General features: G+C 42.9%; 4 protein-coding genes across 4 annotated transcripts; 1 reads left to right on the top strand and 3 right to left on the bottom strand.

Annotated features, from left to right (window-relative positions):
- Window positions 1–1,480: 1,480 nt before the first annotated feature.
- On the bottom strand, window positions 1,481–9,428 carry calhm3 (calcium homeostasis modulator 3; the record flags this gene model as incomplete). Its single annotated transcript, XM_083988302.1, has 4 exons — window positions 1,481–1,930; window positions 5,067–5,194; window positions 5,326–5,453; window positions 9,142–9,428. 4 exons carry the CDS (start codon window positions 9,426–9,428, stop codon window positions 1,481–1,483), a joined length of 993 nt encoding a protein of 330 aa, XP_083844428.1.
- A 2,046-nt stretch (window positions 9,429–11,474) lies between these two features.
- On the bottom strand, window positions 11,475–34,195 carry hells (helicase, lymphoid specific; the record flags this gene model as incomplete). The annotated part of the gene is made up of 23 exons (XM_083987712.1): window positions 33,896–34,195; window positions 33,044–33,141; window positions 32,496–32,614; window positions 31,413–31,535; window positions 31,277–31,318; window positions 31,161–31,194; window positions 28,284–28,348; window positions 28,155–28,196; window positions 27,814–28,041; window positions 26,639–26,821; window positions 26,319–26,462; window positions 25,294–25,490; window positions 23,574–23,667; window positions 23,257–23,418; window positions 20,492–20,634; window positions 20,224–20,368; window positions 14,386–14,469; window positions 13,554–13,673; window positions 13,204–13,320; window positions 12,962–13,121; window positions 12,751–12,847; window positions 12,585–12,661; window positions 11,475–11,560 (listed from the first exon to the last, which is right to left on the bottom strand). The coding sequence occupies exons 1-23, from the start codon at window positions 33,901–33,903 to the stop codon at window positions 11,475–11,477; spliced, it is 2,568 nt and encodes an 855-aa protein (XP_083843838.1). The 5' UTR covers window positions 33,904–34,195.
- A 4,342-nt stretch (window positions 34,196–38,537) lies between these two features.
- Window positions 38,538–48,984, top strand: LOC310998238 (ras-related protein ORAB-1-like). The gene is made up of 6 exons (XM_083988189.1): window positions 38,538–38,995; window positions 42,239–42,311; window positions 42,672–42,767; window positions 43,596–43,691; window positions 45,988–46,119; window positions 47,702–48,984. The coding sequence occupies exons 1-6, from the start codon at window positions 38,982–38,984 to the stop codon at window positions 47,900–47,902; spliced, it is 612 nt and encodes a 203-aa protein (XP_083844315.1). The 5' UTR covers window positions 38,538–38,981; the 3' UTR covers window positions 47,903–48,984.
- A 5,907-nt stretch (window positions 48,985–54,891) lies between these two features.
- Window positions 54,892–67,334, bottom strand: cep68 (centrosomal protein 68; the record flags this gene model as incomplete). The annotated part of the gene is made up of 7 exons (XM_083987919.1): window positions 54,892–55,761; window positions 55,882–55,978; window positions 58,687–58,809; window positions 60,913–61,112; window positions 61,238–61,436; window positions 63,364–64,347; window positions 67,098–67,334. 7 exons carry the CDS (start codon window positions 67,332–67,334, stop codon window positions 55,613–55,615), a joined length of 1,989 nt encoding a protein of 662 aa, XP_083844045.1. The 3' UTR covers window positions 54,892–55,612.
- Between the last annotated feature and the right edge of the window lie 3,891 nt (window positions 67,335–71,225).

Here is a 71,225-nt window from a genome sequence, read left to right as displayed (position 1 = left end):
ACGGTGTTTGTTAAAGATCCTCCTGAGTTTTTCTGATACTCCAGACACATATGGAAAGACACATAGTCATTCCATATGTGTCTGGAGTATCAGAAAAACTCAGGAGGATCTTTAACAAACACCGTATCCCTGTGTATTTCAAACCCAGCAACACACTCAGACAGAGACTGGTACATCCCAAGGACAGAACACCACACACCCACAAAAGCAATCTGGTGTATGCAGTCCAATGCAACGAGGAATGCAAAGACCTCTACATTGGAGAAACAAAACAACCACTGCATAAACGCATGGCCCAACACAGGAGAGCAAACTCCTCAGGACTGGACTCTGCTGTACATTTACATCTCAAGGAGAAAGCCCACTCCTTTGAGGACAGCAATGTCCAAATCCTAGACAGAGAGGACAGATGGTTTGAAAGAGGAGTTAAAGAAGCCATTTTTGTAAAAGTAGAAAAACCAACCCTCAACAGGGGAGGAGGTCTGAGACACCACCTATCCCCAATTTACAATGCTGCCCTTTCATCCCTTCCCAGGAGACTCAACAATCTAGCCTCAAAGAACAACTACTGTTCACAAGTGGCAAGTGACTCCAACGACTGTCGTTAGAACACAATAGGGCACTAACGAAGTCGAAACCAACTTCCCACCAACGACTGTCATTCCAACTACTGTCGTTGGCACTTGGAGCACAAAAGGGAACCAGTGACATCATCACCCTTGTGAAACGCCCACACAAGAGGTTAAATAGTGAGTCTCCACACCAGATAGTTGGACCAGTCCCAGCCTGGTCAGCTGCGTACATGAACTGATGAAGCCTCTTGGATGAGAGGTGAAACGTCTTCCTAGACAAATAACTAAGTTCAGTTGCTTTCGATTTAACCTCCTTTGAAATACTATGACCTGGACAAATGAGAATATGCACCGGCTTGGTACAGTTAAAGGAATAGTTCACCAAAAAATGAAATTCAGTCATTAGTGACTCACCCTCATGTTGATGAATTTTTGTTTTGTTTTTGTTTTTTATTTAGTGCATCTGGAGACCCGGGAGGCCGAACACGAGAGCGCGCCCCAGCAAATTCAATACAGGACTGTTTAGGCTGTAAAAATGTCCTAAATGAGGTTGTTTCCAGTAAACTCTGGACTATCTCCCTTCAGGACACTTGGATTACAGTGGACGAGCAGTGTGGAGGAATATTAAATGTTTTTTTGTGTAGTTTTATGGACGTTTTTGTGTCGGGCCCTATTACTGTCATATAAAGTTTTGGTTGGACTAGGAACCGGCCTCCAGATTCACTTTGAGGAATAACAAACTACTCTGGAGTATTCATCAGCATGAGGGTGAGTCCATGATGAATGAATTTCATTTTTTGGTGAACTATTCCTTTAAATACTAATATCATATGTGAGTGCAGTCCGACTCATGTAATCTCCATCTATTTGCTGCTCTAGCTTGATGTGCAGTAAGTGCTGAGAGTGTCCTAGACATCAGAGTATAAAGTGTTTCCCTTGCGGTCCTGCCAGGTGACGCAGGTCCTGGGTCTGTGTGCGATCCGCGTCACGTCCAGTTCAGGTTTATTGAAGTACCACTTGCTGAGCAGCTGGTTTACTTGCTCCTGCTGCGTTACCCCATGAAGCCTCTCCTCTTCTTCTTCCTCCCAGTCGTCCTTGACGTTGCGGATGAAGGGTGGATGTGGCAGCCGGAGTACGGCGTCCTCCTTCATGTCCTCAAAGAACTGCACCACACACTTCCGGGCAAAGTCGCGGGCGTGGAGGACGCAGGTCTCGTCGAAGAGCTTCTGTTCCACGTCCAGATAGTTGCTCCAGTAACGCGTCTGCAGGAAGGTGGCGTGGTCGTCGAAGCAGGGTTTGATGAGGCGTCCCATCGCTCCCAGCACAATGAGGAAGAGGAGGATGGACCAGCCGATGGCCTAGACAGGGCGAGGACAGTTAGCTACACAAAGGGATGTCAAAAAAAGCTATGACAATGATTCTCCAGTGTCAGTGCAGCCTCAAAAGCTGAATACACACCTTGCCATTTGATCTGAAAGTTTCTTTGTGGATATGCACAGACCAAAATATATTTTATTCTTTTGGCTACAACATTCAAATTACAGAGAATTCTCAAGGACTAAAAGAAATCCGGTTCAGTTCAGGATTGGTTCCACAGTCTAATTTAAAACAACTTAGGCATGTTTTTGTGTATTAAAAGGGATAGTTCACCCAAAATTGAAATTTCACTCATTATCTACTCACCCTCATGTGGACTAAGGGCTGGGAGACGTTTCAGAGTCCTCCGTGGCTTCTCTGAGTTACAGGGGGTCTCAGCGTAGCACTGCATGTCCAGATAACGGTTGCAAATGGATACCAACTGTCTTCGTAACAAAAAGACACACCAAAAAACATCCAAATACCTCCATGCTGCTCGTATGTAATGTCCGTCTTGTAGGGTCTGTCCTCTTCCCAGTTCGTTCAAATTTGACGAACCAGGAAGAGGAGCTTCGAGAAGCTTCCGCTACAAAACAAGCTTGAAATATAGACTTATTTAATTTTTTTGGGGACAATTTCGCATTTCGGGGCTTCAATACAAGACAGACATTACAGACGAGCAGCATGGAGGTATTTGGGTGTTTTTTTGGTGTGTCTTTTTGTTACAAAGAAAAGTGGTATCCATTTGCAACCGTTATATGGACATGCACTGCTACGCCGAGACCCCCTGTAAACTTAGAGAAGCCACGGATAACTCTGAAACTTCTCCCAATTTCAAAAAGAAATTTCAATTTTGGGTGAACTATCCCTTTAAGGTGTTATTAGTTCTATATTAGCTGTGGATAAATCCCCTCCTAACTAACAAAGAGGTCAGCCATGCCTCAAGCCCTGCCCACCTGAACCCACCACCCAACCCAACAGGATTTGGTTGGCTACGAGTGTTTACCTGAGGAAAACAATCAGCCAATCAGAAGAAAGAATGAAAGAGAGAGGCATGGAGAGTTAGTCTTTTCCAAACCAAGGTTACTTACAGGCCTCAAACGATGCAAAATACAACATTTCTACCATGTTTGTGTCTCTGTTACTTTGTTTCAGTTTCTCTCTCTGACTGTTTGGTATTAACATTATGACTGTGGTCAAAGGAGTCGATTTTTGTATGAGAACAGGCAGCTCTGGGATCAGTCACCACCACTACAGCAAAGACAACAGGCTCAGAAACATGAGACCAGTTGGAGCAAAATGTGTTAAAGTAACATTGCGGAGTTTTTTGGCCTTAAAATAATTTCAAAGGAGGTTAAATCGAAAGCAACTGGACTTAGTTATTTGTCTAGGAAGACGTTTCACCTCTCATCCAAGAGGCTTCATCAGTTCATGTACGCAGCTGACCAGGCTGGGACTGGTCAGCTGGGACTGGACTGAAACGTCTTCCTAGACAAATAACTAAGTCCAGTTGCTTTCGATTTAACCTCCTTTGAAATACTATGACCTGGACAAATGAGAATATGCACCGCCTTAAAATAATGTTTCCAGACACATTGCAATGGTAGAAAAATGGTTAATAGGATGAATGGTGCTGCCACTGCAGCCTGAGCCGGGTCGCGTCGGCTGAAACTGCACTATGTAACTTCCCTGCACGGGTACGAAACACCGCTCCCCCTCCTCCCCCCTCCCCTCTGCGTCGAGGGAGAGACGTGGTGGGTAAAAGGCAAGGCAAGACATCTTTATTTATATAGCGCATTTCATACCAAGGCAACTCAATGTGCTTTACATAAAGACAAAACATTTTTAAAAAAAGAAGCATAAGACAGAATAAAAACAAACAAAACACTAAAAACAGAGTTAAATGCAAGAGCAAATAAAAGTAAAATAAAAGAAACATTTAAAAAAAAAAGCATAAGACAGAATAAAAACAAACACTAAAAACAGAGTTAAAAGCAAGAGCAAATACAAGTAAAAGAAAAGAAAATAGATAAAGTTTTAAGTTCTCAGCTATAAGCACGTGAAAAGAGAAATGTTTTTAACCTGGATTTAAAAGTGCTTACAGTTGGGGCTGATCTCAGTTCTGCTGGTAGTCTGTTCCACTTGTGAGCAGCATAACAGCTAAATGCTGCTTCACCATGTCTGGTCTGAACTCTGAGCTCCACTATCTGACCTGAGTCAGTAGATCTCAGAGCTCTACTGGGTTTAGACTCTACATGTTATTCATATATTCTGGACCTAAACCATTCAGTGATAAAAGCGAAACTTACGGTTCCCCTCCGGTCGTCGTCGCCGCCCCCCTACCCCCCTCACCCCCTCCCCTCCTCCCCCGACCACCCGCCACACAGTCTCCTTGCAAACATGTGGGAAATACTGTCGTTTATTAATGGGAATAAACGCTGGATGCGCTCGCTGATACGTTTCGTTTTCGTTTTTCCCCCCAGACGATAGCGCTTCTCAACCAGATGGTGGAAGCACTGAGCTGAAACTCCGCAATGTTGCTTTAATAAAACCATCATTCATTAGTCATTCGATTATTAGTCAAGAAAATATTCAACATTTTTAATACTAGTTGATGGTAAATATACTGTATGTATCAATACATTGTTTATTGTTTATTGAGGATCCCCATTAGCCAACGCACAAACGCCAGGCTAGTCCTGGGTCCTTTTCAAAAGTTCTAAATAAAATAATAATACACAGATCCAGTTACAATAAAAAGAAAGAAAAAAGGTCAACTGAGCTTGCTCATATAGAGCAAGCTGATTTTAACACTGTAAAACATGCTACAAGAACAGCCCCATTCCTCAACAACATTCAACCAACTCAAAAAACACACAAAAAAGTGCTTAGGTAAGAAAAATGAATATGTTGTTCATATGTTGTTTTTACATTTTTAAATACTTATATCAAAAGATACTTCAGACCTTGTTTACTTCACCTAGTCTTTATCTGGTAATCGACCAGACCGAGGTGTGGACTAAAGGAGCCCTGACTCACTTATTGAAAGTTTTCATGAGGATAAAAGATGTGCCTGTGAGTGTGTGTCTGTGTGTATGTGTGTGTGTGTGTGTGTGTGCATGGGGTGGGGCAGCTTACCTGTGATTGGCAGCGTATGTAGCGAGAGACTGCTTTGCGGAAGGAGCTGTTCCTGAAGATGACGTCCTCCTTACAGGGAACTTTGGCCATGATTTTGATCACTTCTAGACCTGTGTTGTTGGGCATACCTGAGAGATCCCCACACACACACACACACACACACACACACACACAGCACCAGGATGGATTGTTGTGATAATGCTTAGTGAATGTGTAACTGCATGTCTCAGTGGAGGATGTCGGATGCATTTGCAGATACCTGAGAAGAGCGCAGGGTCTACACCCACACTGAAGGCACAGATGAGGATCTTTCCATCCAGTAAAGTGACCAGGATCCAGACCATGGGGGCCAGCAGGGCCCTCTGGAGCATGGCTGAGAACAGGTACCTGCAGGACCACAGAGAACCTCATGTTCAAATTCTTCAAGCGAACAGGCAAATTGGCCTATTTCTATAATCCCTAATAGGTATGGGCATATTTGATTAGTGTAAGGCTCATTTGCATATTCAAATTAATTTTCAAAGAAACTTGTAATACAAAAAATGTTACATTTCATGGATACTTTCATTGTGTAAAGTTTCATTGTGTAGCTACACCGGTTCAACAAAAGGCCACGCTTCATACTGATGTCTTGATTTTCATTCCTTTATTCTCCTTCTCCATAGAACACCGTGAAAACTACAAATAAAACAGAGAGTCCATATGAGTCCATTGTAGCTAAATGCTAATTCAACGTAAACAAACACATGAAGTGTCCACTGTCTGCTCAAAGCATTTTGTATACAACCACAAATAAAATATATATAAACCCAAAACATAATTACCGTTTGCGCCTCTTGAACGCAGTGTATTTATCTCTGAGTGTTCAGTGGCATTACTTCCTGCCTCCATTCTCTGTGGTCCCGCATTTTACTTCTGACCCACAATCCCACAGTTCACCCTTAACAGACCAGGGGGTCATGTGACCACACACTTTCAAAATAAAACATCTTCACATGAAGGTTTTTAAACAACTGAAATCATTTTTATCAACTTATTTATAAACGTAAGCTCTTTTTAACTCTCTTATTATCATGAATTTATATGTCTATTTATTAATCTTTTTTAAACACTTCATTAACTTCATGAAATACTGTCTCCAACAGTTACACATTGTGATAGGACTAAAGGGAAAAAATAGCCCCATTGGGGTGTATTGTTGTCGGCACCATAGACTTTATACAGTAAATAATGATGCAAATTAAACATATTTCCCCAACTAGGATTTCTTAGGACTTTTAGTATGTTGTTCTAGACACCTCATAGAAATGATGTATGGTGAAAAACCTTCTGTGACAATTAGTCTGTCGTAAAACGCTATTTTGCCTGGACTAATAATTATTATCGGTGCATGTTGTTTTTAGATCAGCGGTGCAGAGACGTGAGCTGCTCAGCTAACACAATGGAGGTGCGTCATATTTTCACCTTTCCCTCATCAAACTCATCAAATAGCCTACACAATCCAACAACTCCAAAACTCTCTTGTGGAGAAATTGTGACCTGCACATTCACCACGCTATGATGTTACATTACGAGACAGAGTTGTTTTCGAGGCAAATGCAGAGCCGGAACTACATTCTAGACATGGCTGCATGGGCAGAGTGATTTCAAAAGCACAAGTAGTTCTGAGTATTTGCTTCATATATCGTAATGTTACATAATTATACGTGATTATTTCATAGTGTGGTGAATGTGCAGGTCACAACTTGTCCACGACAGCGTTTTGGAGTTGTTGGATTGTGTATTTTATGAGTTTTGAGTAGGGGTGTGACGATACACTCATCTCACGAGACGAGACGAGACACGAGATCGGGTTCACGAGATCGAGACGAGACGAGATTTTAAGAAAGCTACAATGACAAAATATATGACTGGAGTCTGGACCAACAGACTTTTATTTAACCGACTTAGACTTGCATTTTGAAATGTTTTATTGTAACTATTTACATGCATGATGTAAGCATGAGCTTTAAATACATTTCTTCTTCCACAAATTGAAACTAAAACTAACATTTATAAAAGTTAATGTAAATTAAATAAAATTAAATAGGCTATTTATTCCTTTTTTTTTAAGTGCAAACAATATTATGTGCAGTGTTTCCTCTAGAATTTTTTTAAGTAGTGGCAACAACCCCCCCTCCCCCCAGTGCCATTTCACTACTCGGATACTCGGATCCCCTCCCTCCCTCCCTCCCACGTCGGGAGGAGCGCATATGTTTATTACCGTCACAACGCGACCTGTCCATGTGTCCGCGTGTGTGTGTATGTGGGTGTGTGTGTAAGTGAGAGTGTGTGTGTGCGCCAGAGAGAGAGAGAGAGAGAGAGAGAGAGAGAGAGAGCGTCGCGGCCGCCACAGAGTCCTTAATTAGCGCTGGATGCGCTTGGTTGATAAGTTTAGTTTTTACTGAGGAGGAATGAAGAACTCAGCTGTGACTGAAAAGCACCTAAACCAAGTCGAGTAGAGTTATAACTGTGTAGTGGAAGGGGTGCAAAGTAATGGTAACTGGTAGTGCAAACCCTGCTTTACATTTTTTAACATAAAAAAAAAGAAAATCTCGCGAGACAGATTTTTAACACGACGAGAAATATCGTCGAGTTTAATCTCGCGAGATCTCGTGGGACGAGATCTCGTCACACCCTCAAAACTTTTGAGGGTAAGGGGAAAGTACCGATTCGTGAGCAGCTCGCGTCTGATAATTAAAGGTAACAAACCTATTCTTAAGACTATAGGAAATTATTACAATAGGCAAATTTGTATCCTCTCACACACCTGCAGGACTATTCCACTGAGACAATCTTTTTTAGTTGTGGGATACACAACCAACAACTTGGCCTGGTCTGACCTCAACTTATGTTTGTATAGAATCAAAATGACTCCTCATGTAGCAGGAACCACCACTGAAGTGGACTTGAGGCACATCTATAATGTGTTTATGTGTCAGATTTAGTCATTTTCATAAAAGTTACACATGTGAAACTTCACAGGTGTGTAGCTGAGATCAAAATAATAAGTTCAAACATGGATGTGGTTCCAGAGCGGGGTGTACTCATGTATCATTTAGTAATAAATAAGTACATAATAAATACAAGGACTAGTATGAATCTCCTGAATGAGCTGATGATATTTGTAACAGATTTTAATGGTGAAGATGATAAATTATGCCAAAAAAGTGTTACATCTCTACATTTACGTTGTGTTATATGTATGTTGTCAGTTGGGTGACACTTTATAATAGGCCTAAGTACACACAATTAAGCGTTCGTTAAAGCAGAAGTAAGCGATCCGGTCGTTTTCGCTAATGCTGCGTTCCAGGCAGGCTTTTGAAACCGTAAATTACAGCTTCAAGTCACAACTTACGACTTAGTAGCGTTCCAGGCAACCCACTCGTGTTTTTCCGACCTGTTTTACCTGTGAAAGTCACTATAACGGCCACTCGTAACTTCTGACCCGTGAACTCGTACCAGATCGAACTGGTACGACTTCACAGGTCGGAAAAACACGAGTTACGGGCTGCCTTGAACGCACCATAACAGTCCTCGTCCCTACGTCACCACATTCACGGCGTCCCTTGGCTGCACACACAGCCCTTCATGCCGTTCTCTCTCCTCATTGGATAAAAACTGTAGGATACGAGAAAAGTTTTCTCCTCGGCTCAGAGCAGAGCAGAGTGACTGACAGACCCGTGTTTCAGTCCAAACACTCTATGTAAGTGATTGCTGTCGGAAGATATAACTATTTAAGACTTATATTAACACAAAAATATCGCTTACTTCTGCTTTAAGCATTAATAAATACTGAATTCTTCATATAACACACAAATACTCATTAGTATGTCGTTTATAAATACAGTTAGTGCTTATCAATGATGAGTAAAACATTTTAACTGTGTTTATAAACTACATACTAATGAGATGAATTCAGTACCATCTGAAGTGAGAATAAGAACTCTCACATTCAAGATTTTTCGGCGTATTGACGACACTGATAACTTCAGCTCGCTGCTGTGTAACGGTGAGAACTAAATCTTCCACTCACTTCACCACAGCAGGGTTTTTGGATCTGTTCCCGAGCGGTCTCATCCACTCGTCCATCATGACGCCCGTGTGTCTGTTGACCAGGACGCCCAGGAAGAAGAGGATGATGGGCGGGACGATCATCACTCCCAGAGAGTACAGCTTGTTGTACTGAGGGAGGCAGGGGCAGTTGAAGTCGAAGCTGGTGTAGAGCTTGACGCTGACCAAGGCCAGGATGATGCAGATACCGTTGGAGATGGACTCAGAGTTGGACTGGAAGTACTGCAGGACCAACTTCAGACGCTCCATAGTTGTAATCGGAAATTAGTGTTTAAAATATATCCAAACTTTTAGTCTTTTAAGAAGAAACTGTGTAGAACGACAATGATTATTCACTCTACCTCACAATAGGAACCAATCCTTCCGGTGTCAGGAAACAACCTGATCCAGCAGTGATCCAGGGAGAGTGTGAGAGCGCATGAATACACCTGAGCAGGTGACAGAGCAGTGTGGCCACACCCTGCCCCACTGTCACAGGCTTAAAGGAGCCACGGCACCACGTCCATTCTGTGGTAGAGCTATGAGGACTGAGCCTCAGAGGAAACTTCAAAGCACATAGGAGTGTACAGTACACACAGCACCACCACAGGCTGCTGCTGGATCTATTTAAGTCTGTATGTGTAAGACTTAAAAGTGGTGGCTGTGAGAACATCAGAGAGCCCATTTTACAGCTGTTACACAGTGTGGATAATAGGGCTGGGACGATATGCCTTTCTCCCGATACGATTCTTCTATGATTTTTTTGGATGGCGATTCGATTTAAATTGCGATTCTACGATATTGCCGATTCTCTCGATTTTTAGTCTGCATTTTAAACATTTATCTGCACACAAATACTGTAGGGGCCTATAAATTAACATAATCCATTATAAGTGAACTTAAACCCTTTTCAAAACCTGGACTCTCTGTATGTAAAAAAAGGCTAACAAATGCACATTGCACAATATTTAAAGGGACAACGAGGAGTTTCTATTTGGTTATAAAAAAGTCTCACGTTAATGTGGATGAATCTACGCTACCCACACTTGTTAATTTTCGATAAATATATCGTTTTGTCTCTATCGTTATTTTGTTATTATTAGTGGTGGTGGAAATGCTGGGCGAGCCGACCAGCGTTTCTTTACTTTCGGTTTCGTGGCGAGTCATGAGAATAACGCCGCTGAATCGCCGTTTATGGTCGGAACTACGACGGTATGTGATCGTCTTCGAACCTCTGACTTTAATTCTTGATGAATGAAAACATGAGTCTGTCTTGTGCCGGTCAAAGAATTTCACGGTGCGCGGAGGCTCATAAATGTAGTGTGAATCGCTTCGCTTTTCCAAAACTCCTCGTTGTCCCTTTAAAAAAATTCAACAACAAAAAAAAAATCGATTTAAAAATCGTCAAAAGATATCGCAATATTTATGTAAATCGATTTTTTCTCCCACCCCTAGTGGATAAAGCAGAGAACATGGATCTGCTTTATCCAAACCAGGATCCAGTGAAATTTAAAGTTTGACTCAGTAGCACAACTCAGAACCTGACAGGATCCGTTGCTATCTGAGCTAGGAGTACGACTAGCAATTACTTTTTATAAACCAGTGAAAATCTTTTTAGATTCAGCTTCCTTTGAATGATTTGTTTGGAAATAAGCCCAAATAAAAGTTTAAATACTGGGGAAATAAATAGACAAAGTTAAGAAATCATAGTTTATTTATATAAAAAGACATAAAAGAACATGTACTATGTGTGAACTGGCATGAAAGTGCTTTGATTGCAACATAAAGACCTGGCTAAAAGAAAATGGGAGGGACTAATCTGATTATCCAATCAGAGGAGATATAATCACCATGTGCACTTAACTGACAGTGACAAGTCAGGTCCTGATGTCATGTGATCGTCTTAATGCCACTAACAGGGACAAAACTTTACTTGCACATAGTCTTTTCTTTATCTTTCAGTATGAAAATAACTGGGTCCCACCGACACCCCTCAGTAAACACAGCGCCAGTCAAGTCTGAGGAGAGCTCCAGCGTTTGGCCACCGCTCACTACAGCATCCTCAACAACAAAACAGTACAGAGACATAAGCTTATTAAACGATACTACGAAGGCCAGTTGACATAGAGGACAGAACAAAGACACTATTCTAAGTCTACAGACAGCAGTTTCAGGATAGCTTCTTACAGTTTTCAGTCATTACCACAGGTGTCAGTAGCTGTGAGTCTCCCCACGCAGCTTGAAATGTTTTGTTTGTTTTTTTTTTACTCTGAAGGACTCTGGTCAGAAGTTCACAACTGAAGGTTTCCAGTGTTCTCAGGTCAGTGTGATCTCAGATGACTCTTTGGCATCGATCACTCTGAAGACTCCCACCTTCTCCCTCTTCACACGCTTCTCTTTGTCTGGAAACACAAATGTGAAATATTTTAAAATCACTGAACCAGACTGGCATGTGTTGTCAGGGCTGAGAGGAGTTTGTTGTTGTTCTTGTGTGATAAATACTGTGGTCATCTGTGTTGAAGGAAAATACACTGTCACTTCATTACATAGTTTGCTTTAGTGTCTTTGGCCAAACATTATATACAGTGTATAGAAAGTATAGAAACTATACCAGTATCAATTTGTGCTATGGTTTGGATTTTAACTCTACTGTGTGACCAGTGGAGCAGCTTTAAAGTAAAGAATATGTGTGAATGGTTAGATTTCCGCGCTGTGGCTAGCGCTGTATGAATGTGTGTGTGAAAGGGTGAATGTGACCTACAGTGTAAAGCGCTTTGAGTGGTCCAAGAGACTAGAAAAGTGTTACAGTATAGAAGTGCAAGTCCATTTACCATTTACCATGTGATTTTGGCAGAAGTTATAATGCCAGCTCTTGCAACAAGAAGAGTTACGTAGTTTGAACACGTGTCATTTTGGGAGTTTGAAAAAAAGAGTTTGTTTCAGAGATGAAGAATGAGAAAAAGCTTTTACATTTTTTTCTGTTGCGCTTTTGCACAATAAACATTTTTGAATAAGCTCTGGTCAGGGTTCACACTGACCAGAGCTTATTCAACCACTGACACGTTTTCCAGGACATTTTCAGCTGCTACAGACTGACAGACATTCATTTTTACTTTACACCATACACTAATTCATCCACCGTCCCATTCATGCTTTGGAGAAGCACATCGACATGGTACCTTATTTTGTACATTAAATCATGTTGTTTCTATGTTTATTCTTCTCTCTCCCAGAAGTCGGATTTAAAGATGACTTACATGCTTAGAAATTATGACAAATTTATCATAGACAATGCAAACATGTCGTTTTTGTTTTTAAACCACGCCCACAACAGCTCTCTGCGGCTCCTCTATCTGTTAGTAGCTGCCACTGTTTTACCTCTTAGGAAGCATTCATATAAAGACGGTGGAAGGTGTGTGTCCTCACCCATTAAGTCACTGCGATCCAGCAAAGACTCCAGGTCCTTGTCAGAGATCACCTTCCCCCTGGAAGCTTTCACCTCCCTGAGAGAGACAAAGGGAAGCAGCCAGATGTTAGTCTCCTCTCACTGTGCTGACAGTGTGTTAACACCTGTTGATGCAGCATGTCTTACTTCTCTGGGCCTCTGGTTTTGAGCAGCTCCTTCAGCTCATCCAGGTCGATGCAGCTTTTACCTTGGTTCAGCTCGGCCTTCCCACCTTTGAACTTATCTGTGGTGGAAAGCAGCAACATTAACAAAACAGTCAACATCTGGAGAATATTCTTCAGAGCAGAAGTTGGGGAAGCGTGTACATGTCAGAGCCGTGAACAGTGAAGCTACTCACTCTTGTGAATGACCATCTGCTCCAGCTTCCTCTTGGCCGACGCCCTCTCCAGGATCTTCTGGTCGATGGTGTTGGCCGTGATCAGGCGGTACACCAGCACCGGTTTGGTCTGACCGATGCGGTGGCAGCGGTCCTGGGCCTGCAGGTCCGCCTGGGGGTTCTGGGAGGGGAGGGGAAACGTCAGCACCAACCGACTCAACACAGGAAACACTAAGTACAGTGTTTATTCTATTTACACCCACCCAGTCACTGTCGAAGATGATGACTGTATCAGCAGCGGTCAGGTTGATCCCAAGTCCTCCGGCTCTGGTGCTGAGCAGGAAGAGGAACACGTCTGGATCACTGGAGAACTTCTCCATCTGAAGGAGAGGAGCACCGTGATGAAGCTGTAGCACAGTCATGTTCTAGTTCCAACTAGAAAATACCGGTACACAACAACACTGTGCTGCTGTGTGGGCACTTCTGCTCAAAGGCAGATCACACCGACAGTGACAAGGATACACAATCATCTGCTCATCTGGACTGTTAACTATTCACAGCTATACACACAGTGGGATTCTTCAGCATTTCTGCACCTCCTTCATCAACTCACGTTCTCTTGTCTGTCAGCGTAGGACATGCTGCCGTCCAGTCGGCTGTACTGGAAGTCCCGCAGATAGCAGTAATCCATCAAGATGTCCAAGATGGAGGTCATCTGACTGAAGATCAGAACCTGATCACAAGCATCAATCACACACACATGTTAGGAATGAAACAAAGGCTCCAAAACATGGTGATATGTCTGTTGTGCAAGAATGCAATGCTGAAACACACTACAGGCTGAAGCATTTACTGTAGAGCTCAGACTGACATCACTGGTTTCAGATATGACAACTGTACACACAACATTTCATTGCAATATATTTTCATAAAAATAGATTTACAGCTGATCATGAAACTTCAATTGAGAGGGTCTGTTTTTTAAAATGACGCAAGGGTGGGTTAGCAGTTTTTACAAAATGTGTTTTTTGTTTTTTTCATTTAAAAAATGCAGGCTTGTGTGTGGACCCTTTAGTAAGGTCATCTTGACCTTTTACAAACAAAATTGAGCCCAGGTAAATGTTTGTACCAAATTTGAAGAAGTCAAGCTGTCAGAGACATCAGGTCCACACGAGTGGGACAGACGACAACTCAAAAACATATGTCTCTCATGCTGGCTGCTGCAAAGGCACAACTAACCTGTACATTCACATTAGACTAAAGGCTCACTGTTTCATAGAACTGTAAGATAATAGTCATCATCATAAAACAACATTGTATTGTTGGAATATGGAACTGTAACTGATGTACCTACAGACAGGTCACAGCAGAGCAGAACTACAGGTCCTATTAGCTTGAAATCAGAGGAAGTGACACGTGGCTGTTAGAACTGTGTCCTGTCTCACCTTGTGTCCTCTCTCCTTCAGTGCAGGCAGCAGTCTGTCCAGTATGAGAAACTTCCCTGAGCACTGCACCAGCTGCTCATCGATCTGTGTCGAGGAGAGCAGGCAGAACACATGAATGAAGAACCTTTGTCCCGTCTGACTGTCATATTACACATTGTGCTGTTTCTGCTATGTGCAGAAATCAAATTCATGCGAGTTTGATGATGTTGTTCACATACAGAGACAGTGATTTATTTTTATTTTTATTAGAACAATGCCAAGATTTACACTTTGGTTTTGAGAAATGAATAAGTGCAGCTTAAAGTAGGCTAGGCCTTTTCTTTTTCTGGTAACACTTTATAATAAGTACTAGGGCTGACCTCCAATAGTCGACTATTCGACGATTCGGAGAGGTCTGATTCGACTATGAACCTCGTAGTCGAATCGTCGGAAAATGTTGTTATGTAATCAAGACCGTACCATTCAAAATTGATGTCTGTGTTTCTTACTACGTATTAATAGGCCTGGGACGATAATACATTTTGCTGGACCATATATTGTCCCACAAATTATTGACGATAAACGATATTATTGACACATTTTTTTTAGAACAAATTAAAGCAGAAGTGAGTGGTCCGGTCGTTTTCCCTAATGCTGCGTTCCAGGCAGGCTTTTGAAATCGTAAATTACAGCTTCAAGTCACAACTTACGACTTTGTAGCGTTTCAGGCAACCCACTCGTGTTTTTCCGACCTGTTTTACCGGTGAAAGTCACTATAACGGCCACTCGTAACTTCCGACCGGTGAACTCGTACCAGATCGAACTGGTACCACTTCACGGTCGGAAAAATACGAGTTTCCTTGAACGCACCATAACAGTCCTCGTCGCTACGTCACCACATTCACGGCGTTCCTTGGCTGCACACACAGCCCTGCATGCCGTTCTCTCTCCTCATTGGATAAAAACTGTAGGATACGATAAATGTTTTCTCTTCGGCTCAGAGCAGAGCAGAGGGACTGAGAGACCCGTGTTTCAGTCCAAACACTCTATGTAAGTCATAGGCGTCATTTACGCTGGGGACGCTGGGGACATGTCCCCACCACTTTTTGTCAAGAACAATTTTGTCCCCACCACAAAATTAACTTAACATTATCCTAAAGAAGAATGGCGAAAAAACGTTGATAAACTATGACAAAATAGGCAGCTGAAACAGTGTGCACGGCGCAGAGCCTCTGCCGGAGCCGACTCGCAACAATGTAGCTTTGATTAAAGTAGTTATAACAGCCCGGAGCGGCGCGCTGCGCGCGTCCTCGCAGCTTGGCTGGTTACACAGGGAGCTGCTTCTCCTGCTCTCTCCTCGCCGGGAAAACATCGACCACTCTTCTGTACTCGGTTTTCCACACACACACAGGTCTGTCTCTAGCTCTGTATGTATGTATGGCTGTGTGTGTGTGTCTCGTGTGCAGACGCAACTGACAAATATGTATAGACGGACAAGCAACAACTTCATTACCGGTATTCAGCATTTTATTTTGAAAATTGACCGGATTCTCTCGCCTTTTCTGTGCCCTGTGACTTCCTGTCTGGTACGATCCGTCTATCCAGCTTGACAACGGCGCTCACGGCTCGCGTGAAAAATAGAACAGACGCCGAACTGAAGCGCGAGCCTCCACTCGTTTCGATTGTACCGAATGAGACAGCACCCGATATGCTTAATGTTTGGGTGCAAAGTCACTGTTAACGAAATCAACATCTAATCTGTCCCTTCAAAATAAAGTTAGTAACGTGTCTGTTTGGAGCAGCTGCTGACACTGACAGTTTCCTCATCACTAAACCTGAGCGACCATCAGATCCTTCCTCACTCACGTCGTGATGACGGGACAAAGTCTTTTGCACATATATTGTATATTGTGTGTTTTTCCTCTCTATAACCGTCTTGCTTCAGTTTTTGCTGGTTGGCAATCATCTGACACACCCGCTGTTTCTGTTTCTCACTCTCGATGCGCATAGATGTTATAAAAAGGAAAAAACACAGATGCGCAAATTGAAATGACCTACTGTAGTATAGTCTAACAATTCAATGGCCACAGCTGATCACCAGCTTGTCATGCCCCACCTGTCACGTCTCTAAACACAACTACGGGCTTCTTCTTCTTCTTCTTCTTCTTTTTTTTTTTTTTTTTTTGCTGCGGTCCGGCGGAGAATTTAAAAAAAAAATCTCGCAGCCGCATCGGGTCCAGGGTCCAGGCTTCAACACTGGTCGGACCTGGTCGGGTCTTTGCTCATTTATTTGCTCAAACTTGGACCCAGACCCGGTCCTATAGGAGACCAGAGTCTGGTTGAGAACGGCAATCTATGACGGTCTGGGAAACGGTGTCAGGTGCGGTGCGGCGGCGGCGTCGGGGGGGGGGGGGGGGGGGGGGGCATATGCATATGGTCATTGTCCCCACCACTTTTCAAAGTAAACTGACGCCCTTGATGTAAGTGATTGCTGTCGGAAGATATAACTATTTAAGACTTATATTAACACAAAAATATCACTTACTTCTGCTTTAACCACTAATATAATAATAATATTTAATAATAATGCAAGTAGACTAAAAAGTGACGTGTTAAAAGCGCGGCAGCAAGAATAGCTTTCAGCTGCTTAGCTTTACAGCTAGCGCTGCCGGTTGCTGCCAAATGCATTCTGGGAAACAAAGATCCTGGATGACTGAAAAGAGGGTTCCCTCTTTTCATTCTGCAAAACAAACGGCCCAGGTGCTGAGACCGATGCACAGAGTGAAGCCTCTTGTCATCCAGCCTGGTTGGAGGCCAGAGACCAGGAAAACAAATACGTGCGCATGCACATGGCGATTTATCGAGGCCGGAAAAACTATCGAGTTCATTTTCATCTATCGTGCGATTAATTGATTTATTGATTATCGTCCCAGGCCTACGTATTAATAAATCACCCACTGCAGTTGCACAATCAAATGAGCGGAGGTGAGCAGCACACTACAGGACCATCAACTAGGGCCCGACCGATTTATCGGCGAGCCGATTAAATCGGCCGATTATAGCCCGTTTTAAACTAATCGGTAATCGGCCAAAACTCTGCGATTGTCGCCGATATTTTCAGGAATAAAATGCAGGGAATAAAACTTGGTTTTACTTTGAAAAGATTCCCCCGCACCGGCGCCGACCTCATGACAAACTCCATACACTACCACCTCAGTCACAGCACACAGCAGAGTGACTGATCTGTCTCAAAACCAGTGTTGCCACTGGCTTTCTGTTTCCCTTTTTTTTTTTTTTTTTTACCGCGGCCGGGTTGTGAATTAATTAGCCTAATTAATGCTCGTCTCCGGCCGTGTTGGGTCCGAGATTCAACAAGCCGGTCGGGGTCGGGTTTTACCGTTATACAGGCACGGCAGTATGCTCATTTATCACCAATAAACACAGTAGATGAGGGAGGGAGTGACTGAGCTGAGGCTGTGTGACGGGCGGGGGGTCCGCGGCGTGGAGCGGTGCGGGACTCTGACTGCAGCGGGGACTATCATGTCTCTGCTCCGTGACACTGCTGTGAGACTGACCGCCGGTGAGCGCTTTGACACGGTGCCGGGCACGGCAGCAACCGCTGATCGCTTTTAATTGAAAAGAGAGAGAGAGAGGGAGAGAGAGACGCCGTGCCGTGTAAAAAAAACAACAACAAAAAAGTATCACGTGTCATAACTTCCTGTATTTGGCCCTTCAAAATAAAAGCCCATATTGATTTTGACTTAATTTTGACAAGACAGGGCTTCAAATGTTGTTTTTTTTCATGAAACCAATCGACCAATGAAATTTTAGTCGGCTAATGATTTTTTGGTCGACCAGGCAGCCCTAATTTATATATTATATAATATATATATATATATATATATTATTATAGTAATACAATTTTAAAACTTAATTTAAAAAAAAAATAATAATCGGCCGATTAATCGGTTATCGGGTTTTTTTCCCCCTAATAATCGTAATCGGCATCGGCCCCAAAAAATCCATATCGGTCGGGCCCTACCATCAACGTCACGGTACTCAGAAGTCACTGCAGAACGCTCACTGAGTGGCAGAAAGATGAGAGGCAGAGCCGCCAAAGTTTAAAATCAAGGAAAGTAACAAGGCGATTTTCTCCGAGCCAATACCAGTCTGACATGTCTAACTTTGTCAGCATGTACATCATGCATTACCTAACAGAACTGCAAAACATTGTGAGGATACATCTGACTTTGACCGAGTTTATGGTCGGGACTACGACGGTATGTGATCGTCTTCGAACCTCTGACTTTAATTCTTGATGAATGAAAACATGAGTCTGTCTTGCGCCGGTCAAAGAATTTCACCGTGTGCGCGGAGGCTCATAAATGTAGTGTGAAAACGCTTTGCTTTTCCAAAACTCCTCGTTGTCCCTTTAACCAGTTATGGTACGCCCCTATTTTTTTAAATGTTTTTTGCCATAACGCCATGCCCAAATTGTGAGCAGCACAGATCCCACATAGTTTAAGATTCAGAGATGTGCCTGGTATCATTGTAAAGGTAACACTCTCAGGATTACTGTTAAAGTGTTTTTGTGATTCTGTGACTTTACTGACAAAAAATGGCAAAGGTTAGAATGATTCAATTGTTTCCCCGCCCATAGGTTTGCCTATAGAATGACATGGGTACAGACATTCAGGGAGCTCTCAGCAGGCTATAGACACAATTAGGCCACAGCCACGAGTCTTGGCTTCCTGCAGTCCAAATTTCAAGTCAAAAGACCAAAAGAAACAAAAAAAATAGCACCGCTAAACTCCAAACGCCTAAAAGCAGTGGATTATAGAACTATACGCCTATCTACATTGTGTATTTCTATGCGGCGGAGCGGGTGGCGCGCATGTCGGATACACGGGGGTTTGTTTATCAGCAACCAAACGTGGTGGCGTAGTGTCATACACTGTTGAAAACTTCAGACTATTGGCTAACAGGTTATCGGCTTCATTTCACGGACAATTTCTATCAAAGTCACGTTGTCAGTCTCATCGTCACGTGTCCTCATTGGCTTTCGAGACATGTCCCGGCCCATCCTCGCCACCGATTGGCTACTGAGTGGTGTCGTTTGAAGCAGGAAGACCTCACGGATGTAAACATTCAGTCACATGTAGTCACAGATCGCCGTGCAACTCGTAAAATGCGGTAACGGGGCCAGTTTTTGTTTTGATCCACGTGTATTACGTTACACATTAGACTAAACACATGGATATAGAGGAAAATACTTCGGTTAGAAGGAAACGGATTTCATATTTCACAAGCATGGATACTTGGCGAGCTGTACAAACGGTCTTGTGTCATAAGATGGTCGCTGTAGATCAGCTGTGGATAAAGGGAAGACTTGAAAGGTATGTACGCATCATACGTTAGCTTAGCGGCTAGCCGACCTAACTGCTAATCCTGTTAGGGCTGTGAGCAACCAAAAAAATCATGAGTGGTCTTGAATTGATCGGGGCGATCTAAGCTTTCTAACAATGTATAACATGAATATATATGCTTAAGGGCTGCTGTTAAAAATGTTCGGGAGTAATTGATGCTAGCGCCACCTACAGGTGCTGTACCGGCGCCGGTACAGCGTGCGTTAACAAAGCCATGTGTTGCAACATAGAAAATTGAGGATGTGATGCATCGAGATGCATCATATAATCAAATCGAACCGAATCGTAGACTGATGAATCGTAATCAAATTGAATCGTGACGCCAGTGAAGATGCACACCCCTAGTTTCTGTTGCCAGTCACAAACACACAAAACTCAACTCTAAGTTAACAACTGTGAACAACAAAACCAAGCGAAAGTGACAGTGCTTCACCTTGAACTGCTGCGTAACGGGGTCGAGGGGGTACTCCACCAGGTAGGGGTGGTTGCAGCATTTCTTCAGCAGCACGAGGATGTTCTGCAGCTTCAGGTTGACCTGAGCGTCCAGTCTGGTCTGGACGTTCAGCACTGGAGTCGAGCTGGAGGAGGCGTTAGGGCACATACACACAAGTCAGACAGGTTCACAGCCACAGTCCGTCACGCAGACACACAGGATGAAGCCGTCGAGTACGTGCAGCTGAGAATGCGCGGGCAGTGCTGACCTCTGCCCAGACTCCTCGCGGATCTTGTCCAGGTATTTCTCCAGGGCTTCTGGCGTTTCTTCCTCCGTTTCTATGTAGTCCACCGTCCTACGATTGCGACGCTTCGGCCTGCCTTTGGATGTGACCTCCACAGGAGCCTCTGTCTGAATAGACCACCACAGTGTTAAAAGGGATAGTTCAACATTTTGGCAAATTCGGCAAATGTAATTGTCGGTGCAAACTATTTTTAGAACAGCGGAGCAGAGCGGCGAGTTGCTCAGAGCTACGCTATGGAGGCTAATGGGATTTCTTGGTTTCTCTCATCAAACTCATCAAATACACAATCCAACAACTCCAAAACGCTCTTGGGGACAAGTTATTACCTGCACATTCACCACGCTATGAGATAATAACAGAACGTTGTTTTCGAGGTAAATTCATGCAAAACAACTGATGCGCATTCCCGTTGGGTGCAGTTTTTCAGCAAGCAGTCTCTGCATTTGCCTCAAAAACAACTCCGTCTTCTGTCTGCCGTTCTTGCACCGACAATTAAAGGTAACAAACCTACTCCTAAAACTATAGGGATTACACACCCCCTCCACCACTGCTTCCAGCTGCTGCCATCAGGGAAACGCCATAAGGTTCCACTGGCCAGAAAAAACATCTACAAAAAATCCTTCATCCCCTCTGCAATCAGGGTACGAAATTAAGAAAATATTTTGGGGGCAATTTTGGCCCCCACAGTCCAAAAAGTGGGGGCATTTTCAAAATACTTGGGGGCCATTTCATATATATATATATATATATATATATATATATATATATATATATATATATATATATATATATATATATATATATATATATATATATATATATATAACTATAAGCTATATAAACGCCTATCATAGTCTATAAACGATATAAATAATGGGTTATATAAAGTTATGGTTGGTCAATATTAGATATTAGATATTACCAGTAATATGAGAATATCACTGGTAGGTAGGGCTGGGCGATGTGGGGGGGCTGTTGTGAACTCAACAGTCGTTCTGGGGTGAGCAGCCAGGGCCGTTGTATAGGGGAGAAAGGTGATGATAATTCTAGTGGCCCATGCAGCGCCCAGTAGGGCCCACAAAAAACCCCAGTAGTCTAATCTTTGTATAACTGAATTATTCTGCATAAGACCCTGACTAATACTCATAGTAATGCTGCATTAGCATCAAAACAAAGTAGGCTAAATAAAAAAATGATAATACATACGTAGTCTAAGCAAAAAAGTGGAAACGTGAGGGGGCAGGGGCCCACTTTAGTATTCTTTCAGGGGGCCCAGAATTCCTAGTAACGGCCCTGTGAGCAGCAGAGCGGCCGCACCGTGACCACGGTCCACTCCAACTGCCTGGTGTCCCCATTGCGCACCATGCGTCTTTTCAGTCACTCGTCCGAGTTCTCCTTACTTTTTCTTTTGAGACAACATTCATTCTCTCTCTTTCTTTTATTTTTTATTTTACCGGCGGTGTCAGCTGATGTGCCCGTCTGCAGCAACCCAAACAAATACACGTGTTGACTGGCTCTATTCCAGCCACATGATTGGTTCGGCACGGCGCAACTCTCAATATCATTGGCTATTTGTATTGTTTGCCAAAACATGGATGAATGAAACCTATCAACCATGTCTCATATTTCTATTGAGGAAAAGTTATTTCACAATTTCTACCGTTTTATCACCCAGCCCTAAGTGGGCTATTGTCCCCCTCCTACCTGGGAAACAGGAGGGAGACACAGCTCTAACTACACAACACCGACAAGGACTGAGAGCCGCATGTTGCAGTGACGTTATAAGATTATTATTTTTTTTAAACCCTGCAAATAATAAGCCGACGAAAAGGTGCAACTTTCCACTTAACTTTTTGTCGATGTAGGCTATTATTTGCTGGGGCTTTCGGGGGGATTCACTGTGGGCCACCGCCAGTCTGATCAGGTCCATCGCAGCACAGCAGCTGCAGCACTGCCCCGCTGTCACATGACTCTCACGTATCAGCGCAATCTCGTTTACATCAGGAGAATAATGAGGCGCGACGGTAAATTAATGAAAATAAATTTATGATAATGTATAGATATAAATATATTTGTTTTGAAAATTTGGGGGCAATTTTGGCCCCAGGATCATGATTTTTGGGGGCATTCTTGGTAAAATTTGGGGCCAAATGGCCCATGGCCCCCGCTAATTTCCGACGCTGTCTGCAATAACCATCCTGAACAATAAGAAATGAACATTCTGCTTCCTTTAACACCCCCCCCCCCCTCCTCTTTTTAGCATGATTGCACAACATTGTTGTTTTTAATGTCTGTTTGTTTCTTAGTGTTTTTTATACAAGCCTGTCAAAGACGAATTTCTGTCACTCGTGACAGACAATAAAGTTTATCTTATCTTATCTTATCTTATGGCAATGGGCCAATTTGTCAAAATGTTGAACTATCCCTTTAAAGGACAGAACTCAGTCTCATACTGGTTTGTAAACACTGCTTAAATGTGGATTATCTGTATAGCATCTTTCAATGACAAGATCATTTACAATGACATACTAGAATTTAGAAAGACAATGTAATTCAAATCAAAAAACTTTACTGTCTATCACAAGGAGAGAACACTCTCACTCATCAGTCGACTCTAAGCTTATATCAGCTGCTTTCATCTGTCAGTGCAGGTTTAGAGACTCCGTGACACAAGGACACTTTACAGTCCAGACCCTGACACCATGTCAGTGAAAGCATCGTGGTGTTACCTTCTCCTGGCCCAGCATCTTGGCGATGGTCTTGTTGACCACAGCGGTGTAGAAGGTCTCCTGTTTAGATGTCAGAGGAGCATAAACGATGATCTCTTTCTTTGGAGGAACCTCCAGGGTCACGTCTGACTTGAGCCTCCTCAGCAAGAAAGGAGTCAGAATCTGAAACGACAGGAAGTCTTTAGGACGTGCAGGTTCTTTTCTATATCCACAGAAACATCAAGGAGCCCCAGACCACTGTGTTATCACCTCTGTCTGATGGTAACAGTCTCTGTAAATGTCCACGATACAACAACAAGAGCCATCACATCACTGACCTGGTGCAACATGCTCAGGACGTTCTGCTCACGCTCGGCAGCCACCACACTCTCAGAATCCCCCAGGGTGTTGATGTCGAACCACGACTCAAAGCTGCACAGGAGACAAACAGAGGTTACACTGCAGTCATGACATCAAACTATACCATGACAACAGAGAGGAACCACAGTGCGTTAACATGCACAGCTAAGGCGAGCTGTGTTCATAGCCTGAGTTGAGCATCTGGTCAGAATTCTGTCCTTGTCCTGGTTTACATGCAACAGGGAAAATCCAATAATTGTGTCCGCCTCCTCAGGTGGAGACATGCACCGTTTCAGCGGGTTAATACGGAGTCCTTTCTTGTTGACTTTTTTTGTCACCTAGTAAATAACTGGATATAAATAACTTAAAAAATAAAAATAAAAACACATTTTACACTGCACCGACCCGGCGTTTGCATGTTTTTTGGCCGGCTTCTATGCTTTACTTTGTGCCGTCTCTACTGTTGTGAAGCATGCGCACATGCGTTGTCCAGTTTCACACCCCGTCCTGACATACAGTGATGCGACAGCGACGCGAGCGAGGAAAAATGATTAGAATGCGTCCTTTTCAATCAGCCTGTCCTGACATGCCGTGAGTGACGTCGCGCCGTCCAGCGATGTCGCTCAACCCTGAAATTATAGCTCGCGTTGTCTCTATCTGGACGACATTTCGCGGCGGTGTCCCGCCCCTAAACACTTCTTATTGGTTGATAAGTACACGTTGCTTTCTATTGACAAGCAAGTTATCAGAGAGAGGAGAATATGAGAGGAAAAAATACTCAAAAGATGTGAAAAACGGCAACCAGGAAATGCCAGGAATCTCAAAATAGCACTGCAAGTTTGTGTACGTCCCTCGATAATTTGATTGGTTTGGATTCTGAACCAATAGAATATACTCGCAACTAAATCGTCACGCTGCATATCAGGACACCTTCGCGCGAGTTTTCGTTGCCGCTTCGCTTGCTCGCTGTATGTCAGGACGAGGTGTAAGTCAGATTAAGATGTATAAGAAAACTGGTTTCCAATCGCATTATCTGGGAGTTTTAGTTGGATTTGAATAAGTCTGGTAACTTCAGTTGTCCAGTTATAGTCGGATTATGGCCATAATTCATTTTTTTCAACTGTCATGTAAACATACTGACAGCAGTCTAACTACACATCAGTCTACAGTAGTGATGTAGCTTGACTTAGACTGATTCCACAAAAAGAACAGAGGGTTGATTAGCTGTAGCTGTGAGCAGCCGATGGAAGAGAGACTTCCTGATGTTGCTGTCCTACTCTCTGACATGATGGAGGTGTGGTTGATTATAACGTGTCACTAACATGTAAATAACAGAGCAACTGTCACAGTGGCCAATCATTGGATCTGATATTATTTTAAAATGAGCTACTTCCCCTCTGGTTCAATTGTCTTCTTTATATTTTACTATTTTATTAGGTATAGTTTGTTTTTTATATTTTACTATTTTATTATGTATAGTTTGTTTTTTTATATTTTACTATTTTATTATGTATAGTTTGTTCTTTATATTCTTATTCTTTATATTCTTATACTATGCTGCTGCTGCACTGTAATTTCCCAGCTTGGGATCAATAAAGTATATCTATCTATCTATCTATCTATCTATCTATCTATCTATCTATCTATAGGTGTCAAAGATCTGATCGGTATTAATTAATCAGTAACTATAGAGATCACCTCTTGAGGTCGTCAAAGACCTCTGGCAGGAGGAAGTTGAGGAGAGACCAGAGCTCAGCCAGGTTGTTCTGCAGCGGTGTGCCCGTCAGCAGCAGCTTGTTGTCGGTGGGAAACATCTTCAGCTCCCGCACCAGGCGGCAGTTCATGTTTTTGATGCGGTGACCTTCATCCACGATCAGAAACTTCCACTGGAAACGCTGCAGCAGAGAACAGGTGGGGTCAGTCTGACTGCAGGTGCAACTCTCTTGACAACAGTTGTTGGGAAAAGGTCAAAAACTAATAAAGATGTCTGCTGGTAAAACATTATGGTTTGCTTAATTTAGCTTCAAAAATTAGATGAGTAAAATAAAAACATCATCGAAATTCATTTCAAGGATGTTAGGATAAAATGTCTTTCCAGTGGTTGTAGGCCACAACAAGGTTTTCAGCAGATAATGAGCTGCTAAGAGTCAGAAATAGACTTGCTATGCTGTTGAGAGTTGGCCAAGCCTCAGGATGGGAGACATGTTGAACTGAAAATGCTGAGTGTACTTGTTTTTTCAGATATATGTTATTTTCCTATGCAATGCCAATGCTTTACAATAAAAGTCACAGATCTAAACTCTCAGGTGGGTTTTATTTCGTGTTTTACTGAACAACTATTTTCCTTAAAACCCTCTGCTTTTATTTAGGAGGTTTTGTTCAAACACTGCTTAGATTTCTGATGGTCTATAGAGGGCACTGTAGGGATAATATGTAACTGTAATTTACTGTAAAGTGCCCTCTCTGTTCACCTGAGTATTTCCACTGTAATAACTCATCAGTACAACAGAGTCATATCATATATACCACCCTGATACACACAAAAATACACTTTTCAGTCACTAATGCATTGCTCTGTAGACAGTGATATAAAAGAGCTCAAAGAAATGGATCAATAGTGACGTGAAGAGTTGAAATAATAGTGTGATTCCGGTGCCTCTGATCAATAACAAAATAACGTTCCCCAAGTGTTAACTGGTTTGATATCAGAGCAGGGATCCTACCTGGAGGAACTTTCTGTCAATCATAGCCATCTCAAAGGAGGTGACGACCACGGGACACATGCTGAGGGACCCCTGAGGTCTGCGGATCTGCTTCACCAGTTTGGCCCTCTCTGGCTGGGGGCCGTGGTACAGCAGCACAGATACCTGAGGACCAACACACACCAGCTGCTCAGACTGCTGACAAATCACTTGAATGTGGTGTGACGTTATTTTACTCAATAATAAGAAGTGGAGTCAGTTTGAGAAGGAAAATATCTAATGACTCTGGTCTTCTCTGGTCAAGTGTGTGTGAGATGAGACTCATCGGTAACTCTTCTTACCTCGGGTGTGAAGCGCTTGAATTCGCTGATCCAGTTGGGCAGCGTGGAGAGAGGGGCCACCACCAGGAAGGGGCCCATCACTTTCTTCTCAATCATCATGGCGATGTGAGCGATGCACTGGATGGTCTTTCCCAGCCCCATCTCGTCAGCCAGGATCCCATTGATGCCGTTCTCCCACAACATCTGGCAGCACATCAGGGGGAACAACAAAGGATGTTTGTTAAGACTCTGTCCCATCAAACAAAACCCTTAAAGGGATAGTTCAACATTTTGGCAAACTGGCCCATTTCCATAATCCCTATATTTTTAGGAGTAGGTTCGTTACCTTTAATTGTCGGTGCAAGCTATTTTTAGAACGGCGGAGCAGAGCCGCGAGCTGCTCAGAGCTACGCTATGGAGGCTCATGGGATTTCTTGGTTTCTCTCAAACTCATCAAATACACAATCCAACAACTCCAAAACGCTCTGGTGGACAAGTTGTGACCTGCACATTCACCACGCTATGAGATAATAACAGAACGTTACCAGACAGAGTTGTTTTCCAGTCCTATTAGCCTCCGTAGCTCTGAGCAGCTCGTGGCTCTGCACTGCCGTTCTAAAAACAGCTTGCACCGACAATTAAAGCAGAAGTAAGCGATCCGGTGGTTTTGGCTAACTTCCTGTCAGCCGATGGAGTTAGCAGTCCCCGCCCTCGTCCCTACGTCACCACATTCACGCGCATCCCTTGGCTGCACACACAGAGAGGACCGCCCCTTTATGCCGTTCTCTCTCCTCATTGGATAAAGGTTGTAGGATACAAGGAAAGTTTTCTCCTCGGCTTACAGCAGAGCAGAGTGACTGACAGACCCGTGTTTCAGACCAAACACTCTATGTAAGTGATTGCTGTCGGAAGATAGAACTATTTAAGACTTATATTAACACAAACATTCTGCTTACTTCTGCTTTAAAGGTAACGAACCTACTCCTAAAACTACAGGAATTATGGCAATGGGCCAATTTGCCAAAATGTTGAACTATCCCTTTAAATCTATATGGACGTGTAATATGAGCCCGTTTAGTAACAGTATAAAAACCACCGTCTAACTGGCAGAAAGAATCAAACCAGCACATGTCATGAATAAATAAATAAATAAATAATCAGGCTCTGCAGTCCCACGTTGGTCCGGCCCGACTCACCCTCAGCCACTCGATGCCTTCTATCTGGTACGACCTCATCACTCCCCCGGTGACCAGCTGCGGCTGCTGGATGGGGACCGGCTCACCGTTCACCTTCCTGCTTGGATCCAGGAGATGCTTGGCGTTGTCTCGCACCGTCTCCGACAGGCGGTTCTTGATGTCCTCGTTGGAGTCGCTCATCTTCTCAATATCCTCAGCTTCTAGTTTTTTCTGGGCCGGCCCCTCGTCCTGAGATCAGGTGTTTGACTCGTTAAAAATAAACCTCTCCATTTCCCACCTTCGGGTTATTAAAATGTATACCACATCTTATCTACCCAGTAAAATAAAATATACTCCCTTACCGTTTCCTCCACTTTCGTTTTCTTAGCCTGCGACATGATTTCCTGGCAGACAGAACCAAGCAGTGAGACGTGAGACAATCAGTCAACAGCAAATGCAGAGAACAGATAAAAATGTAGAAGAGCGCTCACTTCTTTTGACATGACATCTGAGATCTTGTAGTCGTCGTCGCCGCCCCTCTTCCTCTTCCTTTTATCTGGTTCAACAGGAAGAAGTCAAATACATCACAGCAACAGTTAATAAGAAAGCAATCACTTATGACCAATGACTTATGATATACAAGATAATTAAGAAACTGCATGTGACTCCTGAAATATGTAGTAAATATGATAAATCATGTCCTGCAACATGCAGGAAGTGTCAAAAACCATTAGACACTTATTGTCATTTAAAGGGGACCTATTATGCTTTTCCAGCTTTTCAGACTTTTATTATGTTTAAAATGTTGGATAATGGTTCTAGAGGCCGTGGAAGTGTCATATCCTGAGGTTAATGCATTTGGAGGTAAACCCTGCTAGATAATTGGGATTTCTCTTGGATTTCTCTGCACACCTGTTACACTCGGTTGCGCTGAGTTTTTTTTGACATGAGCTCGCGTCTACGTCATGGCGTGCCGGACTCCCCTACATGGTCATGCCGAGGTCTCTGCTCCAGCCGGCCCCGCCTCCTCTCATGCTGCTCTGTTGTGGCTGGTGCATGTATGTATTATATTGGCCTGGTGTCACAGCGGAGAGCGAAGCGGACTACTTCCTGCTTCTTCCCTGCATGTTTTAGCGCTGTAGCGTCACTTTACTAAGTTTTATTTAGAAGTTTACGCCGACGTTTCATGTAAGTGAAGCTGTACCTGTGTGAGGAGCGACGTACCGCCGGGGCGACGTTGTTCGCCGGACCGACGTAACGCTGGACCGACGGAGCTCCGGAGCTCCGCAGCTGCAGCGGCTCCTCACACAGGCAGAGCCCGTCTGCAGGCCTCCTTGGCCGGGCAGGCGTCCGTGCTCATCGCGGTAGAGAAAACCATCGCTAATAAACATACCCGCAGGTTTTTTAGACGTTTACCGCCGTGTGGTTATTCTATTTAGCAGAATGTTGGTCTCATTGATGAAATCTTGTGGCAGTTGTATTAGTTTGAATGAAAAGTGAAGCTGTGAGAAGGAGGAGGAGAGGAGCAGTGCTGCTGTAGTCTATGTGCACAAATCACCACATTTACATCAATTCTGTTTTACAATGAACTGACCATTCTGCATATATTTTTAATTTATTTTATATATTTATTTTTGCATTTTTATATTACATGTTACATGGTTACAGTAGCCTACATGGCAAAGACTACTCCATACCATCTTTGGTTAGGGTGAGACTAGGTCATGGGCACATTTCATTACACAATGTAGACTGGTCAGATACTGGAGATCTGGCAATTTGCCTACTGCAGATTTAGCTTTTGTTTGCATAGGCTACTACATTTTGGCCAAATCAGTATAGGTACTAGTAGTAGACATCGTCATGGTAACGCAATGCTGAGGGAGTGGTTCATTTGCATTTAAAGGGAGGGGCCACTGAAACAGACCGTTTTGCAGAGCCCTGTTTTTGAGAATGCTGTGATGTTTGATCTTTGGGGTATTTTGACCGAAGCACGTCACAGACATGTCTTTAAGACACCCAGGAACTATTTTAGTTTGTGCAAAAAGGAGCATAATAGGTCCCCTTTAATGTGGCCATGTCCACTGATCACATCTTTCCAGACTTCTATTCAGGGCCGGCTCTACGCAGGGGCAAGAGGGGGCAGCGCCCCCTCAAATAAATGTTTTGCCCACTCAAATCAAAATTTTAGAAGTTGAGAAAGCACAAGCTCTGCACAGCTCAAAAAATGTGTACATTACAAGTTGACAAAATGATCTGCAGTAGCACAAAAATCCGCCGAAAAAGGGACACTGTCCTGTTCTAAAATGTTCTGTTCTTTTTTCTTTTTTTTAGTATTCGTAAGACTAGCTTTCAGTTTTGTAAATCTTGACCATAGTAGAACCCCCCCCCCATTTCAGAGTACACCAGAATGCTTCACTCGCATGTTAAAATCACAAAAATTTTCGGGGGGGGGGATGCCCCCAGACCCCCCTACAGGGGTTTAGCTACTGACCTTTTTCACCCCCTCTGGGTTTGCAATGCATCTTCAGGTACAGTATATGCACCCCTAACCCCCCAGATAATGTGGCTCTTTACATTACGACAGTAAGGACACCCCTGCCCCTAGCTGGACAGGTCTGAAGGTAGAGGCCTGACAAAGTGCAATCCACTTCTCCAGGTTGGGGTTGGACACATAGCCAACAACCCAATTCAATGAAGAAAACACTGTTACTATCAGCACGGAGAAAAAAAAGTGCTGGAGCATGATGTGTTCACATGATGCCCCCTTCACATTTCTGACTGCCCCCTCATATATGCCTGCCTAGAACCGGCCCTGCTTCTATTCAAACAGAGATTTAAAATAAAATGTTCTTGCCATTAAAATAACAATGAATCCATTACTGTGTATCCTTGGTATCAGCTCCTTGTCTGGTCATACTATAAAACTGTAAAAATAGGATGTTGTATGTATGCTGCACACCTTTCTATTCTTCATGCATGGCTGGATGTACTAAGAAATTTGGTGTGATAAAGGACTAAGACTATCCCAACAGGATTTTCTTGAGTGATCCCCCTTTAATAGATATTTTAGTTGAGTCATCAGCAGTAATGGGTATCAGAGTGGATTGAGCTTAATTTATTTACAATAAATACTCCCCAATTTAATGTCTTTCAATTAAATTCAATTAGTTTTTTGTTGTTGTTGTTCTGTTGTTGAGTCTGTTTGATGTTCTGTATGTTTGCTGTTATATGGTGGAGCAGCATTTATGTATTATTTAGATTGCTCGTGTATGTGGTTGTTTTATCCTTCTGATGAGTTTTCATTTGGTTGACTGAAATACAAAAAAATAAAAAAGAGAGTAAAAAAGAAGTCAGGATCTAGTCACCTTTTTCAGGTTCTGCACTTTTGGTGTTAGGAACCTAAAAGACAAATAACTTCATCAGTGACTCAAACTTTATTCAAAGCTAAGCTCAGATGATTGTTCAGTGAAATGCTCCTCACCTTCTTAGTCTTCTTATCCAGTTTCTCCTTTTTCACGTTCTCCTGAAATGTTTCACAGAACAACATGTGAGTGACAACCGCACTCTGCAGCCAGCCGCCGCACAGCTCAGCACGAGGCGTTTGCACAAACTCTTACCTCCTTCTGTTGCTGCTCCATTTTAGTCAGCAGGAATTTAGAGTAGATGTTGCTCTTCTGAAGCAGATGCTGCAGCCTCTTAAAGCGCATATCATGAGAATCCCTCTCCCACGATTCCCGTGCCTGAACAGTGACACAGACCACAGTGTTGGACACAAGATAGAGGCTGGATGGATCTCATTTCAATGTTTAATTTTTTTAATACTATATCTGTGCCAAAATGAAGCTCATTTTCAATATTTAAAGCAGAAGTAAGCGATATTTTTGTGTTAATATAAGTCTTAAATAGTTCTATCTTCCGACAGCAATCACTTACATAGAGTGTTTGGACCGAAACACGGGTCTGTCAGTCACTCTGCTCTGCTCTGAGCCGAGGAGAAAACATTTCTTGTATCCTACAATTTTTATCCAATGAGGAGAGAGAACGGCATGAAGGGTTGTGTGTGCAGCCAAGGGATGCGCCTGAATGTGGTGATGTAGGGACGAGGACCAATAGATCCATGACGAGGGCGGGGGCTGCTAACTCCATCGGCTGACAAGACGTTATGGTGCGTTCAGGGCAGCCCGTAACTCGTGTTTTTCCGACCTGTGAAGTCGTACCAGTTCGATCTGGTGCGAGTTCACAGGTCGGAAGTTACGAGTGGCCGTTATAGTGACTTTCACAGGTAAAACAGGTCGGAGAAACACGAGTTGCGGGTTGCCTGGAACGCTACAAAGTCGTAAGTCGTGACTTGAAGCTGTAACTTACGTTTTCAAAAGCCTGCCTGGAACGCAGAATTACCCAAAACGACCGGATCGCTTACTTCTGCTTTAAAGCTACAGAATGTAACTTTTTTCACATAGTTTGCCTTGAATTTTGCAGCAGTGCAGAGATCTTTCCTCCACACCAGGCCAGGGATGTTATCATTAAGGGGCAAGGCCACTGGGTCAGCTAGCACTAGCTCCATTAGCTTAAACTTTGAGGGAATTGTCTTTCAACAAAAAACAAGCCCAAACTTGAAATGTTGTCTTAGCTAAATTTACACTCAGGCCTTGACATGATTTTTTTTTAAAAAGGAAAAAAAAAAAGAAAAAAAGAGAGACCTGTTCCATCATCTCTTTCTCTTTCCTCTCGCCTTCTTCCATCAGCTGATTCTCCTCTTCCTCCATCTCCTTTGTGATGACCACCTCAGACGTCTCATTCTCAGATTTCACACTGACATCTTCAAAGAAACGACAGTGACAGTCAACTTTTCTCCAAAATTGAATCAGCTTTTATAAAACATATGCATGTTAATCATGTAGGAGAGGAGAATTAAAATAATAATAATAATAATAATAATAATAAATTCTATTCTATTTCAAGCCAGTCAAGGACACTTCACAGAAGACAGCATCAAATAAAATCCTCAATAAACAACATCAAAACATCCAAATACAAGAAACATACAATAAACAACATTCAAAACATCAGCAAAATATAAAATGTACATACAAAAAAGAAAAGAAAACGACATCATACATCATCAAAGTTAAGTGACCATACAGCACACTGTTCATCAGACTTGGATTTACTGAACACAATGCCATAGTAAGCTCCTGGGGCCCCTGGAGGTCACATCACAGAGGCCCCGGGGTCTTTTGTCACTGACCTTTGGCAGCTTCAGTCTCCATGGCGGTGCCCAGAGGCTCCTCTGGTTCATCTGGTTTGGGGCAGTGAGGGGAGGCACTGCGGCTGACTTCCTTCACGCTGACAGCATGAGGAGGAAAACAATGAGAAACAGAAGGGGATATTTCCTGCAGGTTTTACATGAGCAGAGCCAACTGTCGACTCTCGTTTCCACATCTTTCAAACCTTTCTTCTCTAGCAGTATGTTCTTCTAAAGACTGAGGATGTTGAACTGAACTATTTTTTTTTTTTAAACAGGGTAATCTGTATATTGTTACAGGGTTGGACAAAACTGGAGGACATGATATATGTTGCTATTAAACAAAAAAAGAGAGGTTAATTTCAAATTTAATTTAATTTGTTTTAAATTAATGAAAAAGTGATTCTTGTCAACCGTGACATACAAATTTGACTGTCATCTACTCCTTAGCAACCTATAAAAGATATTTTTTGTGTGTTTTATAATACAAAAGACACACGAATCCATCAATGTATGGCTTTAAAATGCAAAAATATGTTTCTATTTGAAAATGTTTGAGGCAACTTTAACAACCTGAGGGACGCAAAGTGCACCGAATTCAGAGAATCGCCCATATGAAGGACTCGGTGTTGCTTCAGCAGGTAGTGTTTTCTGCAATTACAACTGCAGTGTTGGTGAATTAACACAAGGTCGCGTAGTATGTAGGATAAAACATTAACAATGTAAATGAGGACATGAACATTTTCTAAACATTCATCCATTCTTCAGCGCATCATTCATCTCAGTTGCTGCTGTTACACTGACACATATGTTGTGTAAGATGCAGTAACTTACAAACACGATGATTTCACTCACCTGCTCATTGTATCTACCAGCAAACCAGACGACAGAGCTGCTCGAAGATTTGTGTTACTAAAATATAAGTTATCGTTTCTCAACAAATTAACGACTTCTTACGAGTTACACAAGTTATTCAAGTTAACGTAAGTTAGTTAACGTTATATAGCTAAATCTATGAAGTGCTCTGTGACCGAGCCAAAGAGAAAACACACGATGTTATTAAGATAGTTTCTGCACGTGCAGGACTATAGTTTTCTCGATATGCTCCAAAAGTATCACGTTATCCAAAAAACTAGGCAGATATGTAAAGTCAGACAGGTCACTCTGGACTCCACGTTTGAGCTCTGCAGCAGTCCTAGTCCTCAGCGGCAAGCATAGCGGCAAGAAGCTGCCACTAGCAACAAGTGAAGGTCCGGACCACGCCCTTCAAAATAAAAGTGTTTAGGACGATGTTACGCAGGGCCGCTAGGAGACAGCGGTCTTGTATCTTATTTTGAAGTCGCACTCGTTTTTTCTTTCCGCCATTTTCTACGTGAACTCGTCTAACATGACGCAGCTGGGAGTTATATCGGGGGCGGGGCTACTCAATTTCGCGCCAGTTCAGACGATACTACTGCTTGTGAAAGTGGGTGTCTGTGACTTAAGATCATAGATATCGCAGTATTTTAGGAGCATAAATGAACATCACGGTGAACAAAACTTGAATTAAATGTTATAGATTAGGTTAAATACGTATTTAGAGATTAGATATAACTTCTTATGCAGATACAACAAAATAATTTAAATCCACAGCCACCCCTCTTGAAAACACCAAAGTAGGACACCTCATCTGATATTTCGCGCGAATCTCAGCAGCAGGAAATAATTTATCATTATTTGTATCCAGAGGGTGAATGAGGTTATCACAGACAAGGCTCAGTCTGGTTTTTTTTTTTTGGCATGGTTGTCATTTTTCCACGGTGATTCTACAGATAAGAGACCTGCATATCAGCAAGCTTGATAGGATTTCTGGTGGCAGAAAAAAACCTGTTGGCCCTAAAGCATGTTAGAACAAAATAAATCACTGAATTTCCAAGTATCTACACACCGTATGCATAAAGTTAAAGCAGAAGTAAGTGATATATTTGTGTTAATATAAGTCTTAAATAGTTATATCTTCCGACAGCAATCACTTGTGTTTGGTCTGAAACACGGGTCTGTCAGTCACTCTGCTCTGCTCTGAGCCGAGGAGAAAACATTTATCGTATCCTACAGTTTTTATCCAATGAGGAGAGAGAACGGCATGCAGGGCTGTGTGTGCAGCCAAGGGACGCCGTGAATGTGGCGACGTAGGGACGAGGACATAGACTGTAAAAAGAATGGACGTAGCACCCGTGACGTCACCCATTGGTTTGGGGGAGTCTGTTTTGTGCCGCTACTACGGGGGTTTGAACCGCGCCATGTTGGATTCTACTTGCCATATTTGGAGCGGTGCGGCCGTTAGCCGGCTGAGAGCCCGCCCACTGGCCTCGAAGCAGCAGTCTCCGGACCTGTCACTCAACGGTTCTGCGCCCTAATTGGCCAGAACTTTAAACCTAATAACAGTAAAACGGTAGAGTTTAAAAAAAATTCACCCCCCTCAGAGTGTGTGCGGGGGTAGAAACTATCGATTGAGACAAAAAAAATAAAATGTACCAGGCTGTAAATATGTTTTTTTAAGCTGTAAAATCGGCTATTTTAACATGGGGCTCAATTGGAGTTGCTCCCTTCTGGAGCCAGCCCCCAGCGACAGCTGAGGGGATTGCAGTTTTTTGAACGCGGAAGTGAGCTTCACTTCTCAGACCGACAACTGCCCCCTTGGACGAGGACTGTTATGGTGCGTTCAAGGAAACTCGTATTTTTATTTTTTTATGACGAGGGCGGGGGCTGCTAACTCCATCGGCTGACAAGACGTTATGGTGCGTTCAGGGCAGCCCGTAACTCGTGTTTTTCCGACCGTGAAGTCGTACCAGTTCGATCTGGTACGAGTTCACCGGTCGGAAGTTACGAGTGGCCGTTATAGCGACTTTCACCGGTAAAACAGGTCGGAAAAACACGAGTGGGTTGCTTGGAACGCTACAAAGTCGTAAGTTGTGACTTGAAGCTGTAATTTACGATTTCAAAAGCCTGCCTGGAACGCAGCATTAGCGAAAACGACCGGACCACTCACTTCTGCTTTAAAAGTCACCAACTACTTCCCAGATAAGTAGCCCTGAGATGTTCACTATTTAAATAGGCTATGTGAGGAATTCTGTTTGGAGCATTTGCTTCTGCAAACAAAAAGACCATATGTCAAAACCGAATTCTCCTCGTCATATCCTGATTTGATTAATGTGCTTTACACACAGGGAAGAGCTGCAGCACAGTCAAGTTGTTATTATTATAAACATTAATCATCCCGTTTTTTAGCCTACTTGATCCTAACATAAGCTTGCAAATAACATGGTATTTTCAGAATCTAAAGCCAATCAACGTATATTAACGTGTGCTTTATGTTACCACTTACCAGTGCCAATAAGTCCACAAGCTTGCTTCAACATTAATGACCAATTAGGACTTTATTTTTATTATCTTACAAAGATGCAAAATAAAATAAAAAGTTAACAATAAGAGACTTTGTTCTCAATAAATGTTATTCCATCTTTATTCATAAATCACATAAAAATAATAGTGCAATTTGTAAAAAAAAAAAAAAAAAAGAAGAAAAAAGTACCATCCATCCAGCAAGTTGAAGCCATTATCTTCATTTCCATGGTCAAATGATCTGTCTGAACATTCCAATTGCCCAAGTGATCACTCGGTAATCATGATAAAACCTCAAGCTTGAGTCAGCTGTTATTGGTGGCAAAAAATGTTGTTCCTTCAATAAAGTATTTAAAAAAGGATATCTTAACACGTCAGCTGTCTTTCTTGACTTTTAATAAAGCATTCATGAATGGAGTCACACAAACACAACCGAACAGGAGTACAGTCAGTGAATGAGTGGCCTGAAGATGTTCTCAGGCCGCTATCTTTATAGTTCCCAAAACACATTGAACAGCAGGTATTAGATCTTCTTATCTATAAGCATGACCGGAGAGTAGACTGTAGAATGCATGAGCATTTAATAGCACTTTTGTGATACAGTACAGGGAACACGGGCTCACTCTGCTGAGGACTGCACAACAACAACAACAACAACAGCAGGACCAAACTAGAGTGCCTATAGAGAGAAATCTCTCTATAGGCACTCTAGACCAAACTAAGCAGTAACCCCCCTGACCTATGCCTGGAGCTCCCCCTAGTGGGCCACCCCCAAACCCTCTTATAAAGCTCAACTAAATACATAACAGCAGGCAAAATATATGGCACACATGATAGTTCTGCCTGGCTTCACCGCCAGGACACAACACCCCTTGTAAATTCACACAGAGCACTGGTCGTAAGAGCTCCTCTGGCTTCTGACCTTTAACCTGTCCTGAGTGGACTCTGTCTCTGGTGTATCTCACACTCAGTACGTTTACATGCAGAGCTTAATCGAGCTATGCTCAAAATTCGATTTTGGCGTCAAGTCGGACTTCTGTCCTTGTCTCAATATACATGCAACTAAGAAAACCGAATAACTGACGGGGTCCGCCCACTCATGCGCCGTCACCTGTTGTTTCAGCGGGTTAATACGCCGCCTGTCCTGTTGACTTTTCTGTCACCTCGTAAAAAACTGAAAATAAACAATTTATAAGCTTAATAAATTCTCAGTTCCCGACCAGACGCGCCAGTCTGGGCTGGATGCGCGCTGAGAATAGGATACGAATCACCATACCATGAAACCACTGAAAAACCAGTCACAATGAATAAAGTAGCAAACATGTCCTCAGAGGGGGAAAGGTGGATTAGAAGAACCACAACTAGGCTACCACAGACCACTCAGTTTCTGATCCGGACCATATCTTCAGCATGGTTGCAGAGACCATGTGGTCTGGAAGAGAGACCAGGTCTGAGGACAGGCTACTGATTCAGCTTCAGCCCCTTCTCTGAGACTGTTGTTCTTGAGAAACTGTGGAACAAAGTCTTTTCAGGGGGCGCCCTCTACTGGTCACTTTGTGAAGGCTCATACAGGCTGTTCCAATAGGTCATGTAGGCTACTAAATTAAATATATTGACTTTTGGTTTTGGATAAAAGATATTCCACATATCTGAATAAAGAGGCTGCTGACTAATGAGTCTCTGTTTTGTAAAAAGAAAAAAAAAAGTGGAACAACTTTTTATCCTCTGACTCATGTTACAGTTTTACCTGGGAGCAAGTGATGACATGAACCACCGGGTCACACCTGTTCTATAAGTGATGACACACCGTGACACACAAGACAGAAGTTTCTGGATTAGTGGGAGATGTGTGTGATACTATACAGTATAGTAATGTGGCTTGGTTTTTATTACCATGATAAACTCTGAGGTTGTAGGCCTACAGCAGCGATGCCCAGGTTGCTGGAAGGTAAATTAGTGTGTCAAACTTGTTCGATGTAGCGGGGATAAAACCGGAAATACAGCTCACGCGTCTTTGTAAATAAAAGCCCTCGCTTTCCAGCGCAAGCACACAGTACAAAGTCCAAGAGGGCGAGGTTTATGTTGAAGTATCAGTCCGGAACTCGTGTGTAATGTGCTTCTTGTGCATACGGGGCAGTGTGTGAGTGTGAGTCCTGTATGCCACGTTTCACTAAATGACGTAATCCCTGTGAGGGCTGACAGGTCGCTGCAGTAACGTTAACGGACACCCAGACACACTCAGAGACAACCAGACACACCATCTACTCTGTTCCCTTTACATTCACGGTTGTTAGAGACGGTCCACAGGTCTGTTTTTTTTTTCTTTTTAGACACCGGCCCCTCCGTTTACTCCCGACTCGGCTAAACCGTCTGGCTAATGTTAGCTGTTTCCTGGTCGGAGCTGCAGCCATTTTGGGTTTTTACTGAGAAACAAGTAGCCGGCCGCGGTTCGGGAAGCACAGTAAGCTAACGCGTTTTTTTTCTCATCACCAAACGACGCCGTTAATCTGATAAAAAGAGACATTTCACGAGAGGGGACGGGACATACATCGAGTCAACAATGAATCCCGAATAGTAAGTATTACGCCGAACGACGTTGTGGTAACATTTTTTGGACCTTGGAGCTAATGTTAGCTTATTAAAGGTTAGCTTTATGCTAACACGTAAGTTAGCATTGGGAAATAACTTCATACGAGCTGTTGAGCTAAGTTAGCCGCTATCATCAGCTGACGTTATTATCCACCTGTGCTCGCCTCGCATACTGAGACACAGAGACTGTTCTAGATGGATCCGTGTATTTACACAATGATCAGTAAAATGTTGGTCATGTGTTAATGGTCCAGCTGATGTTTCCAGCTGCAGCAGCAGTTTCTGTGTCCCGTTTTTTATATGTAAATACAGAACAAAGCTGTGACTGCTCCTAAAACGTAGATGCTCAATAGCTATTGTTATTTAGCCATCAGACACGGAGAAACAGCTCATTAATATTACAGCGCCTCGACATCAGAGGCTCCCTTTATTGTATTTGTGTCAAGGCGATCACTCTTGAAGATGGTGTTTATAATGATCAGGAGTGTGTGTGTGTGTCGTGGCGATGGCCCACATATCTAACCTTGTTATTGATCGCACTCAGACACTGTAGCAACCGTCATCTGCTGTTTTTTTTCGATCAGGTAACCGGTTTAAGGTTTTACCTGGTGTTGACCATGACTCAGTTTTCTAGTCAGATGGTCTAGTAGCGCAGAAGCAGTCATGTGTAGGTCACATGCCACAGGACAAGCCCCTGGTTTCACCAGAGCAGTGTTGAGCAATCACTTACTTCAGCTTTCTTTTCTCCTGGCTCTGGTTTTCCATTCAGGGTGCATAGCAGAATGTCTGAACAGCAGTTTTTTTTTAGTTTTTTATTTGACATTTATTTTGTTGTTGTTGTTGTTCATGATGATATAACGTGAAATGGTGGAGTTTAGCCTACATTCCTCTCTGTAGTCTCCTTAATCTTGCAGTAATGATTCACCCCCTTGGTGTGGACCAGATACCCTGAGCCAAGGTCCAACATACTGACAGAGTTGATTATGTTTTACCTTATAATTCTGTCATCTGAATACCACACACTAGTTAAAACCACAAAACAAACAATGGTAGGACTGTAGGAATGTCTTAAATTACACAGCTTGACTCTTATTAATAGTATGTTTTCTTTCTGTGGAACCACGGTGGATAAACCACTGACAGTGCGATAAACATGTATTATGAAAGGGTACAAAGTGGACTCTTCTAGATTTATTTCTCACATCCTTGTTGGGCAAGTTTGGTGTTATTGTCAGAGCGGTGTGGAGCAGCGAGTGGTCAACCCACCATGAGGACAGCCATTGTCCACAGTCACAGGCTTAATGAAAGGGGAATGACTGGATTTTATTACAATGCGAAGGAAGCGAAACCGAGCTGGTCCTGTGAGGCAGGATCCACCGGGCCCAGCTCGTGTGTGAGAAACTGCTTCGATAAGTGATGTAATATCAGCTGGTTTATACTACATGTTGTTAACTTTGGAGGTTTAACCCGTATCAGATAAGTTACATCATAAAGAGTAACAGGACATACTATCAAGTGGGATGTCTTTGACCAAGGCACAGGCATCAGAATGAAACCAGTAGGAAGTGAGTTCTCATTTACAATAAACCGACAAGTTGAAGACCTCACTCCGGATCTTAACTTGCAGGAGAAGTGTAGTGTTTGTTATTTTGCCATGTCATTGGATTTGACACGGCCTTCCTTCTCAGGCTGATTAGGAATGTGGTGCTGCTCGGTAAAACTAAGACACAGAAAAATGCTTAATGCGCCCACCATCTCTCTTACAAACCAAATACAAGACAGACAGAGAGGTTTGTTGATCTGTCTTCACAGGCACCGGTGTTCATGTGTTGACGCTTTATGGAAGGTGAAGGATGATCATGTTTATTGCCTAATTTTATGCGGGTGTAATTGTGAGTGGCGCAGGATGTAAGTTTAAACCTGTGTGCTGGCTGCAGGCTGCCCAGACCTGCCTGCCTCGTTGCATGATTTAAGAGTTAAGGTGGATTGTTGGGCTGGATTAATGTAATAACTAAATGCCCAACCCCATGATATGCAGGTTGTCTTCTCAACAATACTCTGAGAGTGAAACATGAGTGTTTGCAGTGCACATACCACAGCACACAAGTCCCCTCACTCTCGATGTTCAAAAAAATCATTAAGATGAAATATATAAGAGGGTAACTTGTGAAAAAGAAGCAGCTCTTGGGAAAAGAGAGGCACCAGATGTTCAGATCGATGTTGGAATGTGTCACTGTGCAACAGTCAGCAAATCAAGTTTGAGTTGAGTTGTTTCCTCTTCTCTTGATGACTCATAGTGGACGAACCTGAAGACATATCAGCGACATAATGTATCCCAACTCCTAACATCGATGGATTGGTTAACTGTTCAGTGTGGAAAGTACCACGTACTATGGAGCAGGGAAGCAAAAGTGGAAGCAGGTTTCTGTGGTTAAAACCCAGATGAAGTTTCTACTCGGTGGCAGGCACAACTGAGCTGTTTTATCAGCCATGGGGAGATTATGATATAATGGGCCCCTTAGGAGGTAAAAGGTCACCCACTGCTACATTACAAGTCTCCCCCTTTCTAAACGGGACACAAAATGACTCCTGCATGTGGGTCGTGTCGTAGAGTCTCTAGTTATATATAAATATAATAATAATAATAATAATAATACATATTACTTGTTGGTGCTTTTACAAATGCTCAAAGACACTTTAAAAATCATAAAATAGAGCAACGTCAGAGGGAAATACAATTAAAAGCAGTATAAAACACAAAATTATATATAAAAGCTAATTAAAAAAGGTGAGTATAGATATATTTTTGCATTGTGTGTCTGTGGTTTTCTTGACAAGTCCAGCATGTGACCAAGACAAGAGTTACTCCTCTACTCCTCCGCTTTCAGTCAGAGTTACATGTCCGATCACATGACCGGCCGGCTTCCTGGCTGCAAGTCCTTCTAGAAAAAGTAGCTGAGCTCAGCAGGGTTCATTGTCCTCGGCGTTTCCTCTCCTTGTAAATTGCAGACCTTTCAGTCGTCAAAGTCTGCCAAATGATGTAATGACAGTTAAAGGCCGATCAGCATATTTTTGCATCTAACTGATAGACCAGTCTGAGGAATCAGTGCGAGATCTTGAATCCGACTCGAGTGTTCCCAGGCCCTTGTGGGTAATCTGTAACTCACTGACTTGGTTAACCATTTCTGAATGTCCTCTCACCACTGTGTTTTTATTCTTCCTTCACAGTGACTATTTATTCAAGCTGCTCCTGATTGGTGACTCTGGTGTTGGAAAGTCTTGCCTTCTCCTCCGATTTGCAGTAAGTTTCCCCAAAAACAGCCGATTAGCTGTCTTTATACTAACCAAAACAGTACTAAAGGGTTAATTATGCAGCAATGGACAACAATGTGTCTTGGTTATTATAAATGAAGTCCTTATCAAATCTATTAAAAACTGTCAGCATGTGCAAGCATGTGCAAGTAGGATGTGATTTGTTGATGATGTGTTAGCAGCTGGTTCTTTCACAGTGCAACATGCTCTGTGTTGTTAACCGTGGAAAAGTTTGCCGTTACCAACACTTTGTACCAGAATGACTGACGGTATAGTCCGCGTGTGCAGCCGAGCAGGAAGTGAGCAGTTAATGGGAATGAATGATCTAAGTAACTGCTTCTCTCCACAGGACGACACGTACACAGAAAGTTACATTAGCACTATTGGTGTGGACTTCAAAATACGAACCATAGAGCTGGACGGAAAGACCATTAAACTTCAGATTGTAAGTAACACTGTGGGAGTATCTGGGTCAGAATAAACCTGTGTGTGAGTGTTCATGGTGATAAAGGAACATGTCAACCAGTGTAACAGCACGGCTCACTCACGTGTTTATGTTTGGGCAGTGATGGAGCTGTGCTGCTGAGGAATGAGATAGATCAGGTTTTGATACATACACAGTTGTTGTGTGGAGGAGAAGTTCAAGATTAGTGGACAAAAGGAAAACTGCTGTATATCTTCAGCTTTTAAAAAATACACAAGGCTGCATGTTATGTTATGTAATGACTGATTAATTGGACTATTTAGTGGATAAGTCCATGAAATGTAACTATTCTGAGCTTCAGTGTTGGTTTGATCAAATGTAGGAGGAAATCCTCTTAGATAGATAGATAGATAGATAGATAGATAGATAGATAGATAGATAGATAGATAGATAGATAGATAGAAACCAGGGTTAAAAACAGCACAGTCAAATGCAAAATTCAGTTGCATGACTGTACCAGTAAACAAAAGAATAAATAGAAAATATATATCAAAAAATATATATACACATACACACATGCACTCATTTGTTCACAAGTTAAAAGGAAAATATCAATACAACTGTGAAACAAAATGTTGAATATTGATCTCAGATTAGATAAATAAATAAACAAATGACTAAAAAAAGCCCTAAAAATGGTGACATGTTGATGATCCTTACTGCCTTTGGAAAAAAGCTCTATTGTTTCTCTCTCTTTTTTTTTTGCAAATAAAACTTTGAATCAATGTTTTTGAATTGAATTGAAGCTGTTATTTAAAGAGGCTTGTGTTGACGTTTCTCCTCTGACAGTGGGACACAGCGGGTCAGGAGAGGTTTCGTACAATCACATCCAGCTACTACAGAGGTGCTCATGGTATCATTGTAGTGTACGATGTCACAGACCAGGTCAGTACAACACCACACCGTCCACACACTACAAACACTTCACCGTTTTTTCATTCACACACCAGCAGATGATGTTGGACACCCTGAGGACAAAACACAATCGGATTCCTCAAAAAAACTGCAATGCAGACAGAGGTGTGTGTGTGTGTGTGGGGGGCTCATCTTGGATCATGGTGTTGGATCTTCTTAACCCCCCTCAGAGAGAGAGTGCAGCCTGCTTGTTGCTCTCAGTCAGAGCTGGAGTGTTGCAGGTACTGGAGTGCAACAGACCAAGGAAATCCTTTGTGTTTGGCAAGAGACCAGTTCTCCTCCTCACTCAGATCCTCGCTGTCCGGCCTGTGATGAAGGGAAATGAGTCCATCTTCCTCTTCCTCTGTTTCACACCCTCCCATCTAATATTGCAGGTCGGAATGGAAGTTTTGCGCAAGAAGTGTTTGATGTGGAGAAAACCACCCACTGAGATGTGTGGTGTTGTTGTTGTTGTTGCTGCACTAGAAATAATGTGGCCTCATGTCAGCTCTATATTTGGCCAGGAATACATCTGTTTTAAGGTTGGGCCCCACGTCTTCACAGGAACGAGTCTTTCTGTTGCTTAAGACCTGAAAGCTGATCATGGATAACATTTAGGATGGAGGTGTCTGTTTCAGCTGTGATTCTCCCAGTGTTTCCTGAACAAGATCCATACACACGGATGGGACGTGTGGAAGCATAGAAAGTACATTGTGTCCTCAACAACAGGATATAGCTGTAGTTCCTGCTGAGGATCCAGTTAAACAAATGTCCCTTTCCCGTTAGACAGTTCCAGCTCTACTCAACTGGACTGGACTGGGTTTAGGTCATCAGGTCACCTCCTCAACGTGGGCGGGGTCGTCGTAGCTACGGCCGCTTTGTCTGGCTCTCTTTTTTTGGATCCTCTTGTCAGCCTCATCCTAACACACTGGTCTGCACCTCGTCGATGGACCACTGTGTTTGTTTCCACACAGCAGCCATTGAACTCAACATGAACGCATAACAACAGTCTCAGTACAGAGCATAGACTGTAAAAAGAATGGCCGTAGCATCCGTGACGTCGGGGAGTCGTTTTTGTGACTCAAATATGGCGGCCTGAACAGCGCCATGTTGGATTGGCCGGCCGAGAACCCGCCCACTGGTCTCGAAGCAGCCTGTCTCCAGACCGCTCCGCACCTGTCACTCAACGTTTCCGCGCCCTAATTGGCCAGAGTTTTAATAACAGTAAAACGGTAGAGTTAAAAAAAAATCCCCCCCCTCAGAGTGTGTGCGAGGGTAGAAACTATCGATTTAGACCAAAACACGTGCTGACACCAGGCTTTGATCATGTTTATTGAGGATGTAAAGTCGGCGATTTTAACATGGGGGTCTATGGAGAATGCTGCTTTCTGACACCAGCCCCCAGAGGAAGCCCAGGGGATTGCAGTTTTTTGAACGCAGAAGTGAGCTTCACTTCTCAGACCGACAACTGCCCCCTTGGTACAGAGCAGTGGTCGCCGGTGTGTTTTTAAAAATAGAGGGTTTGATTCTCGTGTCAGACGTTGTGCTCGTGACTCTTCTAGTGGCGACTCTCTCTCAGTCAGTGTCCACATTTTAGTATCGGCTCAGCTCACCTGAAACCTCAGCAGAGGCCATACCAAAACAAGTTCCAGGTTCCAGGTACTATCCATAGTGGAAAACCAAAAAACTGAGTTGAGTGGAGCTGAGTAGTTGCTCGTGTAAAAGGGCCAACAGTGAACATTATGAGAAGTCGTCCAGCCATTCCAGTCTGTTAGTAACTGGTTATTCTGCATGTAATCATCTGATGTGGACTTAATACCGTGTCCTGACTCGAGGGCAGACAAACTGCACATGATAGACCGACGTTCACGTTTGCTCAGGACAGTTGGTAACACATGGAAGCCGAAGAAGAAACTTCCGTCCACTCCACTCTGCCGCCACGCCGTCCTCTGTACGTCCACAGGGGACAGACATGAGGAACTAGGTCTAGTCTTCTTTATGACATGCAAAAATGAATCTTCCCTATTGTAGCATCATGTGACTGTGAGTCTATAGTGCTCATAGTAGTTCCAAAAAGATGAAACCACCACCGCTGCCACTTTTGCTTTCTGATTCACTCTTTCACCACGTTGCAGCCGTGACTTCCTGTCAGCGGAGAGTCTGTCAGAGCAGCACACACTGATCTTAATAACACACCCCTATTGCATTAATGTTTAAATTAAACATTAATTTGGTCCTGCAGTATCAAGTTCCTCTCAGCGCTAATGCTAATATGTTCCTTCCCCAGGAGTCCTTCAACAATGTCAAACAGTGGCTACAGGAGATTGACCGCTACGCCAGTGAAAATGTCAACAAGCTTTTGGTCGGGAACAAGTGTGACCTGACGACAAAGAAGGTGGTGGACTACACAACAGCAAAGGTGAGGCACCGGGATGTTTTCTATCTGTTGCATGTCATCTTTTTCACGCAACAGTGGCTTTTCTATTTCTATCAGACAGTGTTTTCTGTGTTGTGTCGTCAAGGAGATGACTGAGAGATGTCATATTTAAAAGGTCACAGATGGCGTATCCTTATACTTTATTATAATAATAGAATTAGAAACCCCTGCACGCAGCAGCTTACATGTGGCTGTGTGGAAGCTGACAACTGGCACCGGCTCAACTGAGTCACGGGTCAAAGTGGTGGTGTTTTATCAGCTCCGGCTCTGATAGTCAGCCATGTAAACACGACACCCAGGTGAACTCGCAAATTCTCGCTCCTTTTCTGTGCTGTGGCTAACACCTGTCGCCTGAAACCTGAACCACCACAGCGACACTGCGCTCCGGCGGCGCTTCCCCCTCAAACATGTTTTAAATACACACAATCACAGACTGAAGACTCTCACCCGGAAGCTTCAACAGGAGCTCCAGCCCCGGGGAGGAGATGGGATGGATCAATATTAGCACACTGCCGACAGCAGGCACTTCACTCCTCTTCCCCTGTGTCTTTGTGTATTTGTGCTGCTGTGTAAGTGTGTGTGGTAATATTGCCCCCTGCAGTTATGTGTCTGTATCCTCTGAGTCAAACGGAAGAGGAACCTGATGATGTAGTCATGTGACACGAGTTCATCACCTCATTTAACGTTAGAGAAACTCCAATGTGTAGTAAATGAGGTTTCACATTAATCAGAGGAGTTCTGTTAGAGAAGCTGAGACCTTCTCTACGTCCTCCTCCACAGCACGCACAAGACTTAAAGGGATAGTTCAACATTTTGGAAAATTGGCCCATTGCCATAATCCCTATAGTCATAGCAGTAGGTTAGTTACCTTTAATTGTCGGTGCAAGCTGTTCTTAGAACGGTGGAGCAGAGCCGTGAGCTGCTCAGAGCTACGCTACAGAGGCTCTATTCGAATATATCCGAACGAATTACGGGTCATTCAATATTCGTTCAAACCTCATTTTTCTAAAAACTGACAGCCCTAGTGAACGGTGCTCATAATTAAGTCTGTACCCTCTCCCTGTCATGGATGGAGTATCTCTGTTCTGTTGTCCATTTCAAAAGTTCAACTGCTGGACACATGATACTATGTGACTTAATTTCCACCTCACACTGTGTCAGTTAACACCCTGCTCATCAGCTGACTCCACTCAAGGCCTGGGTGTCAGCTAAAATCAACCTAACATTAAGTCATCACACACCACAGTACTGATTAATAAATCTTATATTAACACGTCTACCTAACTTAACCGAGCTTTCTGCGTGTCTTCACAGAGGAACTCTTATGAACCATTTGTGCTTCAAATATAAATAAAATCATGGATTTGAGTAGGAATAATTCAAAGGAGCATACCTTTACTTGCTCAAGTTGAAAAATCAAACCCAAATATGCTACATTTTTCATGTGCAATCAAAATAGAAAATACTAAGATGCAAACATCACTGATCTTTCCTCAGCAGAGTGAGACTGTTGTAGCAGAATAAAGAAACCCTTGTAAACCCTTGTCCCCTCTGTCGTCTCCAGGAGTTTGCAGACTCTCTGGGCATCCCCTTTTTGGAAACCAGTGCCAAGAACGCCACCAATGTGGAGCAGGCCTTCATGACGATGGCTGCCGAGATCAAGAAGAGGATGGGCCCCGGGGCCACGGCCGGAGGCGGGGAGAAGCCCAACGTGAAGCTAACCCCCGGCACTACTGTCAAGCCTTCATCAGGAGGATGCTGCTGAGAGACGACAAGAAGAAACAAAACAACCACTTCCATTTCCAACAGCCCACGACCCCCCGGCCCCTCTCCGGTCGCCATCCTCCTCTAAACTCCACTGTGTCCCAGTAAACCTCCCAACACCCCCCTCCCCCTCCCCCGTCCCCGACAAGCAGACAGGACAGGGAAGACATGATTCACAACACGTGTACGTGAGAACAAGATGAAGTTGCCTGTTATTTGTACTGTACATACTGTAGCCGCACTACCAAAAACAAATAAAGCATCCTTCTTGTCATACTGTCCTGTTATTGACCCAGCCCAGACCCCCCCCCCCCCCCCACCTCCTCCATCCCACCCCACCCCATCTCATCTCAGACCTCTCAGAGACTACTTTTATTTGGCCCTCTGAATGCAGGTTCATGAGAGTGTGTGTGCGTGTGTGTGAGAGAGACAAACAGTGTGTGCGTTTCTTTTTTTTTTTTGTTTCTTTGCATTCCTACAGCTGGGTTGGTAATTGAATCGGTTTCATTAAGGTTTTCTGTTTGTATAGATCTTTTCAGTTTTTCTCTTTTTTCCCTCTGTGATTATGTTGCTGTTTGTATCACCATGTGTCTGTCTCATTTTGAAGGTGTTTTTTTTTTTTATTATTATTATTATTTTCTCTCATCAACCTCTGCACAGCAGTGTCTCACTGTCCAGCATCTAAAGTCTAGTGCAACAGTATATGTACATAAACAATATGTATATATATATATGTAAGATCTGATTTGCTAGTTCTGTAGTGTTCAATACATTATTGGGATAGTCTTGACTCTTTTTCTCTGCATTAAATAATCTGTGGCTGAAGACAACTGTAAGTTTGTTGCTCAACATGTAACACTTCAACTTAAAATAAATATTGTACTACCAGACTGTATGAAATGGGAGGACCTGTCTGTGTAGAATACCTGTTTGAATTATTTATTCTGCATTCATTTGGCATATCTACTGCCAGTTACATGGGGTCTGTTTGCAAATTGCTGTGTGATCTCAGTACAGAATTGCATATATAAAATACAATGTTCTCTTGTTTTCTTAATAAAGGCAACTGAATTCAGTTTGAAAGGAACTCTGGGACCAGTGTTTGCTGTATGGATACGAACAGTGCTCCATTATGCGGCCGTATGCGAAGGTTTAGCTCACGACACAATGGCCGTACATGTGTGTATGTGTGCAGTTGGGACGTAGAAGCTGCTCGTTAGCCTGGTTAACCTCCATCCTGAGACGCTGGAGTCTGGCCTAGTTTCTGCTTCGGCACGAGTCAGCAGATTTTTTTTTTTAAACAGGAAATCACACAGAGTTCAGCAGCTGACCAGTGGAACAGCCTGAGTCTCTCTGCGTCAGTTATCGTCAGGAGAGGGGAAGCGACTGAGCCAGCAGTTCTCCAAAATGTGATGTGTTCAGTGTTACAATGGAACAAGTCATCAAATATAAATAGTGCAATTTAATTCAGTTTATTTGTACAGTGTGGAGTCATAGTATGCATTATCTCGAGGCACTTTGGTATTAAAAAAACTCCCTTTTAACAGGAAGAAACCTCCAACAGACCCAGGTTCAGGGTGGGGGGCCGTCTGCCTCCACTTGTTAGTTTACAGGGAGGAGAGAGAGAGAGACCACAAACAGCTGTCTACACCTCGGTTTACCTCTGTGGGAGGCAGAGGCAGGGACCCACAGACACACTCACCTCCAGCATCACTGAGTGGGATGACACTCTGGACAGAACCGGCCTAGTGAGTCCAGGTCCACAGCTCAGTGAGTCACTGTGGAGAAGACACAGTCTGATAAATGTAAGGACCAGTCTGAGTTTTAAACCATCAGATCCTCACTTCCTCAGACCCCTTCCTAGGGCTGTTTGAGGGTTAAGACTTTAAAATAACTAGGTTATTATAATTAGGTTTAAGTTAGGTTAAGAAGACTAATGGTTAAGGTTAGGGTAAGGGACTGGGGCAGTGTTTTTCAACCTTGGGGTTGGGACCCCACGTGGGGTCGCCTGAAATGTCTAGTAATTGGAAGGAAAAAAAAACTGATAAAAATATATTTTTTAACTAAATATTATTCATTTTAAAATTATGATTAAAAACAGCAGACACAATCTTAAGCAACTGTATTCTATACTTTCACTTTATTGAATATAATCTAAAGGCAGAAGTGCTGGAACACTTCTGTCCTCCTTGTTTCTGCTGTTGCATGTGTTTTTGTCTTTGTCCCCAAGCTGGTTTTACCTCCACTTATTAGTCATTATTATTATTTTTTTTTAGATATTTATAATCTTTTTTTATCGTATATGTGTGTGACTGATTCTTCTGTGAGCAGTTAACCACACCTGAATTTCCTTCGGGATTAATAAAGTAAATCTATCTATCTATCTATCTATCTATCTATCTATCTATCTATCTATCTATCTATCTATCTATCTATCTATCTATCTATCTATCTATCTATCTATCTATCTATCTATCGAGTTCAAATAAATGCAGCATATAAAGATACTGACCGTGATCGTGGGGTCACCAGAAATTTGTGATGTCAAAATGGGGTCACGAGCCAAAAAATGTTGGGAACCACTGGGCTGGGGAAAACAGTATGTCAATGAGTGTCCTCACACAGATAGCCATACAAACATGTGTGTGTGTGGGTGTGTGAATGGCAGCTCAGAGCATCCAGCCCTCTTGTTGGGAGAGAGTACCACCTTCAAGAGGGAGCAATCTGGAGGGTTATTGATTGGAAATACAACCTGTTTGATCAGTGACTGAGTGATGTTTTACATACAACACCATGTACCAGCACAGGCTGATTCAAAACAGTATCCAGTACCAGAACATTGAATGTTGTCTTTGTGTAGCGATATAACAAACAGAACAGCCATTCTGCGTAAATTACATTTTGTTTCCAACATGAAAACATCCAACTGCTCAGCTCTGTTTGCTCCAGCAGAACGTGTCTGTCATCTGGAGGAATACAGCAGGTACAAGAACATTTCACTTTCAGCAAAGAGTGAAACAATAAACAGCAGAATGCGATTTTGCTCTGTAAAACCTGTCTGTCCTCACATCAGCCTTGTTTCTCTGTTTTGTATTGTTAGGCCTTACTGGTCAGTGCAGGTGTTACTGATTGTTCCCATGGTAACATTGGTCATAGGCCTGGGTTAGGGGTGAGGATGTGAGGTGTTAAATGTTAATGGATTGGTTTGAGTCGGTCTAGAATACAATAGAAAACTTTATTGCATACAAAGGCAGATATTTGTCTTGCAGAAGATAAAAACGCATACAGTATATAAAAGAAACTGGTTGTGGGATTTATGGCAACAGGGACAAAGGATTGTTTTGTAGATGACTTGACTTAGGGACTCTGTACCTTTTCCCTGACGTAGTAACTGGAAACAGCAGTGTAGAGTAAAGGATGGTTGCAATCTAGGATTTTGTTACTCAACGTTGCACTGCTCTGTCATAGTGATGGGACAGTTGAATTTGTTTGCGACCTGTGATTTTACTGCCCATTTGAACTATTTTAGACAGCTTTGTCTTGCTTTTAACAGTCCAGGAGGAAACAATATTAAAACATTATACTTTCGTATCCTCTTTTTAGAGCTGACCTCAAAACTTCTTTTGTGAAACGATCTGACAAACATTAGACTGATCTATGAGCAAAGTTAAGATCGGACCAACACTACTGACCAGTGGAGATCTGACATTCTGTCCTGCTCCCTCCCCCCGTCTGCAGCTGTGGTCGCCGTAGGAACAAAAACTCAAATGTATGAAGAGGTCAGGGAGACTATGGAGGAGGACTTTCTGCTGGGCTCAAGAAATGTCTGGCAAAGCATCAGACAACAGAGGAGGGAACACAGGTTCTGGCCTGGAGGAGATGGAGACGATGTCTCACTGTCCCCTGTCCTGCAGGGGCCTCTGCTGGACGGTACCCGGCCGGGGCCCAGACTCCTGCCTCAGACTACTGGAGGAGCTGAGAGATATGAGGCCTGTTGCCCTGTAGTGACACAACATGGAAGGAAGGAGAGTAGGTATGGAAGAGTATTAAGGCCAATAACAGAGATAAGATTCTGAGAAAAAACTTGGAACTTCTGAGAAGAAAGAGTTTTTATCTCTGAAATTTGGACTTTTTTTAAATCTCAGAATTAAAAAAAAAAAATCTGTTGTTGGCCCTAATGCTCTTCCGTAGATACTAATCTCCCCAGCTACCGATCTAGGGGAATGAATATGGAAGCAGCCATCTTGCATAAATCACAGCCACAAAAGATAAAATGAAACTGAACTGAGGGAAAAGGTGAAAAACAGAAAGACAGGAGTGTTTTCACTGTGCATGGAAAAACAACAGTCATTCCTGTTTGTACAGAATGTGGTCAGACTCAGAATGCAGTTTGACCTTCATCGACCTCTGCTGGCAACCGGCTGAAAGTGCAACAGCAGAAACAACAGACTGAGACGGACACAGAGCCTGGACGTCCTTCCTCACCGGGGTTCAACAGAGACAAGAGGACACAACTCATGATGATTAACAATGGCACACAATAAATAACAAGTGGACAAGATAACGCAGACATGTTAAACATTATCAGCTCTATAGTGGCTGCAGCTACACACACACACACACACACACTGACAGCAGAGCTGGAGATGATAAACAGGTTTTCACTTCACCCTGTTTTTCACTGTTTTCTTGGAGCTCTTCAGTGAATACTGGACACATTCATACATCAGCCTGACAGGTGATGATACACAGATCTGTGTGTGTCAGTGTTGTGTTCACTACCTGTTTTGGTTGAAAATAAGCAGGCAAGACCTTTTATCATGTCAGTCAATACAGAAAACAAAAACCTGTTGTGTGTTCAGTCAGAAAGCAGCAGCACCAACTCTGAGGAGTGTGACGTTTGACCAGAGGAACTGCAGGTCAGTCAGATTCACACTTCTCTCACTGGGGTTGAAGAACTTTGTTGTATCAGGTTATGAAAGCAGGAACCAACCTTGTGGACTTTCAGTGAACTTGTCCTCTACCTCCATCATGTCTCCATCTGAAACCATCATCAGCTGCTTGTTAACTGTATTCTGTGATTCATATGATCAAGTTAAAGTGATAGTTCACCCAAAATTAAAATTTCACTCATTATCTACTCACCCTCATGTCAACTAAGAGCTGTGAGAATTTTCAGAGTCCTCCGTTCCTTCTCTGAGTTACGGGGGGGGGGTCCGCGCAGCAGTATTTGTCCATATAATGGTTGTCAATGGACACAAACTTTCTTCGTCCAAAAAGACACACCAAAAAACATCCAAATACCTCCATACTGCTCGTCTGTAATGTCCCTCTTGTATTGAAGCCCCGACACGAGAAATTGTTCCGAAAAAGATTAAATAAGTCTATATTTTAAGCTTGTTTGTAGCGGAAGCTCCCAGTGTCTCAGTTCACTGCTCTTCCTGTGTCGAGATTTGCACTGACCGGCGGAACAATTTCTCATGTCGGGGCTTCAATACAAGAGGGACATTACAGACTTAGTACATGAATACATGGATGATTCTGTGTGATGGGATGACGTGCAACACAAACAGAGACTACAACCACAACCAGGTCCATTCAGTAACTTTAATTGACAGTATAGCTGACAGGATAAGTTCACCCAAATGACAGGAACACCAGGCCTGAGAGAGTGACCACAGTGTCACACATTAACATACTCGTTAGCACAAAACAGTGAGTGACATCCAAATGTGTTTTAAGGCTGGTGTGTGTGTGTGTGTGTGTGTGTGTGTGTGTGTGTGTGTGTGTGTGTTGGACCACCTGTCCTGCTTAAGGCTGTGAGACCCTGAACTTCACATCATAGTGTAAAAAAAGCCATGTCCTACAGAACACTACCAGCTGATCACAGATCAGACTGGAGCGTGTGCAAGGCTGGACACAGAGCTGGTGGTGATACTGTCTGACATCACATGATGATGCAATAACTGCTTCATTTGATTAGAAACTGCTGGATTAACTAGTGTAAAAATAGATTAAAAATGATTCATTTTGTCTTTTTGCTCTGAGACTTTAACTGATGATTCAGCCACAAAATGAACCTTCACTGTTCAAAGGTCAGTTTGTTATTGAGCTGATCTGAGGCCAGTGCAGAGGTTGAGTGTGTGTCTGCTGCATTCTTCAAGGTGCTCACACACCTGTCACCTCTGACAGGAGCAGCAGAGATTCAACCACAGCTGTTGGCTGGAGGTATCTATCTTTAAAGGGATACTTCACCCATAATCAATAATTCACTAATCTTCTCCTCACCGTCATGCCAAGGAAGGGTTTGGAGAACTTTCAGAGTTCCAGGGGGGGGTCCGGCTGGCAACAGATTTTCATATAGTGGCGGTGGATAGAGCTCACTTTTGAATCGTCCAAAACACACACTATGAAACATCGTCTGTACTGACCCAAGTGTCCTGAAGCCACCACATGAAAAAGTTGTTCTGAAAAAATTTATGTTTTCAGACTTGTTGTAGCAGTTAGCTCCCAGTGGCTCTGATGATGTTTGTGCGCATGCGCGAGATTTGCTGCCAGATGTTGGTTCGTCGTCATACCATTGGATGTTTGATGTAAACACGGAAGAACATCTCGCAGCAAATCTCACGCAGCCACTGAGTTACTACTACAACAAGGCTAAAAACAGAGATCAAATTAATTTTTTCAGAACAACTTTTTCATGTGGCGGCTTCAGGACACCTGGGTCAGTACAGACGAGCAGTATGGAGGTATTTGGATGTTTCATAGTGTGTGTTTTGGACGATTCAAAAGTGAACTCTATCCACCGCCATTATATGAAAATCCGTCACCAGCCGGACCCCCCCTGGAACTCCTAAAGAGTTTTGATAACTCCAAAAGTTCTCCAAAGCCTTCATTGGCATGACGGTGAGTAGAAAATTGGTCAATTATCGATTTTGGGTGAAGTATCCCTTTAAAGGGAGACATGAGAAATAAATGCATCATGTAAAAGGCTGCATCACCTCTCCTGTGTGTGATACCTACATAACCGACCAGACCGGACCAACACACTAACTGTTGATGTCCCTTCTGGGCCCCCGTAGCTTCAGGCTGCACTCTGCTTAGTCAGGTTAAAAAGAGATGGAACAGGAAAGACATCCATTCATCAGACAAGCCCAGACACAAGAGGATTTTTACACTGATAAGTATTTTCTCATTTTTCTATGTCAGATTCATGAATGTGTTCTTAGACCGCAGAAATTATCTTTTTTTTTAACATTCTTTCATAAATTTTAAATGCCTCCCATCAGATTTAAAGAGGGTTTGAGTGTGTCGTACTCTGTCCTTCATTGTCTCTGCTGTGTCTCTAGGATTCTGGCTGTAGAGTCTCTTCCATGTAACTGGGTGAGAGACAAGGAATGTGTTGGTTAGATATCTAAAAACACAAGTGAGAATAAGAAAGTGCACGATTATGACAAAACATGTGATCCCTCAGAGTTTTTATGTGATCAGTTCAGATACCAGACTCGTCTTCTGTGTTTCCATGGTGAACATCTTTGGGCTTTTTGCTCAACAACCAGTTTTTTCCATTCGTTCTTTTACTCGTAGAAAAAAAAGTCACTTGTGCTTTTCTTTGTGAATCTTGATTAAGATTGTTGTATCAAAAATGTAGATTTAGTAGGTAAGAAAACAAAAGGTACAAATACGTGAGCTGAAAAGTCCTGTGGTGTGTTTACAGAGTGGAGTCCTGCTGGACCGGACCGGGCAGACTGGGCTGGGTCAGGCTGTCCATGGCCGACAGGATGGAGGAGAAGAGGCGCTCGGTGTAGGTCTGCAGAGCTCCAGACTGACTCTGGATCAGCTGCAGCGTGTCTCTTAGAACTGCAGACAGAGAAGAAAAAAAAGCTTCAGTGGAAGAAAGAGAGAGATGAGAGGAAGGCGTTTGGTTTTGGTGACGTGTGTATGTGTGTGTGTGTGTGTGTGTTGATGCGTCACACTGACGTGGAGACGTGGTGTTGATGCAGTTCAGCAGCAGATGTCCGGTGTGCAGGACGCAGGACGCCAGGGGCTGGTGGCTGCTCACCGCTCTCTGGAAACTCTGAGGACAGGACAGAGACAGTCTGTGCAGTGAGCTGAGGGACGCCGAGTGTCTGAGCTTATGAAGCCGACACTAACACACAGTGAGAGACGCCTGTGCAGTGCAGGATCCTTTTGTTGTGGACATATGAAGACTGAGCTGCCAATATAGCAGCTTCAGTCTGGAACTGATCAATTCACTGATTAGTTGCAGTTCATCATTTCTGATAATCAATCAACCATTTCATTTCTTTCTCTGGTTTAGTTTTCCACTCTTTCTCTGCTTCTATTTCTGTTTTCAGTCCTTGTTATTAGTGTTTGTATGCTGTTGGTAATTGTTTCTAAGTTTAGACAACAATTGAGGGGCCAGATATGTATGAGAGAAGAGTAAGCTTGCTGGTTTGAATATACATTTTGTACTCTAACTTTTGGATTTGAAGTTTAAATATTGGTCTAATTGTTATTGATGAGTATGTTTTGTTGTCATATTGTGGCTACTTGTTAATCTTTTCTGTCTAGAACAGGCTATTTCATTGAGTTTTCAATGGGGTAGATAGCTTTAAGAGGCAGCAGCCTCCCACTCTGGCTCAAGTGGGTGGGACACTTTTTATGTACTGTCCGGGGCACCTTTTTTTAGAAATATGAAATATGAAATATCCGGTTTTCATTATATTTCATTGGACCATTAAGCACCTGCTTAAATTGACTGGTGCTTTGGCTTTTTTTTTTTTTTTTTTTAAGAGGCCTACCTCAACAAATCAGAAATCCTTTACACTAGAATATTCAATTCATTATAACCTATTTACAAACCTTCATGTGTGAATTACAAAAATGATGTATGAAAGTGGTTTTAAAGCAGAAGTAAGTGGTCCGGTCGTTTTCGCTAATGCTGCGTTCCAGGCAGGCTTTTGAAATCGTAAATTACAGCTTCAAGTCACAACTTACGACTTTGTAGCGTTCCAGGCAACCCACTCGTGTTTTTCCGACCTGTTTTACCGGTGAAAGTCACTATAACGGCCACTCGTAACTTCCGACCGGTGAACTCGTACCAGTTCGATCTGGTACGAGTTCACCGGTCGGAAAAATACGAGTTTCCTTGAACGCACCATAACAGTCCTCGTCGCCACATTCACGGCGTCCCTTGGCTGCACACACAGCCCTGCATGCCGTTCTCTCTCCTAATTGGATAAAAACTGTAGGATACGATAAATGTTTTCTCCTCGACTCAGAGCAGAGCAGAGGGACTGAGAGACCCGTGTTTCAGACCAAACACTCTATGTAAGTGATTGCTGTCGGAAGATATAACTATTTAAGACTTATATTAACACAAATATATCACTTACTTCTGCTTTAAGTAATATTTTCAGGTTGCAAAATTCATCTAAATAAAGTGACTGCAATGTAGCCTCGTTGTAACACATGCCAGGGTGATCTACCTGTTGACCCTTTAAAAAGCCGCTGGTTGGAACAAGAAATAAAACAAGATTTGTAACGTAATGTGTAATGTCATTTTCGTTTTGTAAGAAATTATATTATAAAATTGGTATCGAAAAAATTATCATTCAGGAACCGGTATCGAAGTGAAGGTATTGTATCGGTATTGGTACCGGTATCGAACATTTTTAATTGATACCAATAGCCCTAGTGGAGAAACACGGTTTTCTTACCGTGTCCTGTCCTCAGGGTTCCTATACATTTGAAATTTCCATATTTCCAAATTCCATACTTTTTCTAGACCCTAATTTCCAGTCTTCTCAGTAAAAAAAAATCTAATAATTTGTGATATTTAAGTAAATAGACGTGCATGATATAAAAAAAAGCATGCAATTTATCATTTGTTTTCATTATTCAGAATGTGTATCCGTTATGCAACCAAATAATTTCCAGGAGATTGTAGCTAGATACAATTGTGCATATAAAATAATTAACCTAAATAACTTCAGATAAGACCAAACCAAGATAAGATAAATAAAATAAATATATTTCCATACAATAGTTTCCATTTTCCATACTTTTACAGACCTGGAAATGCATAAAATCAAATTCCATACGTTTCCATACTTGTGTAGGAACCCTGTGTTCTGTTTTAGTTTTTCATTAAGAAAAAGCCAATTCTGTGGATCACTTTGTAGAATAAAAATTTGTTCTTTTTCCAACTTGACCTGGACGTCAAGTGGATTATAAACAACAGGTCAACATTTGCAATTGGTCTAGTTCTCTAAATGATAAGGATAGAAGCTTCAGAGCTTAACATCTGATCTCATGTAGAAGAGGAAACACTGGAGAAAACCAGTTAGTGGTCAAGCTGAGCAGCATGTTACACTTCCATTTGGATGGAATGGTCAGTTAATTATATACTGTAAACATAAATGACAGCACTGCAGCACAGTCAGCCTAGTCACTGCTTTCAGACAGGAAAAAACTGACATTCCCCCTTCATAAAGAAGAAGTGAGTATGACCTCAGATCACCTGTGCTGCAGCAGGTGACTGCTCAGATTAGCTGTGGTTGTGAAGTGAAACCACAAATAGCCTCAACTTCCGTCGTCTACAGTGAAGAACCAAAAACTTCTCCACACACTGATTCTCAGAGGCTTCAGTGTCCTGGCTTTTGCCACGTTTGAATTACAAGGAAGTTGTGATAAGATGTGAAAGCTCCATCCCAGATGTGAGGGTGTACAGTAGCAACAGAAGCTGTGTGGAGGGTTTTGGTGTTGAGACTCAGCTCCTACCTGATACTCAGCCAGAGACCACTTCACACTGTCGATGTCTGCGCTGGGTGCAGCCAGGATCTCCATCTTCTCTGACACCGTGTACAGCTGCTGGATCAGCTGCTCCAGATGTGAACAGAACACCTGCAACATCCACAACATCTGCTGCTCACACACACACAACGTACACTCAAGATGAAATCCTGCAGATATCATTATTGTATGGCATCGTATCCAGAGCCCAGTTGTTCAAAGGTGAGCTGATCGGATTGGATCGAATCTTGAAAACGGGTTGTTCAGAACTAAAAACGGATTCTGAGGTCGGATTAGATCATGTAACCCAGTTTTGATTCTAATCTGGATGAAACCCTCAATTTGTGTTCAATTTTTTTTAGTAGAATCAGGATAACTTTGATCTAAAAAATATTCTTATCCCAGCAGTGGGGTGGATTCAGGGTCGATTTCAGAAGCAAAATGTAATTTAAATTAAATTCAAACTGATTAAATAAACAACATTTCAGTCAGACAACTCTGAAATGAGAACAAATAATTCATTGAGTATAAGCATAGCAAGCTGAAACACAGCATAGGCATCCGTGAGCATGGCTGCAGCAGGTTTGGCGTCAGGCTCTGTCTCAGTTATTCCTTCCCTGGTTGATCTGGTTTGCCAGACATTACAGGGAATGAAGCAGACCCCCGCAAGGGATCATAGAGACCAGAGCCCCCAGGTGGATGCTGGGGAGGAGGTGGGTTTGCAAAACCTCATGGGCAGAAGTAGCAGCAGCAGAAGCAGCAGCAGAGCAGCAAATAGCAGCGGCTTGAGTTGTCTGCCTGAACTAGCTCCGCAGGCTTCGCATCATTTATAATGTAGTATTATACACATTTATTGTTTTATATTTTGCACCTGATTTTTAAACCATTACAGTGATAACTTAGCCTGACAAGCCAGACTATATCACTAAAATGTCTAGTCTGGCAACGACCGGTAGACCTCTGCTCAATCCAGGGGGCGGGATGAAGGCTGTCTTTCAAACTGCCTCTGCACCAATAGGGTAGCGCTACGACCAATCAGAGCAAAGAGCAGGGTGGTGTTAGCCTGACAAGCCAGATAGAGCGCTGTGATTGGTGAACACAAACGGTGTTCGAGACAAAAAGTTCCTATGGCTCGTTTCTAGACCCACCTACGGAGCAAAGAGATTTGCTGCCGCTAGGGTGCAGCTAGATTTCTAGGCTAGTGATAACTCAAATAAAATTAACTTTTGGTCATTCAACAGATTAAGAATTCTAATGTTTCTCCCCAACTACTAGGCTTTTAAAGGGACAACGAGGAGTTTTGGAAAAGCGAAGCGTTTTCACACTACATTTATGAGCCTCCGCGCACCGTAAAATTCTTTTGACCGGCGCAAGACAGACTCATGTTTTCATTCATCAAGAATTAAAGTCAGAGGTTCAAAGAGGTTCACATACCGTCATAGTTCCGACCATAAACGGCGATTCAGCGGCGTTATTCTCATGACTCGTTGCGAAACCGAAAGTAAAAAGCGCTGGTCGGCTCGACCAGCATCTCCGCCACCACTAATAATAACAAAATAACGATAGAGACAAAACGATATATTTATCGAAAATGGGCCCATTAACAAGTGTGGGTAGCGGAGATTCATCCACATTAACGTGAGACTTTTTTATAACCGAATAGAAACTCCTCGTTGTCCCTTTAAATGAAATTTGAAATTTTAATTTTGAATTTGAAACACATGTAAAAAATATTCATTTTTTATTATCTTTTTGTGGGTCTATTATGGCCAAGAGGGGTTCAGCCTTGTTTGTCTGTCTCTCTTTTTGCTAGAGACAAGGTCTGGCTGTTTAAAAGATATTGAAGAAAAAAACAATACACATGCCCCATTTTCAATGAGGAGGTGTTTGTATTGTTTTTTCCTCTTTTCAAATAAATCCACTTTGAATGACCCCATGTTGCTGCTCTACCTGTTTTTCACATACCTAGTAGCCTTCAGTGTGCTATGCAGACCCATTAGAGCACTCATTATCTGGATTTGGTTATCTTGAAAAGTTTGTATCTAGATCAGACTGATCCAATCCAACTTTGCTTTCAACATCTGGGATATAAATAAATTGGATTACGTCACGTGATCCTGGATTGCAAAACATTGGATCCAGATTACACATTTTAAACACCTGGACTCTGTCTTTTAGAACAGTACTGCACTTTGACTCAGATCATGTCTCTACCTGGATGTGCTGCATCAGGGAGTCACTTTGCTCTCTGTCCAGCTGGTTGCCCGTCTGGTTGCCAGGCAGCGTGAGGCCACGCAGCTGCTCCACCAGAGCCTCCACCTCTCTGAGACTGGACCGACTCAGTCCCGCTTCAACAGGCTCCACCAGTCCTCCAGAAACTCTCCTCACTGCCTCAGAGTCCATGTGAGCAGCTGCTGGAGGATGGTACACAGATTTTGGAAATTTTAAGATGTCATTTTTCACTAAGTGCCACAAAGTAAATGTTATTCTGTAGAGGCAAGAGACCTCCTGGACAAATAAGAGTCTATACAATAAACACCTGTCTCAAGTGTGCTCTCCTCTCTGACCGTCTCGTGTTTTCCCCGATCTGTGTCTTGGCTCTCGTCCTCCTTGTCTTCATCGTCAGCCTCCTGTTTCTCAGGAAGTGTGATGGAGGAGAGGACGGAGGTGTTTCCTGGCTCCAGAGACTCCCAGCTGGCTGTGACCGGCCGGGTCAGCTTGGCTGTCACCTCCCTCACCTGCACAGAGGAAGCACATATTATCAGTCAGCTGACACTGGTCCAGCTCTGATGGAGAGCTCCTCTGTCCAAGAGCTGCTGATGAGTCTGTTGATCTGTGCTGAGTGTTTCCTCTGCCAACACTGTTTAAATAAGACCTAGATCTTTGACAAGACTGACATTTTAAATGTGAATTTTATACAGTGTTAAGAGACTGATAAAACAAAGGATTCATTATTTCTGTTAATGTGAACAGTTAAACAAGTGGAAGATGAAATTATCTCCAAAAGACATAAAGTTAAAGCAGAAGTGAGTGATCCGGTCGTTTTCGCTAATGCTGCGTTCCAGGCAGGCTTTTGAAATCATAAATTACAGCTTCAAGTCACAACTTACGACTTTGTAGCGTTCCAGGCAACCCACTCGTGTTTTTCCGACCTGTTTTACCGGTGAAAGTCACTATAACGGCCACTCGTAACTTCTGACCCGTGAAATCGTACCAGTACGTCTTTTTGTACAGTCTATGTACCAGATCGAACTGGTACGACGTCACAGGTCGGAAAAAAACGAGTTTCCTTGAACGCACCATAACAGTCCTCGTCCCTACGTCGCCACATTCACGGCGTTCCTTGGCTGCACACACAGCCCTGCATGCCGTTCTCTCTCCTCATTGGATAAAAACTGTAGGATACGATAAATGTTTTCTCCTCGGCTCAGAGCAGAGCAGAGGGACTGAGAGACCCGTGTTTCAGACCAAACACTCTATGTAAGTGATTGCTGTCGGAAGATATAACTATTTAAGACTTATATTAACACAAATATATCACTCACTTCTGCTTTAAACATGAAACAATTTATTGTTGAAAGAATGGGAAACCCAGGAGACTTGAGCTCCCAGATAACTTTGACCAAGGTATTTACTATTTACACACTACTACTAGGTACTAACTATGCAGGGTAGCCAAACCTTTGCTGAGTGCCCTTTTCCTTTTCTGTCAATTTCGAAAATGTAAAAGATGAATATGTACATATATTATTTAAAATGTAGGGGTGCCCATACTTTTGCATGCCACTGTAGAACCTGTGTGAGTGTGTTTCAGAGTCTTTCCTGTTACTCTCTTATAGCTTTACATCTTCAAATTTAGCACAAACAATCACTTGGACACACTTGGATGAACTCATTGTAGGCCGAGGTGTCTCAACGCTTAATTTATGTTGTGATGAATGACTGAATGAGTGAATGAATGAATTTTATTTCAAACGTGTCTAAAATTTAAAAATTATAAAACAGCCTAAGTATCCTTAAACATATCATATACATACTTAAAGGGATAGTTCACTCAAAATTGAAATTTCACAAAAAGACACACCAAAAAACATCCAAATACCTCCATGCTGCTCATATGTAATGTCTGTCTTGTATTGAAGCCCCGAAATGCGAAATTGTCCCGAAAAAAAATTAAATAAGTCTATACTTCAAGCTTGTTTGCATTTCGGGGCTTCAATACAAGAGGGACATTACATACGAGCAGCATGGAGGTATTTGGATGTTTTTTGGTGTGTCTTTTTGTTACGAAGACAGTTGGTATCCATTTGCAACCGTTATATGGACATGCACTGCTACGCCGAGACCCCCTGTAACTCAGAGAAGCCACGGAGGACTCTGAAACTAGTAGATAATGAGTGAAATTTCAATTTTGGGTGAACTATTCTTTTAAATATCCACACAATATATTATATTATATTTTTTCTACCTCTTTTTAAATATATTTATGTTTGTACTTTGTTTTATCTCTTGCTCCAGACTATTCTACAAAGTCACATTTTACCATTTCTTTACATTTTACTACACCAAAAAACTGTGATTTGGAAGTTACACTTCTACACGTCATTCTTGATGATATCTGGATTGACTGTTGATCCCTAATTCAACCTAGTGAGGTGTGCTGACCTGTCTGGACAGCTGCTGCAGCTCCTCCAGCTGCTCTGGAAGACGCCGGAACTCCTCGTCCACCTCCACACACACGCTCCTGGGCTGAGGGAACAGACAGGTGGAGGACGGAGCGCCGTGCCGATGAAGGTCCTCATCACCACCCTGGTAATGATCCGCTCCACCTCTGTCCAGACTGCAGTCCAAGCCCACAGGGTCCGGTAGGGAGAGCCGGGTCCCGTCCCAGGATCCGCTGAACCCCGGCGGGTCGGGGGACCTATCTCCAGCGCCGGCGGGACTTCTCTCTCTGGTCTGCCCCGTGCCGTTCAGGGACAGGTCCAACAGGGACAGGCTGGTGGAGCTGCAGAGGTGGTCCAGTTCGATCCCCGAGTCCTGCAGGTGTGTCTGCCGGAGAGAGTCTTCCTGCAGCTCGGAGCCGTCCCACTCGCTGCCGGCCTCTCCCGGCCTCAGAGGGTAGGTGTAGTCCAGCAGGGCCTGGTACTCCCTGTTGGGGTCCCAGCGTGCAGAGCGCCGGTCTGGAGATGGAGGTGAGGTTTTAGGGATGGCGCAGGCCCAGTACTTTGCCTGATAGGGCGACATGGAGTCACCTTTGGGGTGTTTTCCGGACGAGGACGGTGTGTTGTCCTCCGTCCGGCCCGGCTGTGAGCGGCCTGAGCGAGGGGTGTAGGTGGGGTTCAGGACGGTGGAGGTCAGTCGCGGTCTCTGAGGAGGGTTTAGTCTCTGGACCTCCAGGATGGAGCTGAAGAGGCTTCGCTGAGTGGATCTACCGGCATACAAAGAGGATCCTACGGTGGGTTCTACGTGGTCCGGCCTCCCCCTGAGCTCTGAGACACCCAGGGCCGAGCCCAGGTCCTCGCTGCAGGCCGAGGGAGGAGAGAGGTCTCTGAGCGAGCGGCTGAGGCTCTGCGGGCTCAGCTCCTCCCTCCGTCTGCTCCATGAGTTCATATTAGTTTGGTTTCTTCTGCTGAGACCTGGGTGCTTCTCCTACAAGGCAGAAAAGCAGCAGAATGAAACACTTGGTTTGACCTGTCTGGTGTCATAAAAGCTTCCTGCTGGTGTCATTAATATTATTCTAGGGGCTACAGCCACAGATATCTAGCCTGATGCATCAGCCGCTTACTTCATTACATTTCATATAGCGTCTGAACACGAGCCATAGGGATTCGTTTGCTTCCGGGAGGCGGTTGCTTACATTTGCTTCAACTAATCGCTGCTGCTTGGTGGTCACGTGTGCTATACACCGGTTAAGCTCATAGGTTAATCTTGAGCGCTTGAGTTCAACGTCATCGCCTTCACTTACCCGTCTGTTCGCTGATTGGTCCGTCCGCTCTGGCGGACGGAGCAAACCGAAACGCATTGCTAGTGTCCTGACTACATTGTTGAGGCAAATGAAATTTGCCGGAACCAGTAGGCGGCGCTAGCCTGGCTAACAGATATCAGTGCTGATAGAGACTTTTCTCCTTCCCAATACATTTTTTTCATCTATACTAGTATATTTTTATCTATAATATACAGATGATTCTCAATAAATTGAATATGATGGAGGTCAGCAGTCTTCTCCATGACAGTGGAGCTATTGAGCCAGGCTCAGGAAACCTTTGCAGGAGTTAAAGGGATAGATCACCCAAAATTCAAATTTCACTCATTATCTACTCACCCTCATGTGGACTAAGGGTTGGGAGAAGTCCTCCATGCCTTCTCTGAGTTACAGCGGGGCTCCATGCAGCACTGCATGTCCATATGATGGTTGCAAATGGAGCTCACTTTTCTTCGTCCAAAAAGACACACCAAAAAACATCCAAATACCTCCATACAGCTCGTCTGTAATGTCCCTCTTGTATTGAAGCCCCAACATGAGAAATTGTTCTGAAAAAAATGTAATAAGTCTATGTTTTAAGCTTGTTTGTAGCAGAAGCTCCCAGTGTTGCTCTGTTGGAATCTCCCGCGATTTCCAGAGCCGTGAACTGGGTGTCTGTGCAAATCGCGCAAGATTTGGGCGGACCAGGAAGAGCAGTGCTGGGAGCTTCCGCTACAAACAAGCTTAAAACATAGACTTATTTAATTTTTTTCGGTACAATTTCTCATGTTGGGGCTTCAATACAAGAGGGACATTACAGACGAGCACTATGGAGGTATTTGGATGTTTTTTGGTGTGTCTTTTTGGACGAAGAAAAGTGAGCTCCGTTCGCAACCGTCATATGGACATGCAGTGCTGCACGGAGCCCCGCTGTAACTCAGAGAAGCCACGGAGGACTCTGAAACTTCTCCCAGCCCTTAGTCCACATGAGGGTGATTAGATAATGAGTGAAATTTGAATTTTGGGTGAACTATCCCTTTAATGAGCTGATTAGAGTGTGACATCATTAGGTTACAATAGTAAACTTTTTCAATAGATTATGTTATTTGAGATTTTTGGTTTTACATAATCTGGACATAATCATTATAATTAAAAGAAATAGGGACAGAAATATTTCAGTCTGTGTGTAATAAATCTTTTTCATATACAGTATGAGTTTCACTATTTGAATTGAACGACTGAAATAAATGAACTTTTCCATGATTTTATTAATATATTGCGATGGACCTGTAGTATCAAACCTATTTGGTGGCTCTATAAAAGTATGTAAGTCAAAAATCCAGTTATTTGCTGATAGAGCTGCAATGCTTATGATATTGTGTGTGTATGTGTGTTCCATAGAGGGAGAGAAGTCACTGTGTCCTCACTTCTCATCAGTTATTTACTTTCTAACTGACTTTAAATGCTTTTCTCTTCAAAATCATCATTTACTGGCAAATCTAACAGCCTGTTTTATCATTGTAGCATAACTCAGTATAATGACTGACAGTGACATCTACACCTTTCCCACATTTTGGAATTTTCCTCCTATATATTATAAACAGTAAATATAAATTATAAATGTCAAGTGGTACATGTAATACGTTATCAGTTAATCAATACATCAACACTGAGTTCAGACCTGACTGGAGTTTGAGATATTAAGAAATATTTTCAGGTCAGATTGATTTGATTTTATAGAAATGTGATTTAAAGGGATAGTTCACCCAAAATTCAAATTTCACTCATTATCTACTCACCCTCATGTCAACTAAGAGATGTGAGAATTTTCAGAGTCCTCCGTCCCTTCTCTGAGTTACGGGGGGGTCTCAGCAGCAGTATTTGTCCATATAATGGTTGTGAATGGATACCAACTTTCTTTGTCCAAGAAGACACACCAAAAAACATCCAAATACCTCCATACTGCTCGTCTGTAATGTCCCTCTTGTATTGAAGCCCCAACATGAGAAATTGTTACGAAAAAAATTAAATACGTCTATATTTTAAGCTTGTTTGTAGCGGAAGCTCCCAGTGTCTCAGTTCACTGCTCTTCCTGTGACCGGCGGAACAATTTCTCATGTCGGAGCTTCAATACAAGAGGGGCATTACAGACGAGCAGTATGGAGGTATTTGGATGTTTTTTGGTGTGTATTTTTGGACGAAGAAAGTTGGTATCCATTGACAACCATTATATGGACAAATACTGCTGTGCGGACCCCCACGTAACTCAGAGAAGGGACGGAGGACTCTGAAAATTCTCACAGCTCTTAGTCGACATGAGGGTGAGTAGATAATGAGTGAAATTTGAATTTTGGGTGAACTATCCCTTTAACATCCACAGGTAAAAACACTTCCACATTTGCATAATAAAGTATAAAATGATCTCTGTCCCCCTCACCGTCCGTGTGTGCTCCTGTGACTGTGTCTTCTTTAGGATGGACGTGTGCTGTTCAGTGGAGAAGAGAGGCTTCCTCATCACGTACTGTCTGTCCGTCAGATACCTGGAGGTGGGCAGCAGGGACACACTTTTCTGTGCTCCTCCTCTGTCTTTCTCTCTCTCCGCCTTACTCTGTTCGTCGCCTTTTGTCGTCAAATCCAAGCATCTTCTGCTGTGCTTAAACTCTGGGAGATGCATCTTCCTGTCTACTGTCTGTAACAACATCTATTGCACGTCTGTCCGTCCTGGGTGAGGGATCCCTCCTCTGTTGCTCACCCTGAGGTTTCTCCTGTTTTTCCCTGTTAAAAGGGTTTCCATGGAGTTTTTCCTCAGTCGATGTGAGGGTCTAAGGACAGAGGATGTTGTTACGATGCCATGTAAAGCCCTTTGAGACAAACTGTTTGTAAAAACGGGCTATACAAATAAAATTGCCTTGCCTTGCCTTGCCTTCCATCGCGGGCTGCATCCCTTGGCCTCCATGGGTCGTAGGAAATGTAGGAGGGACCTGTCAACTAGAGGAATAGAACAGCTTTCAGTGTTCACATGTCTTGGTTTATGTTCTGAAAATGTATTTGCTCTTTTGGTTTTATTTCTGTACCTTTGAGGAGCTGTGAGTTTCCTGCTCAGAGTCTCCTCAGCTACAAACTTCATGTTGCTGAGTTAAGGTGCACAGGAGCCCTGGAATGACACAGAGGGAGGAGGAGAGGACAAAAAGACATTAAAGGGATAGTTCAACATTTTGGCAAATTGGCCCATTGCCATAATCCCTATAGTCATAGCAGTAGGTTCGTTACCTTTATTTGTCGGTGTAAGCTATTTTTAGAACGGAGGAGCGGAGCGGTAGGCTGTTCAGAGCTACACTATGGAGGCTAATGGAATTTCTTGGTTTCCCTCATCAAACTCATCAAATACAAAATCCCAAAACTCCAAAACGCTTTCGTGGACAAGTTGTGAGCTGCACAATCACCACGCTATGAGATAATAATAGAACGTTACGAGACAGAGCTGTTTTAGAGGTAAATTCATGCAAAACCGCTGATGCGCGTTGCGTTCAGGGACAGCTTTTCAGCAAGCAGACTCTGTATTTACCTCGAAAACGGCTCCGTTTCGTAACGTTCCATTATTATCTCATAGCGTGGTGATTGTGCAGGTCACAACTTGTCCACGAAAGCGTTTTGGAGTTTTGGGATTTTGTATTTGATGAGTTTGATGAGGGAAACCAAGAAATTCCATTAGCCTCCATAGTGTAGCTCTGAACAGCCTGCCGCTCCGCTCCTCCGTTCTAAAAATAGCTTACACCGACAAATAAAGGTAACGAACCTACTGCTATGACTATAGCGATTATGGCAATGGGCCAATTTGCCAAAATGTTGAACTATCCCTTTAAGCAAGACAATGACAGACACTCTGGACGTTTCTAAGGAGGCCTTATGAGCTCAATGCACCTAAATTTAAGTATAAAGGCATAATCCATGGGCCTTTGCTCCATATCATCTTAGTCTCTCTATCTCTCTCTCTCTCTCTGGAATTAAGGAAAAAAATACTTTCTGCTCTTTTTATTCAGTGCTTTCTACTTCAAAAACCATTTTTAAAACCTTCTTATATTCTACCAATGAAGAAATTCTGATGTAATGACTGTAGCATTAAAGCCACCTGGGGGCAGCACAATAATATGAAAACACGACATCTGACATCTAATTGTTTCATGATATAACGTTCTTTAACAAGCAGGCCTGCCCTTTTACAGATTGAACATTTATTGAAAAAAAAAGATATAAGAGTTATCTATTGATGATAAACAATTTAACATAATCACACTCTGAACCTGGCCCAGGTGGTCCCCCTGCCAATGACCCATAACCTCTACAGAGGACGCAGTCGCAGAGCCACATGACCATTCCCTCAGAGTGCTGAGTGTGGAGTTTGTTTCTATATGATGAACCTGAGATCAGTCTTTTAATGGGTTTAAGCTGATTAGAGTAATAAACCAGCCCCCACCAGAGAGCACTCTGGAGCTGAGTTTCACTCTACAATATGCACCTGTATCAAGACACTTTAAAGGGATAGTTCAACATTTTGGCAAATTGGCCCATTGCCATAATCCCTATAGTTTTAGTAGTAGGTATTGTTGTTTAATTGTCGGTGCAAGCTATTTTAAGAACAGCGGAGCAGAGCTGTGAGCTGCTCAGAGCTACACTACAGAGGCTCATGGAACTTCTTGGTTTCCCTCATCAAACTCATCAAATACACAATCCAACAACTCCAAAACGCTCTGGTGGACAAGTTGTGACCTGCACATTCACCACGCTATGAGATAATAACACAACGTTACCACACAGAGTACTCCTAAAACTATAGGGGATTGTGGCAAAAAATTTTGAACTATCCCTTTAAGACAGATAGACTGTCTTTGCAAAAACAGGCAAAAAACAACAACAACAAACAAACAAACAACCCCAAAATGAAATATATTTTGCTAAGAAAACATAGATATCAGTGTTGGCCTCATAACTCCAGTGTCAGTCAGGCTGTAATATGAATATATGAAGAGGAGCTGCTGCTGATTCTCACATTGATTACCACAAGCAATGCCCCTTCACATCTGATCAACTGCTGATACACAAACATGAACAGGTTTAAAGCTCCAACTCCAATGGGCCTCACAACAAAACAGAAAAAGTAAATATCAATAATGCAGACTCTTCTTTACACTGTGAGCGCCAAATGCACATTTTCATTTGTGTAGTGAGGGGGAAGGTCTGTAGGCCACCTTGTGTTGTGGGATCACTAGGCAGCGGGGCATGATAAGCATGCAGGCTGTGGGTCCAGGAGGTGTAATGATACACTCCAGTCCTCACCTGACTGATCTCATTAAGACTGCATGTTCAGACCTGCCTGTGCTCACCAGCCACTCAGAGCATCATCTGTCCGCTGGGTCAGTGAAGCTCCCAGCACTTCCTACGGACAGATCACGTTCCTCTGCTGCTGCTTACAGGGGTTTCATTCAAAAACAACTTTATGGACTCTATCAACAGGTGTCAATCTTGTTAGTACCGACTAGGGATGTCTTGTTTTCACAATTAATCGCAGTGTTAAACGCCACATTTAATTAATCGTAAAGATTCCATACTGTCACTTTCCAAAAAAGATTATATCAGAACCATATCTGCAGATGTGCGCCAAAGTAAAGGTAAATGCTCAGATACTGGTCCACTTACCTAACGTAACATAGAATTGTTTATTTAAAGGGATAGTTCAAAATTTTTGGCAAATTGGCCCATTGCCATAATCTCTATAGTCTTAGTTAGGAGTGGGTTCGTTACCTTTAATTGTCGGTGCAAGCAATTTTTAGAACGGCGGAGCAGAGCCGCAAGCTGCTCAGAGCTACGCTACGGAGGCTCATGGGATTTCTTGGTTTCCCTCATCAAACTCATCAAATACACAATCCAACAACTCCACAATGCTCTGGTGGACAAGTTGTGACCTGCACATTCACCACGCTATGAGATAATAATGGAACGTTACAAGACATTTGTAATTAAAAAATATATACAGTATATTAAAATTAACTTAAAGGTATTCAGAAAATAAATTTGATTTTGAGCCCACTGTGGGTCTTAAAATTAGTGCAATAACTCATCTATCAGAGGATGTAGCCCAAACTTTGTGCAAAATTCTATTTTCGAGTAAATCCGGGGTGAAAGTGGGGTAGTTTTTTTCGCATTGGATAATGCAGGTGCACGAATTATGCGTCACGTTGCTCACAATTAATCAGTCACTGATATTGGATCAAACGTCTGAGAAAAACGAGGAGACTCGTCCACCACCACCGACACAAACTCTCCTCCGTCCACACACACTGTCGCCCCAAACACTGAATATCCCGCCCGCTCGATAACGACCAATCAAATTTGTTTTCCTTACTCAGGTAAACTTGTGGGGCAACTCGTGTAAACTCGTGGAAGGAGGCGCGACATTTGGTATAGATGACAATTAATGACTTGAATATTTTAAACACTTCCCCTTGGGGATTAATAATTAGTCAAAATATAATTACATTACTACACAAAATATTTTGAGTATATATTA

Source organism: Trachurus trachurus (assembly GCF_905171665.1).
Source record: "Trachurus trachurus genome assembly, chromosome: 15".
NCBI lineage: Eukaryota > Metazoa > Chordata > Actinopteri > Carangiformes > Carangidae > Trachurus > Trachurus trachurus.
The sequence above is the reverse complement of the archived record's forward strand: the minus strand, read 5'-3'. Positions and strand labels throughout refer to the sequence as shown.

Coding starts and splice junctions, on each gene's coding strand:
- LOC310998238 (XM_083988189.1), top strand. Junction 42,312..42,671: donor GCCTTCTCCTCCGATTTGCA/GTAAGTTTCCCC, acceptor TTCTCTCCACAG/GACGACACGTACACAGAAAG. Junction 42,768..43,595: donor AGACCATTAAACTTCAGATT/GTAAGTAACACT, acceptor CTCCTCTGACAG/TGGGACACAGCGGGTCAGGA.